The 72089-nt window shown below is 40.1% G+C and overlaps 1 long non-coding RNA gene across 1 annotated transcript; it reads left to right on the forward strand.

Moving 5' to 3' along the window:
• Positions 1-20590: 20590 nt before the first annotated feature.
• LOC122458805 lies at positions 20591-43037 on the forward strand. The gene is made up of 3 exons (XR_006279081.1): positions 20591-20602; positions 32666-32676; positions 42896-43037. It is a non-coding gene; the product is annotated as an uncharacterized LOC122458805 (long non-coding RNA).
• Positions 43038-72089: the final 29052 nt, after the last annotated feature.

Genomic DNA, 72089 nt, shown 5'->3' on the forward strand with positions numbered 1-72089 from the left:
ATGCTGTTAGGATGTGATACTAAGTCTGGTAGTATGCATCCGATGAAGTGAGCTGTAGATCACGAAAGCTTATGCTCTAATAAATTTGTTAGTCTCTAAGGTGCCACAAGTACTCCTTTTCTTTTTAAGTCTGGTAGTAATAACTAAGAGCTGCCAAGAATGGATATATGTCAGATGTTCATTATTAACAACAAGCAAAGCAAGAAATGTATAGAGCTGAACTGCAAATTTCCAGCAGAACATTTTTTCAGTTAAAAATTCTGGGGTTGTAAAAGACTCAGGTTTTTTGTGAGAGAGTTTCCATTTTCAACCAGCCCTAATCAAGTTTAGTAATATTTTTCTTTCCTTGTAAATTTCACAATAATAAGCTAAACAGAGAATGACTGTCACTTTCTTCAAAGTTTGTTTGGTGAAACATTTGCTATGTGTAAAAAAATAAATCTGTTTTACAATGCTTGGACTGAAAACCTTACAAATGTGACCTCACAAATAGAGAAAAACCCCAGGGTATTGTATTCACTGATTTCTCCATACCAGGTTTTGCCAAACTACTAGAAACAAGCTATTATTAGTTCTTCACCTGTAAACTTGAACTCAAAAATCCAGTTCATGTTAATTCCAAGTTTGTGGGCCAGAATATCAGAAGGTGTTAATGAGAATTTCCATTGACTTCAATAGAGCTAAGCTGATTTATACCAGCAGCTGCTGCTATTATTTATTGTTTGCTTAGGAGCTTCAGTCATGGACCAGGATTTCATCATGCCAGGCTCTAGAAATCAATGCTGGAGCCATAGCTATGCCCTCTCTTTCCAAATAGTGAAGCAGAACCCACACACAGAGAGGGGGTTGCTGTGCCAGGCAGAGTGATGGCACAACTTGTTCCATGGGGACATAAGGGAAAGTAGAATATGAATTGTGACTTCCAGAGTTACAATTGGATCTAGGTTGCTCTGTTCCTGGGACAGTACAACTTCATGCTGCCCCTTACTCAGGCTGGGCAATCCAGCATTTTTGTTTATTCAGGATAAGTGACAAGTAGATACGGTCTATAAAAATATTAATAAATATTAAATAAATATCCTTAATAATGCTGGTTAAAAAAACGACGACAACAACAACAACAAAAAACCTACTCTGGTATATAGATCTGTAAGATTTAAAACCTCCAAGCTTCCACAGTAAGCCATGAGCTGATGTGAGTCAAAGTAGAAAGCTACAGGGACTTGATTTCTCTATTTATCTTCTGCCAACTTGTAGGAGAGTGACATTGTAAATAATTCTATTTTTCTGCAAAAGCCTTGGGCTTCCTAAGTTTTTCAGCCTCAGCAAAGGTGGGGAAATACCCAAATGCTTGTAGCTCATTCAACTCTTAGAATTTCCAAAGCTTCACTAGAAATGCCCTGAGCACACAGTTGTAAAGAATATTGATGGGTCTTTATTTTAAGTCTGTTTAATTATAAAACTCCTAAGAGGCCATGTCATTTAGTCTGATAATAAAGGAAAGACACTCCCTTTACACCCTTATGACCTTGGCCTTAGAATTAGAGATGTCCTGTTTTCTAAAGAATTTGAGGTTACTGTTAAAACATCATGTCATGAAAAAATTTCACAAGTTTTAGAGTTCACATACCTCAGAAGGATTATCACACTGCCACTTCCTCTCTCACCCACATACATTCATAGGAATAAAAGCACAATTCATCAAAGGAAAAAAAATATTAGGGCTCTTTTCTTAACAGAATAGGAGACTAATCATGATTAAAACATTTTCAGCTAACGTTAACAAAAACCTTAAGTTTAGGTCTTCCTTGGACTTCTTCACAGAGAATTCTTCATCACTATCCTTCCTCAAGCATGCAATGTAAAGAACGCACAGAAATAAAAAGGGAGTCCAAATTTCTATTTGTTCTTACTTGCTCATTTATAAGAATGGGTTCATGCTGATTATTCTGGAGCTTGGGGAATGTCCCTTGATAAATTTCAGGTTTCAGAGTAGCAGCCGTGTTAGTCTGTATTCGCAAAAAGAAAAGGAGTACTTGTGGCACCTTAGAGACTAACAAATTTATTTGAGCATAAGCTTTCATGAGCTACAGCTACCGCTCACTTCATCTGATGCTGTAGCTCACAAAAGCTTATGCTCAAATAAATTTGTTAGTCTCTAAGGTGCCACAAGTACTCCTTTTCCCTTTGATAAATTGTCTTTTAAGATGTGCTCTGAGTGATGTTGCCTGACACACCAAATATATGTTGTCTTTTGGATTGTGAGTCATTTGAGAGCCTTAGAGTCCTGCCATTAGGCAACCAAAGAAACCAGAGTTCATATGAAGTTCATGCCCTTCTAAGCTTTAAAAAGCCTTAAAGATCTCTCCTAATAACTCAATGAAGATAGGGAACAGCAAAAACCATTATGATATGTGCATGCCTTGCCAAGCTGCCTTATCGTCACTAGGACTTTACCTCCTGTTAGTTATTATATGATAGCTAACACCAAGAAAGAAAACAGCTTTCCCCCCCCCAAAGTGAAGATGCACCCACAGTGCCTGAGGACACTAGAAAACTGCTAACCAGTTCAGAATTTAAAGTGAGTATTTATCCATATTCCATGCAATCTGAATATAATAAGGCTTGGGGAAAAAGAGCTGAAATTAGAGCTGGGTGAAGACAGGTAATTCTGTTTCATAGAGGATTTTGATATTTTGAAATTTGGTTTAGTTCCAATTTAGAACAAAAAAACAAAACATTCCACCATTATCTGTGAAAGGCAAATGGCCTGAGTTGCAGAAGCTGGAAGCTCTGAGGTTCTTGATGCCAAAGAAGTCCAGTGGGCAGGCAGGCTGGCTGGCTGGAACCTGCCTGACAGGAATCTGCCTGGCAGGCAGGATTCCATCGAAATTTCATCAAACTGACACCACAACATGTTTTGATTCTGATGAATCATCAACTTCTGGCAAAAAAATATTGTCAGAATTTTTCTGAACCGCGCTACCTGAAATAAATTCAAGTTCTAGAAGTTTCAAATATTCACCAGGAAGGGGAGGCTTCTTTGTTTGTTTTTAATGATGTCAAAGTTTTCTTGATGTCCCTTATCTAGGACTTTGTAGATTGATATGCTTGTGAGTGTATATGTGTAGCATTTTCCACGTTCCTGGGTGATTACAGACAGCTGATATTATTATTAATCCTTCCTTTCCTGAGGTTTATATAAGCTTGACTGACCAAAATATCTGCAGCTTTTTGAGGAAACACACAAGCTACTCGGTGCTAACTTTGTAAATTTGTAAAGATCTCCATCAAGGCTCACCACCAGAGTATCATCAGCTGGGCTTCAAATAAGGGTTGAAATATATAAAAGCAGTAGCAGCACAGTCACTATAAAATAGGTACAGTGTATGACCACCAATACTGTTCTTTAAGAGAACTAGGCCCGAGGGACTATAAGGCTGAAATGAATGCTGATGAGTACAGCTGGCCGGAAGTTTTCTGATAGAATGTTTTTCCATTGGAAAGTGTTGATTCATCGAAAGTGAAACTTGTGGAAATATGTTGATTTTGATAAAATTTGAAATCTGAAGTTTGGGTGGCCTATGTAAACCAAAGCTCAGGCCCTTTACCCATCACTAAGCATAAGCCAAAATTCCATTGTCTCCTTCTGCACAGAGTTCAGTCACTACTACACAGCAGCAATGTTAACTTAGTGTTATCAGTAGCAAATATATATGACTTTAGAACTGTCAATCTGCAGCTGGCATTTTGAAAAACTAGAGCACCACATGCACAAACTAAACTGATTTCCACATAATCCATGTCTATTCTATTTTTATGTCAAATGTGACAAACTTGAACTCTATATTTTAATCAGTACTTCCTGCATCTCTAGACAGGCACAATTCCTCTGTTCTCTCACCGGAAGGTTTCACTCCAAAGTTTTTTCTAGTTCCCAAACATAGCCATCAGGCAGCACTGGAGAGTGATGTTGCCAAGCGACACAATAGATGAAATTGCTTGACAATAGACAAAAACAAAATTACATTAGCAGTAGTACAATCTATTTTGTTCAGATTGCTACCACACATTTATTAATGTACCTTATAAAGACTCACCACTGCTAGCTTATAAATAATGAGCTGGATACTCTGGTGCAGTGCAATACTTTACTAACAGCACAGTCTGACACTAAGGATGGTTAAATCAGCCCAAGGAGGGGTCTTTTAAGGAACTGCCTGCCATTTTACCTGCATGTGTGCTCAGTGTTCCAGTGGGATGCTGTATAGAGGTGGGGTCACATTGCATTCCTGGCTCTTACAGAATGGGTACAGAAAAAAATGGAAGGAGTAAACAGTACCATCAAAGGGATGATGCAGCTTACACAGTCCCCCTGCACACTCAAGAGCTTGCTAGGCTGTACAATGGCCTCAACACAGAATGTGTAAATCACACATTCTAGCCTGCTGTGATTAGGGTTGGCCAAATTATTCATTGTAAATAACTTATCCAATAAATCTAGATCTTCTGTTTCTGCAACCAAGTCAGAATTTCTACCAACATGCCCGTATTCAGAGTTCTTTGACAAACAGTTTGTGTGAATAAGATTATCTTACAGTTTGTTCACTAACTAGGTTTTATGAGTACTTGCTACTCTTTGTGTGCACCTTATGGAGGCTCACCTACATCCCAAGATATTATTTTTGTTTCCCCCACTGGATAACCTAAACTTTACAAATAGGAGGAGTCCCTTGTTTTACCTGCAAATTCTCTGCAAATATTTGTAATTGTCTGATGACTCTCATGTGAGAATAATACACAGCATTTTCAAAACAGCAACGTAACATGCCTACGCAATATGCACATGCATATTCACACCAACCTTTGCAACATGTTTGCTTTCCACATACATTCTGGTGAATAAAAAACTAACATCTGAATTTTCCTGAACAAGTTTATACAAGGGATTATAAACATAGGCAAAGCCAAAGGGCGAGTTTTATTTCCAAGAATACTTTTTGCTGTTTTCTTCCACATCTGAGGTGAAACGAAGTGGCTGATCTGAGCCATAAAACTATCACGTTCCATATAATAATTTCCATAGCACATTGCAGTGGTCATGTTAAGAACTATGTCTAATTAATTTTTTATCATCACATGGGTCTGTGTTCTTTTTTGGTAGGTCAGCATCCTAATAGACATTAACATAGAAGAGCTCTTGGAGATGAATTAGATAGAAGAAGCTGGGAAGTATAATATAATTAGGATTCAGGACAACCATAAAATCCTTCAAAAATGTCTTTCAACTATCAAATATATCATGAAGCTCATTCATATCATCATTCATATCATGAAGCTAAATGGACAATGTTTTATACAGTAGATTGATCATACACAGAAGAACACATTCATTTTAAGAAGCAAAAAACCCATGATCTTCAAACAGTATCACAGTTCACGTAATTACTTAAATTCCCTAGACAGCAAATCTCATGATATAATTAATTCCAGCAAAACTGATTTCATGGCAATTGTCTTGATAGTCCATTTCATAATTTTTATTCCCAAATTAAAATATAATAGCATTCTCCACCGACCAACAGCCATTAAAAAAATTATACCACCTCTTGAAGTGCTGAGTGCTTCAAAAGCCATCAATCAGCAGAAAAGGGCTTTTACACTCGCAACAATTATAATTAATCACAGTACCAGCAGAACTCCAAATTCATCATGAGAAAAATAGATCCACAAAAAAAAAGAGGTTCACATAATTGCAAGCAGGTCCGAATTTTTCCAAGTAAGATGTCCAAAGTGAATCAGTTTAAGTTCTAGGCTATAGAATAGTATTTTATACATCATCTTTCATACTCAGCATATCCTGAAAGATTTCAATACAAGCATTTTTGAAGTCTTATGCTGTTGTAGTGCAGGATGTGCCATAAGACAAACTTCTTGACCTTCCTCATATCATCTGCCAAGTTCTGATCAGATCTGGGTGATGAACGACCTTGTTGATTGGGGTTGCTTGCTCAGTTACAGAGCCCAGTGTTTCCTGCTGTGAAGTATTTTCACATTTTGTGGATAAGATCACTCAAATTTGGACCAACCTGTTTATCTCCATGGTAGCAGAGCCATGTTTAGTAGAGACGAGTGCTGAATCTTCTCTACTTTAGTGTCAGTTGTGGTCTTACACTGAGGTTGATGGAGGATGTACATCTACCAGTGTATAAGTTAGATGAATGCTGCTGTTGGTTAGTGAAAAGAAAGGAAACATTGGAGCCACTGTTGGAGATAAATGTTTATATCTACCCAGGCAACATACCAGTTTCTCAAAGAAGTGATTGTTATACCCTTGTTCAAGAAACCTTCTTCTGAGAAGCCAAAAATCTCTCCAATTATTATACTGTCCCAATTATTCCGTTTGGCAGAAGGTTACTAAGTAGGCTGTAGTGTCGCAACTCCAACAATATCTGGAATCTGGAGCTCTCTTGGTAAGTTTCGGTGTAGGCTATGGCATAATACGGACATAGCAAGGACTGTATAGTGATCTCCTCTTGGGCAAAGGACAAAGTTCAGGCATCCATGCTGTTTATTTTAGCTCTGTCAGCTACCTCATTACCATTGACCAAGCAGTATATGTGACAGGTTTACAAACACTAGCAATATAGTTGTACTTAAGTGATTTATTTTCTTTCAATGTAAGAGTTCTCCAGTGGTGGCTTGGAGAAAATGCTTTTCCACCATGAAGCTTCTCTTATAGTGGTTTCCATTCTGCTGTTGCTCCTCTTCAGTTTGTATATGGGTGGAGTAGGTATACAGAGAGGATTTTTTATTCATAATTTGTATGTGCCCCTGGAGTGATTTGGATGGGCACATTTTCAACATTTCAAAACAAAGTACAAGTAGATAGGGTTAAATACTGTTGTAACTGTAGAAAAATTATTATAAAGAAGACAGAATGAAGAAAAGGTCAGAATAAAAAGATATACCCAAATTATGCAATTCATTTGGGGGCAATGAGGGGATGTCTAATGCAGCTGTAATAGCATGTGGGTGGTAGGTTTTTTGTTTTGTTTTAAATGCAATATATTTTCAAAAAGTAGTGAGCCATTGAGACTTTCTGATGAAGAAAGATAGGACATGTACACATAAGCAAACAAATGGGAATAGTTACCTTGACACAATTTCATCTGCCCTCAGTTACACCCATTTAACTCTATTATATGGAGAATTAGGGTTGTCACTGATTTGATCCTAAGTCAGCACAAAACTATTTTTTTTATTTTTAGTAGATCATTAAAAAAATATAGTCTTATAAAAAAATGTGTTTTTTCAGTTTGATGCTAGCAGTAAAGTTTTACTCTGCTGTGAACTTGCAACGTTATGATTAGTGTGTCATCATTTTAATCTAGAATGAGAATTTTGGCAAGTCCACGAACTGTTTGTTATTATGCATAGGGAGTATGAAACCCTGGCCACCTATTACATTCTTATTTATAGGTGGACGAACTCTGCTATCAGTTACTCTAAATTTACCTGTTCATAGCTCATAAGAGATGGGGGGACATTTTGTTCACACTTACATTCCTCCTCTGTGCTATTGCAGTAATATAACTGAGCAAAACTTGATCAAAGGAGTGCATGAACAATTTAATTTGCACCAGAACAATTTAGCTTGGAGAGAGTCATATATATGGTCTGAGTTCTGGTAATCTGGATGGTAGGGCAAGAAATAGTCAGTCTTTCCCTTAATCATAAAATGGCATAAAAATACCATGCCATATCTTTTCAATGAGAACCCATTAAGTTAAGTGAAGCAAGTACCACTTAGTACAAAATGGGGAAGTGATAAACATCTCTTTGAAATATTGCCATCAACTAATCATCCACTGAATCATATATCTTAATCCACTAAGTAAGAATAAAGAAAAGGAGTACTTGTGGCATCTTAGAGACTAACAAATTTATTTGAACATAAGCTTTCATGAGCTACAGCTCACTTCATCGGATGCATTCAGTGGAAAATACTGTGGGGAGATTTATATACACACACAGAGAGAACACGAAACAATGGGTTTTATCATACACACTGTCAGGAGAGTGATCACTTAAGATGAGCTATTACCAGCGGGGGTTGGGGGATAAGGGAGGAAGAAAACCTTTAGTGGGGATAATCAAGGCGGGCCATTTCCAGCAGTTGACAAGAACGTCTGAGGAACAGTGGAGGGGGGGGGAAATAACATGGGGAAATCGTTTTAGTAAGTAAGAATACATTCCTTAGGTGGGACAGACTCCATCATTTCTTTTCCTTCTCCTGTTTTCCTTTAGGCTGATACCTCAATAAACAACAATATGTGTGTAGAGCCCCAGTTCTCTCCAGACTGTGGCCGGGGGATTTTTTAAGCCACACAAGTGTCAGGACATGCATGCAAATGTATTATGTAGTTTGAATACTAATTAGCTACAGAAAGTTAAAAACTATGTGACCTATCTGGGTTGTTCAGTGTCCTGGAAATCTGTAATTATACATAGTGTATGGCACCACTGAGGCAATAGCTGTTGTGGTAAATGAGGGAATTGTGTATTATTTATTTTTATATATATCATATAGCCCTTAGGTTACCTGTGAAATGTTCTCCAGCTGGAATGCAGAGAGTTAAATCAAAGGGGTTGTTAAAGGATCCAAACAGGAAAGGCAAACAATGACACAGATAAAAGTCCTTGAAGAAATAAGGGTGAAGCTATTTATTGGGAAATAGCCTGGATAGAACCAGGTAAAGGGTAAGAACAGTTTAATCTTCTGAAGGCTAAGCCTAGGATCAAAGGATCAGACTAAACTGTTACAGGACCGCCTGCTTAGAAAAGGAACGGACACTGGGTGAGCTAAAAAGGATGGCTGCTCAGGGAATGACAGCCACCAATTAGTAAAAGTACAGAAGCAAGAAAATGTCTAGAGTAATGATCATACTGGTATCAAAGATTTAAAACAAAGCACAGCTATTCTAAAATTCAGAGTTATCTCAAACCAAACAGATAATTTGGGTGGGGGGAGGTAAGTCATTCAACTTTTTACTGTCATCATCAGTGGATTCTTTCATTATATAGGGCAATGTTTTCCCAGAAAATGAGGAACACAATTAGTGATCACCTCTGGAAAAAATTGGTTTAATCCCTGTTTTTTCATTTGTTGTCCCCAGAAATTACCTGTGGCCTGCGTTCAAAAGCCCTTCCCCTTGATGGAGGGGAAGGCCTTTAGCTTTGGGTGGGCTTTGGCCCTGTGTCACCAGGCAACCACAATAGCTACACACTTTCCAAATTCTGCAATAAGTGAGGAAATGGTCCTACAGACAACAGCCTCGTTCACTACCTAACCCTGAGTAATGCCCAGAATACAGTCCATCCTATGCACTGAATGATATAGGGTTCTGTGAAAAAAAAATAGCATGTGATCATGTATTTAAAGACTGGCAACCTTAATTCTGGCATTTTCTGTCTTTTGAGTGCTTGCTTGACTTTGCAACCTAACAACGTTCTTTGAGCTCAGTTTGTGTGTGTGTGATTTCCGTTTTTCTTAACTGAAAAAACAAATTCCATCCCATGGTATCATATTGACATCTACATGGGTCATCAGCAGGTTGGAACCTTCAAATCCACCACATAGACTTCTGTCACTGGAACTACTGTGGTAATTAACAACAATAGTGGGGTATCATCTTTTATGTACACCAACACAAAAGGGAGGATGTTAAACACATTTTTCCAATGGTTTCACAGATATTTGCCGACAGCAGATGAATGGTAAGACTCAGGAACCTTGGGTTCCATTCCAAACTCTAGAGGGGAATGTTATCTAGAGGACACAGATTCTTTTGTCCATTTCCCTCTAGCTTGACCCCTTATGCTCTGCCACCACCAGCCTGCCTTTGACCCAGTCCAGTTTCTTCCCCACCCCGGCTCAGTGTTCCAGTCCATTCTTCCCACCTAGCCCATCCCACTCACCACTCCTTGTGCTTCTCATCCCAGTCCCAGTCTCTTTGCCCAGCAAGTCCTAATTATTTGACCTGAAATCAAAACATTTTGATTTAGGGCATTCACAATATGGTAGCAGTGGAGTTGCCACGCCCCAGTAGTGCAATGGTTAGGGCATTTTCTTGAGTGTGGGAGATTCTAATCCCCACTCTAGAGCAGGGACTTGAACCCAAGTCTCCCACATCTCAGCTGAGTGTCCTAACCACTGTGCTATTGGATATAAGGAGGCACTACTGCCTCCTCCTCCAGTGGTTTTGAGAATGGTGCCTAAGTCTCCTTGTACTCAATCCCCCTCCCTGCCCAACTTTTGGGCCCAAAAATATTTGGTGAATTTGACACATTCACAAATAGTTTCACATTAACCAAAATTGCGTATTTCAGCAAATAAACTACTTAATAAAAATGTTTGCCCAGCTCTACTTATAACTTGGCCAAATTTAGCCTGTTTTTCATTGCAACAATAAAAGGCACATCCCTGACATACAGGCCACCCCATGGTCCAATTTCCAGTCCCTGCTCCAAAACATGGCAGTGGGAAATGATTTCAAAGAAAAGGTCTCAAGAATTGTTTTGACATAGACAAAATGTATTTTTTCCTCTAATCTCATTCTCTGAAATGGGTGAAACATTTTGGCTGAGGAAAAAAAGAAGAAAAAAGAAAAACCCCCTCATCCCTTCAGCCTGAGGCAGACACCCAGCACGGAAAAATTCAGTCTGTTAATGTTTGGCAAAGTTATAAACGACTGGAAACAGGGTTTTATAATGCCTAGTGACAAACAACCTTAACAATAAGCAATGTTACTAATCCCACCTATAATAAACTAGATTTCTCAAAATATTAAAAACAAAGGTTGCATACGATAGATACCACAAGATTAGGCAGGATTTAAAATCCAAATATCATTGTAACCTGCATATCTGCTCTTCTTAGGTCAATGAAGCTCAGCTGCTAATAAGATCAAAACATAAACTTGCATTGAAGAGTTCTTTCTGTTATGACTTTTTCTTACAATGTTTTGTGTAAATAACGTTTGTAGCAGTAAATATACTTGTGAGCTCTTCCATTTGAAATACTTCATGCAGAAAACATTCAGATTATTTGTGTCCTCCTTTACCCCTGATCCTGTCCCATCTCTAAAACGAACAAAGCACTTCAGACACTTGCAAGTAGATATGTGCAGAGAGTCATAGTAAATGCTTGGGAATGGTGCAGAATACAGACTTTAGTCTTTTCACCTGGTTTCTTCAATCTAGCAGACACAGTCTTTAAAAAGATCCAATGGTTAGAAGTTGAAGCTAAACAAATTCTGACTGGAAATAAGGACACATTTTTAACAGTCAGGGTAATTAACCACTGGAACCATTTGCCAATAGTTGTGGGGGGATTTTCCACCAGTGACAATTTTTAAATCTACTTGTTTTTCTAAGAGATGGCCGAGTTCAAACAGGTATTAATTTTGGGATGTCCTATTAGATGATCACAGTGATCCCTTTTGGCTTTATAATCTATGAATTATATTGTAAGTGTAATGTATGCACCGAAAATGCTTGTGCTGATTCAGAGAGGCAATCATTACGTATGAAAAAACAGTAATGCATGTTAAAGAATTCCTGGAAATGATTTACTATATAACAATCCATAGAAGAGTATTTAGTGCTTCTCTATATTCTCTACTTTCTAACTGGTTTCGCACTAGAGCTATAATAGATACGCTACACAGAGTTTTCTCTATTTTATTCTGCTTAGTGTTCTTTATCTGCTTGGACCTGATTCTGAAATTTGTCTGTAGGCAGCCACACCAATGAAAGTCGCAGGCACAGCAGTCACTGAAGTACATTGCAGAGTTCCCACACAACCAGTTTTCCTTGATTGTGTGTAAGCACAGTATCTGAAGCATGCTGATCCCATTATGAGTCTGTTATAGCTGCCTATAAAACAATCAGTGGGTCCAATTCTGCATGGTCTCAACTACAGCTGAAATCAATGAGCATTCAGTACCTTCTAAGAAGACCTCACCATCTTACAGTACTGAGCCTACTATTTCCTAGGTGCCGTAGTTATGGCCCAGATTCACAACTGTATCAGAGTGAAAAGAGAGAGCAGAATGTAAACGGTGTATGGCATGTAATGTATTATGCAGCTACTCATCCATGTTCAGCACATAAGCCTTCTAAATCCTAGATGTAATGCTGGGATTAAAAAAATAAATAAAGGCAACCATTGGAAACTCTGAAGGTGACTGGAAAATCAGAGGGAGTTCAGAGGGAGGTGGATAAGTGGGCAAAGAGTACATTATTATTAAATAAGATGAAATGTTTAAAGGTCTGTGAAATTATGGAATCATGGGACATATTGTAATCCCACAATTATAAAATTTAACACAATTATCAACATCACACTTAGTTTCAAAGCTGTGGGGGACTGAGCAGCTCCTGCTGACCAGAGAAGCTTCTTAGTGTAGCTATCTGCCTCTCGGGCTCTCCCCACTCTTCCCAATGCTATTCTATCTCAGTGTGGGAAATGGGAATCTGGGCCTCCCCATCTTCACAGTGCTGCCCCCCTCCTCCTGGCAAGAGGGCATACATTGGACTCATCTCCTCCACCACAGGCTGCTGCACCCATCCAGGGGTATCCATGTGTTTTGCTCATTAAGCAAAGACCTTTTCTTCACACCCAAAGAGGGAGGCAACTATGTTTGGTAAAATCATACCAAAAGTCCATTGTTGGAAATGCTTTTTCACTTAGTCCCCAAAGAATAAGTTGAGTGTATTGACAAGAAGGCACAAGGCCTTTACTCATGTGCACTTTAATGAATGGGGGAGGTGGTGAGCCAAGTTCCCTCCACATGTCTTTGGAGCCAATCGTGTCTGTTCCAAGGACAGAATGTTTGTTCTTAACTGTTGTTAAGAGCCATAGGAATAAACTCATCTCTGGTCGTGGTGGAGAGGGGTAACTCCCCCAAGGGAAAGGGAAATCCCAGCCCTTTCCTTCAATTCTTTGTGGCCAAATTTCGTGGTCCTTGCAAGTCCCATCTAGTACATCACTGCATGTTTCACACATACCTATATAAAAGCCTGCCTATAGACAGATGTCTGGCTTTGGTTTAGTTTGTCTTACTTTGTCTCTACCTCTGTTTATTATATGTGACAAACCAGATATGTCTGACAGCGCTTTGCATAGAGGATGTTTTCATTAGCATGCAGCTACATATATAGATGTTAAACTTGCACTCTCACACTTACTTGTTCTGCATACAGAAAAAAAATAGAAGGGTACAGAATGGCATATCATATGCAGTACAATATAAGGGCTCAGTTCTGCAACCCTTACTCCCTGGCGTAGTTGCACTGAAATCGTGGTATACGTACATATAGTGGATATTAACATACTTCGAGTGTCTGATCTCTGTAAAACAAACATGATCTAAATATGCATGCTGCTTGATGATCAAACAAGCACTAAATTACACTAATGTGAGTGATCCATATGGTAGGACAGTGGGTCCCAAAGCTTTTATTAAGGTGACCCACCATCTTCTTTTTGTCATTTCTGGGGACCCACCATTTCCCCTGCTCTCCCACCTCCCCTTCTCAGCCTCTAGCCACTGCACCCCCTCCCAAACTTTTGCTTTCCCCTCCCCTCCTCAGCCCAGCCGGACTCCCAAGCTCAGCTTCCCTCAATCCCCTTACTCTCGCTCTCCAAGCCCCTCTACCTCTGTGGCCAGGCCATGATTGCTTCCAGCCCGCTGATGGTGCATTCACTGGCTCTGCCCTGGTCCTGTTCTTGTTCCCCTTGGGCAGTAGGTAATGCCGTTGAGAGAGGGATCCAGGCAGCAGAGCAGAAGCAGCAGCTGGAGCCAGTAAGCAGCCTCTCTTTACTCTGTATGCTCCCTGGAAGCCCTTCCCCCATGTTGAGGCCCAGATCCTGCTGCCCACACTGCTACCTACTGCCCAGGGGAAGTGAGAGTATCTAAGTTAGAATGGGGTCTTTGTTTTCTTATGTATTTTATTTCTACAAAATTGATTCCAGGGCTAGATATCACTAGTAGAATCATTACACATGTAAAGTTAAACCAAGAGAGAAAATTTTTATCCCAAAGGCTCTATGGTCATCAATGATGGACTTTCCTTTTCATTCTGTTTGATGGCTGTCAGTAATACACTGCCTTCAAACACTTGATATCCAACAGTTACTGTTCAATATATTTTGCTAAATGTCGCAAGACTCATTTCCCTTTGGAAATATAAGTTAGTGGGTCTCAAGAACATTCTCTCTTTTTCTATCAGTAAATAATCTGTCCTCACCTGACCCCAGGAGGATACAGCCCCAATCCTGTAATTGGATATGCAAGACTGTACACTTGTGCCCACATGAAACAATGTTGTATGGGCAAAATCAGGACTAAATGCTCCATTTTGTAATGATATGATATTTTAGCAATATTTTCTATGCCCAATACTTGATTTACAGCACACTAAAAATAATTTGTAACTTGAGTTGAATTGGTACTTGGATTTAAATGTTATCTTTCAAAGATGAGTCCATCTGAATTAAAACTCCTTTCCCAGTTAGCAAACACCTTGTGTACCACTGTTTTGGCTAAACTTTCTATATTCTACATAAGATACGTTTCTTACTTTTTAATCTCTTTGACCTGCAAGCTTATTATGCAAGATCAGCCAATATGAATTCTATTTTACAACCACTTTTTTCTTCTAAGCCTTTTACTGGCGCAAGCAAGTGAAGATTGTTCACATTTGAAGCAAGCGATCATTACTCTACTTCAAACCAGCCCAAGCTGAGACTCAAAAGTTTTGGATGAAAAACAAGTACATCTCAATTCCTTTCTTCTCCCTCTTGGCAAAGATCTATGGTAACCTGCAACACCTTCCAAGTGCCCACTTATAATGTAGCCAAAACCAAAATGAAGCAAACGCTGTCAATACAGTTTCACATCTAAACAATAAAGTTGGCAAATACATAAAAATACCATCTTAGTTAGTTATCAGTTCAGACTTTATGTTCCCAGTTTTTGCCTCTTTGCAACTAGTTGGATCTAAAGATAGGTAGAATTTTCAAATATGCTTAGAGACATGTGGCCTTGTGTGATGGGTTATATAGGTTACCCAGTGTCCCCAGGAGACTGTCCTAATGTATTATCACACCCATGACTCCAACCCTCAGAGTTTTTAAACAATCTCATTTCCAGGACATTTTCCCACTGATGGCAACAGTAGGAGGCCCAGCTGAACTTGAAAATGGGATGGGATCAGAGAGCTAAAGTCCCAGTTAGGAGTTTTAATTTGGGCTAGAGCATACAGGTGTAGGTAAGCCTAGTTAAGCTCAGAGTCCTAGTGGGTATGTCCATACTACATCTGGGAGGTGGTTCAGACAGACTGAAGTTGCTATCCTAAGCTGCTTCCCATGCCACAATGTCTACATTGCTATTTTTAGTGTGCTCACTTGCATTGAGCTAGCTCGAATCTGTCTACCAGTTCTGGAAATCCCACCTCCCAGATGCAGAGCAGACACACCCAGAGAGGCTAGGCTACTCCCATGCGAGGGAGAGACAGGAGTTTGCTGACCAGAAGCCAGGAGAGGGAGTTCTGGAAATATAAAACATGCCTATTGCATTGCTTTCTATTTGTTGAGTTTACAGGTTGTTAAAATGCAGAAAGGGGCTGCGGCCAGAAAATCTGCTGATTTGAATTCTTTTCTTTGGGAACAGAGTCATGTAAGTAACCAGGTAACACCAAAGAGGAGATTTATTTTGCTTTACCTGGGCTACCTGTGAACTCTCTTTCTCTGACTACAGGCCTGCTAAAGATCTCTAAATTTGCATGCACAAAACACATGCTTAACCATTTACATGCAATTACCCTATTTGCATATACAAGCAAGATATTTGTCATACACAATATTGTCCATCATGCTCTGCTTGCTGGGAGTTTGTTACGAAGTGCAGCATACTCACAGGGAAGATGAGGGTATGGCCATAAATACAGTAGCGAGGCGCTCATCTACCAGATTTGTCAGCAGAAATGAATTCACAAAGGTTTGTGAGTACAAAAAAGGACTTCAATTACATTTTGCATTTCAGCCACCCTTCATTCTCTCCTTTAGACTTCATTCCTAAACTATCATTATGTTTGGGAAGCATTTCAGAGAGGTTAATTGAGCCTCCAAAGTTGTTTTGTTTTAAACAAGTTCCCTTATGGAAAAAGCCTAGACAATTAAATAGAAAATGATACACTTTTGTGGGGGAGAGGAGGAAGGAGGGTTATTTATTTTGGTTTTTTGCACATTCCATATACTTTAGTGGAAAATTATATCATAAAATGCTATAAGATTCGTAATCTTATATAGAATTCACTTGGGAATTAATGTTAAGTACTTACAATAATTTCTACAGAGCCCTATTAAAACTTATATAAAAAACTTGTTTCATGTGTATTAAATTGTCTAGAGCCTTTACACAAACGAAGCTATTGGAGACAAAAGTCATACATTGTTGCCAGGGGCGCCATTTCAGATTTTTTTTAGAAGGGGACAACTTTAACCATGATTCCAGGGTCTACTTAGACACCTGAAAAATCTAGGGTTTTTTTGTTTGTTTGGTTTGGTTTGTTTTTTTGCGCAGATAATTTAGAAATTAGCCGACAGGAGCACTATACCCAATTCCTATATAAAAAAATAAATTAAATAAATATTAAACCCACTCAGCTTTAATAGGAACATGTTCAAACATCTTGTGTCAAGTCACTTAAGCAACATTGATCAGGTTTAAAATTTTAATGTATATTCTTACTTTGTTACTAATTCTAGAATACAACAACAATTGAAACAATTGTAGAAAAATCTATATTTCTTTCTATCATTTAGGATATTTACTTTTTGCAGTTCACCAAGTTTAGAATCGATCATTTAAATTTTAGAAACATCCTCTAGGGCAAGGCTCCTCGAGTTTATACTGCCCCTGCCTGGGGCTCTAGGGATATTGGCCCCTTGCCTTACTGCCACTTCCTGCAGCTACCGCATGTCTACCTCTTCTTGACAAGACAAACTATGCATGATGAAAATGTGGTATAAAATATAATATGCTAAGAAAATCTTGCTGACCTTCTGAGGGCAAGACAGTAACATATTTGATCTATCTAGGCATCTAACACACATTTTTAAGATGTCCTTTCAGCAACCAATCTGGTGAGCCTACAGGAAGTATTAGAATATTCTTCTGAGGATTTAGGTGGGATTCATCAGCCATTTTAAGTCACCAGCATTTGAAGAGCAAGAATTACTCTTCTTAACTGCGGCATGGAAAAGAACTAAGCACTATATATTACACATGCAGTGATATATCTGTATTGGGTAATCATTCCCAATAACCTACCTTTTGTCATAGCCCCCTTTTCAGACTGTTTTGCAAATATTCACTGCCTGAGTTGCTCCCTGTGACAATCTAAATCCTATATTCACCCCTTTTACAAGACTATGGTAAATTTTGTACAAAGTATTGCTTGTGAGGTATCATTTGAAAACTCATAATTTTCTGATCATTACTGTCCTGGTAAAGTATATATGGCATCATTGCATATAAAGTTATAGGATTATTTTGTATAGTGTTACTAGACATATTCCAAGTCTGGGGGGAACAACCACAAACCAGTTCCCCAGAGACAAAGGGCTAGCCAACACTTCAGCCAGGTGTCAGCAAAATCAAATTGAGCATTACCTGACTAAGTGGCCATTCTTTGGCAGGAAAGAGGATGTGGGTGAAAAATCTACATCTTGACAAAGAAACAGCTGGGGATTCCCGTCCACACAGACTGTGTCTCTTGAACCTCAGCTGGAGACAATTCTCACAGAGGAGAAAGGACTATACAGGGAGACAGGAAGCAACCTAAATTATTCCTCCCTCTCTCTTTACCCATGACATCCACAATACCTGAAGAACAAAGGAAATATCTTTGCACTGGAGGCGGGATCCTAACTGAAATTCAGCCCGTAAGACTGCTATAATATGTGGTGAGAGACATGTTGGCTTTGAATTCACTTAGCTTGTTAAGTTTAGGTATTAGTTGTGTTTTACTTTTATTTTCTTGTAACCAATTCTGACTTTCATGCCTCATTACTTGTAGTCACTTAAAATCTACCCTTTGAAATTAATAAACTTATTTTATTGTTTTATCTAAACCAGTGTGTCTGGATTGAAGTTTTTTGAAAACTCCTTGGGTTTTGTGCATATCATTTCTATTAATAAAATGACATACTTCCCAGCTCTCTCCTGGAATACAAGCTCATATAAAGTCTAAGACATACATTTCTGGGGAAAAGTCTGGGACTGGGAATTTGCTGGTATTACTCTGCAGTGTAATTCATGAATGGCTGGCTATAGCACTCATACAATATAATTGGGAGTGACCTACATGCTGGAGGCTGTGTGTGAGGAGACCAGGAGTGGCAACTCTCACAGCAAAGCAGTGTAAAAGGCACTCCAGGTTGGAGAAGTGAGGGGACACAGTTGTTCATGAGTCCCGATTGTGCCCTGGGTAATGTCCCTGTCCCACATGATTCAAAGTTCAGTGCAACTATATACTGATTTGGCATTAGAGACTACTTTCAGATGTAAGGAGTGGAATGATTTGGTTCTATTGCTGGGCTTAACTTGGAGTTTAGATGGTGGCATGTTTGCAGCAGTGGAGGGGAAAAAATGAAGTTTCTAGAACCTAAGGTAAGTGAGAAATCTTCTCAAAACATTCCCAAATTCCATTTTCTGTGTATGCCTTGTTTCTCTGGGAAAACCAGTAGGTTTTTCTTATGGCTAAAGGCTTGGGACTAGGGACTAGTAGCAGGTACCAAGATGATCATTGCAACTACACCAGACACGAGAGCAGCAGATAGTGATGCATTTTATTTGATTTCCTATTGTTAGTTAAATTTTGTTATCTGAAACCTGCCTCGGTCATTAATGAAATAGTACAAGGATTAGGAGTTTTCATACTTCCTGCAGAAAGAGACATGGTGACACTGAAGGGACTCTATGATTAGGGCAATATTACCCAAAACAATTTCAGCATATGCTCCACAAATAATTGTATTAGTAGGACTGGTCTAATTTATACCTATGATACCAGGCAATGAAAATGCACGCTTGCTATAGTATAGAGGTTCACTTTAAGAGGTTAAAGTTTCTTTTGGCTCAACAAATGCACAAAAAGGCTTGCAGAAATCACATGCAACACTGCTCTGTTTTGGAGACTGTGCAAGTCACCACTGCCATTTAACATTTTTTTAACAATGATAGAAAGACTCTTGGCATTTTCACTTCATTTTATTTTTTGCCATTGATCACATTGAATATATCTCAGTAACTTATAATCAATTAACTTTACAGAACTTGTATGTTGATCAACTATTGGTTGGCCAATACTGACTCCAGAAAGCCAGAGGCTGATCTCCATCTTGAGCGATCCTTGGACATTCATCTCTATCATATGGTTATAATGTTCATGTATCAAACAATGTTTCGCCAATGGACAGTTTCTAGACACCAGTCAGACATGTTCTAAAATTTTCTTTTGCTTCATCTCTATTTTCTGGTTTAGTGATCACAAGGCTTCAGTTTATGCAGAATTTTGGCTGCTCCAAGTAATGAATGTGCCTGAAAAAAAAATCTGTGGAAGCAGTCTTGTTTTAACTTTTCTGTAATGGCTTCTTATATAATATCAAGTTAACCAGGAAAAAAAATATCATGTTCACCTTTTCAGGCCTTGCAGCTTTGTCTCAAGCTATTGGAGCTTCCAACTGCATCTTTTTCCACACAAGCATTTGAGATATTCAGACATGAATTTCCTTCTTATAACAGCCTGGCTCAAGCACATGGAGTATTAACTGAACAACAGGGTTTTTAAGGATGAGGAATCACAAGGGGCTGTTTGCTAATTAAAAGGAAATGTCATCCAAGACAAAGTCCAGGTTGTTAGAAGGAAGTATTTCTGTATGTGTGTCATTTGGAATAAAATAATAAATAGAAAAGGCTTTGTTAAAACGTCATTGGGGGTTTATGTAACAACTTCACAGAAACAAGAATATTCTGAGTAGAGGCTTTCTCCTTTCCCCTAACTTCCCTTTTGTAGCTAGCTAGTTATCCACTTGAGAGTTTAAGTAAAGCAAATTAGGATGCATTTTATGAGCCTGATTCTTCTTTTCACATCAACATCACTTGAAAGACTTCAAGGGAATTGCCTTTGATTTATATTGTTCTGAAATCAGAATCAGGGACTTGGAACTGGTGTAGGGAGATAATAAAACTTAGGTCTTTGACTTCTATTGTTAAATGTTTTGTGCTCATCCATCACGTATAATATGAACTGACATGCAGTCAGTCAGGGCAGAAACCTCTTATGGTTCGTTATGCCACTGAAGTAACTTGCTGAGTCATTCCCTTTTGCAGTCCAGTTAGGCAGAGACCCTAAGGGCTGGTCTACATTGAAAACTTTCATTGGCGTAGCTACATCTCTCAGGGAGGTGAAAAATCCACACCAGAGATCCATAACTGTGCTGATCTAACTCCTAGTGCTGTCTGCACTGGTCAATGGAAGAATTCTTCCGTCAACCTAGCTACCACATCTCAAAATTGGATTAACTATAGCAATGAGAGAACCCTTCCCATCACTCGGGTTACCAATTTTGGTTGGATCTATTCCTGGTGGTGTCATCACATGACAATCTTCAATTAAAGATTAATCTTTATTCCGGAGACTCCAGGACAATCCTGGTGGGTTGGCAACCCTACCCTTCACTGTAGCAAGTGTCTACACTTAAAACACTACAGCAGTGCTGGTGTAGCACTGTAATGTTTTAGGAGTAGACATTCCCTGAGTCTTCTCCAGAGAAAGCAGCTCCCTCCATCGTTTTTTGAGCTAGGCCCACTCATATCACTTCCTTTTGCTTTTCCCTTTTCTTCTCCAGGCCAAATTCTGGACACTATTGGAGAGGTTTCTCTCAGTCCATATCAGAAATGGGTCAACAACACAGACCTCTATAATACTAACTACAGTCATACATATTCCTTTTTAGCAGCTCATGTTACATGAGAGAAGCTAAAACTACACAAACTCCTTAATCTTCATGCAAGGACTAACTCTCATGACACTTATCAGGACAGTCAAGTCTATACCAGTTGAAAAATAAAAACATAATTGATGTATTTTTAGAAGAGACATTTATCAAGTCTGTGTTAAAGAAAAATGCACCCAGCCTTTATGCTGGCATCAGTTTGCTAATGAAACCTTTTACAAGAAATATAAGATGTGCCATATGGTAAGAAAACATCCATTTGTAAGTAAGTGCAAAACAAATAATCTTTCTTTATTACCTCTGACAAGTGTCAGGGTTTAGGAGCATTGACAAAAAAGTAATTGTGTGAAATTATATTACTCTGTACAGTTGTTGATTTCCTTCTAACAATGGATTCTGAAAAGGCAGTCTTGCAACTAAGGGCTATGATTTTCTTGCATTGCCTAGCAACATGTGCAAATATAGAATTGCAGATGCAAAACTAGTGACCTTTCTTTCATGCCTGCCTCTGAATGCTTAGTTATTTCTGTAACTACACAGTAAAAAAAAAAAAAAAAATACTCCAAGCATTGAATTCTTCATAATGGGTCCAAGGTTTTCAGGTAACAAAATGGTAAAGGCAGCCTGCTGGCTCCTAGAAAAGTTGAAATTGTTTCTATTATTACTATAATAACTGCAGCTATTTGTTGCTGATTTATAACCTCATTCGTACTGTGCTGTGGAACCAACAAGACAAATAAAATTGTTACTTTCCATTCAGTAAGGGTGGCTCATTGAGATGTGTTGTCCTCATAGATTCTAGTTTTAGTACACAGTTTAGTACCATACACACATCCACTGAAGCCAAGCCTGTGCCCTAAGTTCCCTCACTCCCCAACCATGCAAGGCAATGAAGAGAGGAGATGGCCGAACAACCCCTCAGTTCCTTCATCAATACAGAATCATCTAGAGGTAGGACTCAGGGTAAACGTGGTTTTGGCCACTACTGTAAAGAAACACATCTAAGGTCATAATCTTTCTTTTCTTTGAGCAATTGTCCACACACACTCCACTCTTAGTGACTAACAAGCAGTTGTCTAATTGCTTGTAGGTGGGTAATAGGAGTCCTATGTAAGCAATGACTACAAGACAGCCCTATCAAAATGGGCATTCAATCTGGAAGCCTCTACTAAGTGAGAGTCTCTTGTAAATGTGGTGATCAAATGCTGTGTAGGAGCTCTACAAATTTCAGAAAGGAATATTTTTCAAACAGGTAGAAGACGGTACCTGAGCTCTGATATTGCTAAGTGAATCTACCCTCACTAACAGGTATGGTAAGCGTCCCTGTTGTGGAGGGATGTAGAATGGCCAAAAGTTTGCACTCTCCTCTTCATCTGATATCTGGTTATAGTCTTTCTCTAGGACAGTGGTTTCCAAACTTTAACAACCTGTGAACTTCTTTCAATAAAATGTCAAGTCTTGCGAACCCCCTCTGAAAAATGAATATTTCCAGGGATTTTCTCCTTTACCTGAGAATAAATTATAAAAGCAGTGATCTTGGAAATATAAAATTTGTTTTTATGACATGCTTATTACACACTATTTATCATTACAGTGTTTTTATTACATTATAAAAATGGCACACTCTTCCAAGATCTCACTTTCGTAGCTTATATCACTTTGAATAAACCTGTTATAAGACAAGGCCCCTATGTTTCATCAAGGAGTATCAGATGTGAAACAGCATGAAGATACTTAAGAAGCCAACTCAAAGAGTTCCTCCTACACAAGCATTCAGGTCTTGAACAGTCCAAGCAAACAACGCAGATTACAACAAAGCTTAAATTTGTTTTAAAACAATACTAGCTGCCTAATGAATTTTAAAAACAGCAAAAAATATCCACCTCCCTTTCCATTTCTTATAAGGAGTCTTGAAGTTTAAATCTCCTCAGTGTGATAAATATGCTTGCTTTGATCTGCTTAGCTCTTGGAAGTCCAGGGGCTGCTGACCCCATGCTGCCCGGGGTCCCTCAGGACAGCTCTGTCCGCCATTAGGGAATTTTTTCCCCCGAGAACCCCCTGCAACATCTTGTGAACCCCAGTTTGGGAACCACTGCTCTAGGAGTTTTGCATTGACTTGTCTTGAAGGAAAAGTTTCAGTCTCACCTCCCTCACTCTCTACACATGTTTGGGAATACATCCTTGTACAGAGGGGGGAGTTGTGGGGGGGAGAATTTATACATAATTAAAAAGAACTAAACTACACTATAACTATACAAATTATATGAAGTACATTGTTAATACACAAGACTAAGTAAATTGCACAGTGTGCAGAATAAGTGGACAATGCAAGGTTTCTGTCTTGCTGCCATAGGCAGTAAAAACAAAGAGACCTTTGGGCCCACTCTGCCCTGTATGCTATTGGGTGGGGTACTGCAAAGGTACTTAGGGCAAAGACATGGCCCCAACTGAGGCTGGCCAAAAGAATCCATCTCTTGTGCGTGCAGACCAGGAATGAAATCAGTGTCGATCACCACTCAAAGAGCTTGGGCACTCAGCTATGCTAAAATGGTTTTTTGTTTGTATTGCCCTGTAATGTGCTAGGAGCACGTTCCCTAAAGAGCCTCTTAAATGACATCAGACTGCAAATCCCAAGTGCCTGTCCACCCTGTGCTCATTTCACATCTCATGCTTTGTACGAAATCGGTGTCAATGTTTCCTTGTTTTTTTAAAGAATCACCTCTCATTTTGTAATATACAATATGATTACTTACGCTCGTACAGAAAATTCCTAGTTGCTCAACAAAACACATAATGCTTTCTAAAGACTGTACCAATTTGCATTAGCAAGTAAAGAAAGCAGCGCAGGAGGGTATTGATGGACCCTTTCAAAAACTGTAGTTTCAAAAAGATGTGGCTGCATATTTTCTAAGGTAGAGTATTGGTTTATCAGCAGGTCAACCTTTACCATCACTGTTAGTATTGTGTCTGCTCTGAGAATAAGCCCCTATTTTAAAGAAGTGTTGGAAAGATTTGTTAATATTTGTACTAAGTTTTGAAAAAATTAAGAACTAGCTAAGTGCCAATTATTTCTTATTCTTAGTCTTCAGTTTCCATAGCTATTAATCTAGCAATTTTACAAAAAATAAATTAAAATTTAGAAGTGATTGCACTGCAATAGGGAGAAAGAATACAGAATTCATCTTGAGAACGAAGACCAGCTGTGTGTGTAAGAGGAGAAATGCCAGCATATATAAAGCTTATTTCCATATATTTGATTTCAAAATTTTCAAAAATAGGTTGTTTCTGCTTCATTTCAGACATTAGAAAGTGAACAGCCTTTTTCTTAGGCACCAGTCTGTGCAGAACAGAGCATACAAAAATGGCTATTTTAAAACCCTGTACAAATTTGACTTGAGTTTTGGATCAGTTCTTATTGTACTAAAGCTGATTTACCCATCCCCCAATGACATAGTAAATTGCAATCATTAAGAGATGAAGTATGGATGTGCCTGTTAGAAGGTACACTTCAGAAAGAAACATTGACAGGATGGGTGTGCTTTTGAGAGAAAATCCCCCTCCCCCATCCACAACTCAATCAAGCACGCTTATGCAGTTATCTTCATGGTTCTTTAACTTTTACCCAGACAAAAGAAGAATTCTATGTATTAGGAGGTAAAGTCTGTACAACAGTTTCTATGGGATCAATGCAAAAGGCTCCAATAGCCATGTTATGGAAGCCCTTATTATTCAGTTTTCATAACCTCTAAATATCTTGTTTGAATATAGCCCTGTCCGAGGTAAGAGGTTAGCTCCAGACCTGTCACTGGAGTGCTTAACTCCAGACCTGTCACTATCTTAGAACAGAACAACAAGTTATATTAAACATTATAGAAATACACCTTCCAGAAACATGGGTAGAATACAATCAAATGGCAGCACACCCTATATAACAGGTTGGTAAAAGCTTGGAGTATTAATATGCCAATCCTAGCCATAGGAATTCCATGTTTTATTTCCCAGATGCATCCAGCAACACCTCTGTTCAAGTAGAAACTGTAAGTACTGTACATGTCTTCAGCTGTTTGAGCATAGTGATAGAGTGGTAGTCCCTAAAATATATAGTGTCATTGTCTTTTTTTTAAGATAACTCACATATAAGGGGGGGCATCTGTTCCTTAAGAATGGGTTATAAAATAAAATATGATAAACAAAAGGACATTAAAATCAAATGTCCTCCTATAGATGATGCATAATAAGGTTGACAGGAATGACTTCATTTGATTTTGTTTACTCTTTTTCTTTAAAGTTAACCAGCCCAGAAACAGATACTATTCATTTATAAGCAAGGTCAGGTAAAGAGAGATTAAGCTGACCCATACCACATTTTCCTAACCACATAGTCTTCAACCTTCCCAGAGTTCTCTCTCTAGGAAGATCATTTCTATGACAACCACCACACAGGATTGTTGCATTTCAATTTGCACCACCAGTGAAGCAAAGACAAAAGGAAATACATGGTTTTCAAGACCTTGCAAAAAGGGGTGAACATTTAAAGGAATATATATTTTCATCAAGGAAAATGCTTTTCCTTTGTTCTTTGAAATCATCACATTAGTCAGTTCTTGAAATATCCCCCCTCCCCATACAATTTCTCTTTCTTCTTGTTTTGCTGCCTCTCCTCTTTCTCTTTGGTATTTTCTTATATCTTAGTATCAGTTTAAAAAACTTTCTAAAATAAATTCAATAGCAAAAAAAAGTATGAACATGATCAACACTGACGAAAGATTACAGATGGGTCAATTTGTCAGAAAAAACAGAATAAACTTCATCATGAGGCAAAAGGTCAGAAAGGTACACAGAATAATCATTTAGGAACTATGGCGGCCACATTGGTAAATTTAACTATAGAGGCTGATACATTTCCAATTTTTAAGTTGCACCTGAAATGTATCATTTTTGCTAAACAAGGCATTATCAAACTCCTGATGTTTCAATATTGCTGTCACTTTTGGCTAAAAGTTGCTTTTCTGTTTCTTAAATCATGCTCACCGAAGACCTTCCTTCCTGTTGGCCTGTAAAAAACTACATATATTCCCCTTGGCCCCTATAGTCATGACAAACATGCAATTTAAGGCATAACTTGGTCCACTCTACCTGTTTTCTCTGAGCAGCCAGTCCTAGGACCAACATAACTTGGTGGATGATAAAGTAATCTCAAGGGAATTGAAAGTGCTCAGCACCCCACAAAATAAATTTTTTTATATTTAAGATATGAATAGTGAAGAATATAAAAAAGTCAGGGAGGTATGAAGACAAATCATGATTTCCAAATTTTTGCAATTTACAACATTTTGACCAGCTTTAATGAGAAGACATTAAATCTTTTAGGATATTGTGTACAAATGTGTGGGAGCATATTTTTCCTCCTTTGTGCTTGGGTCTTATTCAATTAATATTACAAGTTTATTAACTAAGTATCAGCCCAATTCTGCAAGTGCCGAGCTGCAAAGACTTAAAAATGCTTATCAGGATCTAAACCCTGGTTTTGAAAAGTTACTTATTTTAAGCATCTATATACCCCATAACCATGCAGTTGACTGTCAAGCAGCAACTAATCTCACTCACAGAATCACCTTGTCAATGAGTCACAGACTTAGGTCAACTAAGAAAACTATTTTATGTAATATCAGTCAGTGTCATCGTATACAAGAGTGCAAACATTTTTTTAAAAATTGTGCTTGGACTTATTTATAAACTGAAAAATGTATAAAACACCTCATATTGTTAAACGTTTGATAAAATAGAACTTTCCAATTGTCCTTTAACTGATGTAAAATTCAATAAATAGTTGCAGTAAAGTTCAGTACAATTAATACAAATGAAGTGCAATAGAGAGGGACAAAAAGAAACACAATTCTCTCACCATCTTGAAATTTTAGTGAATTCCAGACCAATGCATGTATTTAATTGTTTTATCCTATGTTGTTTCATACACAAGAACTTCAATTATACCAATTTATTATAGCACCTGCACAAGGTTTTAAATGGAAATTCCAAGTAAATCTGAAAAGACTACAATTGCTGCACAAAGCTTTGTGAACATAGCCATGTACCTTCCCCTTGCCAGTTATCTTTCCTGGAACATTGCCGAGATGGAGAGAGAAAAGAAGGGATGTGTCAAATACCCACATCAGCCAGTAATTCTTTACCATTTTTAAATGGAGGGAACATTTTCACAAAATATAAATTCATTTGGGAAATATTGACATTAAGAACAAATTTTAATGGCAGCTATAACTCTTCTTCAACAGTGGTATTTATCACTGAGAAGAGAGGCCTTTTCAATATATGTCAGACAGCCTCATATCCATTCTTGCCTCATTAAACATGGATATGAGAGAAAACCATGAAGCACATTTCTCTGAAGAATCAATTTCTTTTGATAAATTAACTAAATGGTAATAATAATATTGGCAAACACCAACCTGCCCCTCAAAAGTCAAATGCCTGTACTTCAGGGTTAAATAGATAAAAAGTTTGGGTCATTAATGAACAAATTTTTGTATTTGTTTATTTTATGTCAAGAATGAAATTTCATAGCATGTGCTATGAGCTGCCTGCTCATACTCCAAGATGCAGTACATTTAAACTATACCTGTTCATGTTCCCCCATGACAAGCTCCAGGAATTTGAGATGAGAGAAATATTGTGCTTGAATCTCCAGTGTATTTAGTATCAGTCTGGGTTTGTTTGATCTGCACATGCCAGCCCTGGTTCTCTTGAATTTTGTATACATTTGAGAACTTCACAGTATAAAGGTTTTGGTTAAACAATTGTGTTCTTTCTTGGCATCCATATGCATTTAAAAAGCTATGGACCAGGATTTTTAGAAGTGACTAATGATCCCATATGCCTCCATTTTTGGGGTGCCCAACTTGAGACACACTTAAAAGGGCTTGATATTCAGAAAGTGCTGGGCACTACTCTCTGAAAATCAGGTTCCTTTAAGTGTCCATCCTTTGTATATCTATTTTTGATGGCTAATGGATTGTAACTTTCAGACAGAAAGTTGGCCATACAAGTGTAAACTGGGAACACAGCCAGCCCAGTGGTTGTCTGAACTCAAGGTTAATAAAAAGAAAAAAAAATGATCAATATGGAATTTTGGAAAATTCCAATCCATGCTACTAGTGATTTTGAGTGCCCAATTTGAAATGCCTTAAAGGCCACTGATTTTCAAAGAGTGCTGAGCACCTGCTCTCTAAAACCTTTTAAGGTTCTTCTTAAAAAAAAAATACACTCATCCACATATATTCAAGATTAACTGAAGTCTGGGATGAACACCGTGGTCAACAACTTTGCTCTTCTGGCACAATGGAATGTTCTACCACAAAGGTGAAGTTTGTGCTGAAGACAGAACTTTATTGGGGGCTGACCCTAGGCCTGTGTGGAACAAACTCCCAGAGGAATGAAGGACCATCACAAACCTCACCACCTTTCTCTTGAAGTGCAATTATAAAAAAATCCAAAATACCCCAATCCACTACACACACTTCTTCCCTTGGTGAGAGGATGAGAAAAAATAAATACCTGTCAGATGTTAGTTATATTGCTTAATGCACTACAGGAATGTATGCAGATACTATGGTGATGAGTATACAAGATCCTACAGAGAATACAATTAAAGTATCGGATACCATACCAACAATTTGTGGATGTCATTTTTGAAAAGCATGACCCTCAGCCAAAGAAAAGCTCAAAAAGACAACTGAAGCAGACAGGGCTTTGGAGCGGAGCCTGGAGCTGGAACGCGGAGCAGCTCCGGAGCAGTGGAGCTGCAGGTTTTTGCCTGGAGTTGGAGCAGAGCCGGAGCACAGCTCCAAAGCCCTGGAAGCAGAGAAAGGCTTCAATATCACCAGATCTCTGTCTTCCCAACCATGGATCCCACTCCCACATCCCCAAACCTCTAATCTGAAGTACTGTCCTCTAGTTCAGACCATGGTAAGAGGCCAATATTAGACAAACAGGAGACAATGCACTGTGAGCTCCTTAGGTACCTACACCACTTGTGGGCAGATTTCCGTATTGTGACACTAGCAGACCAGGTAACATCACATGCCAAGGCCCACTGGCCTCACTGAACACTGAAATGCATAGCTGGAAACTAGTCTGGCTCACCTGTGTGTTAGTATTATTGAAATATGTATTAGAATTCTAAGAATGTGTTTAAACTTTAAGAGATACTTATAGGATGCTGAATTTATTAATCCTACTTATAATATCTGTATCCCATATTATAAGGTAATGTTTAAACGTTTGCTCTTTAACTATAAAAATGTTTGCCAAGACTCTAAATCCCACCTAGTCAGGGGAGAAACCAAGTGTGAAATGCTAGTTTATCACAAGAAGTTATCTCCTTCCCAATAAAAGAATGTCTACAGACATCAGACAAGCCACTTTGGAAAAAAGACTCGGTTGATTGCTTTCCCCACACTCCTGAAGAGGGTACGGGGGAAGCCCGCACAAACCCCTGTCTCATCACAACTTGAATACCGGGGGAAGGGAAAAAAAAGATGCCTGTCAAGGAGAAACTGAGATTCCCCGTGATGCTTGAACTCTGAAGGGGTGACGATTTCTAAGCATAAGCAAGGGATCTCCAGCTGTTTGGTTGAGTTCACCCTAAAGGCATATATAGTTTGTTGTAAGGGGACTCTGCCGGAGCTTGTCCTTCTGCAGGGTGGTGGGGCACCACACTGCCTCGCTATACCCTCTCTGCTGGGTTGGGGAATACCCAGTCTATGGCCCAGACCTTCAGGCAGGGCCCCGCAAGCAGTACAATATAAGCCCAGGCCCTGAGTCAGGGCAGGTAGCAAACAAATAGTCTCAGGTTCAGGCCTCAGACAGGGACTGAGCAAATAGTTCAATATAAGCCCAGACCCTGGCTTTGGGCAACCAGGGAGAGGGGAAGACTGCCACCCACAAGGTGGGTGGCAGGGGGGACACAGGCCCACCCACTCCACTGAGTCCCAGCCCGAGGCCCTAGCAGCAGCAGAAAACCCGCTGCTGTGTCACTGGGGATCCTGGCCACAACATACTGACATTAGCTCTGGCAGTGCTGCAGCCAGACTAGGGTCAGCTGCCCCCAGGCTACTTCCCCAGACTCCCCCTTGTAGGGTTCTTGGGTCAGGGTGGTGTCCTCAGAGGGTTCCAGAACCATGGGTTCCTCCGGGTAGCTGGCAACGGCTAGGCTTGGCAGCACCTCTGGGTAGGTGGCAACGGGTAAGCTTGGCGGCTCCTCCGTGCACTGGTCAGTATTAGGCATTGGCCGGTCCGGCCAGTCCTCAGGTCAGCCGCAGATTGCCGGGGTCTCCCAAGCCAGAGCCAGGCCACAGGCCTCTGGCCTCTCCAGCAGCGGTGGCCCAAGTGAGCTCTGAGGTTGGGCTTTTATACTTTCTATCCTGCGCCTTGACCTCTGGGGGGTGGGCACAGGATCCACTGGCGCCGCCCACTTTGATGTCTGGAGACGTTCTTCCCTCTGCGGGGTGGTGGGGCACCACACCGCCTCACTACATTTGCTTATTATAGACGTTTCTATTAACTTTTAGAAACTAATACTGCAACTTATTTATGTATGCTAGTGCTTTTAACCTTGTAAATAACTCGCATTTCTTTTTCTTAATTAATTCTTAGTTAGTTTAGTATAGGATTGGCTACAAGTGTTGTCTTTGGTGTGAGATGTAAGGTGAAAATTGACCAGGAGTAAACTGACCTTTGGGACTAGGAGTAATCTTAATATTTTGTGATCTTTGGTGTAAAGTGACCATCTATCACAGTGAAGCTTGCCTGGGTGGCAAGATAAAGCAAAATGCCCAAGGGGGCTGTTTGTGACTCCATGTTAAGGCTCTATAGTATCTGAAGAGCTTAGACTTGTTACTTGGTTGGTGAAATCTAAGCATAGAACTCACAACTAGTTTGGGGTTTTGGCCTGAGGTCAGTATTCTTGCTCATGAGCCACTCCAGACAGTGTCACACTTATATTTAACAAAAGCCTAAGAGCTAAAAGAAAATGAGCATTTATCCCTCCTCCTGCTCCCAACCCCAGTAGTCTGTCCCTACAACCCACTATGTTTTCTTCAGCTCTTCCCTACCAGAAACCTGAGGCGATTCCCACCTCTCACTGACATATTCTCCCTGTCTCTACCCAAATTAGCGACTGATAGATGGGCACTTGAGAACTTCATAACATGCTACAAATGAAGAGCCCCTCTGCATACCTTCTCTACAACTGCTGATCCTGTGCAGTGTTGTGGATTCTCTGTTGGGCATCTTCAGTATCCCCCTGCTAATGGATTAATTTTATGTAGTAAAAAAAGCAGATCAGATTCTTTGCAAGACTGTCTTTGGGACAGGGGCCATCTTTTTATTATGGATTTGTAAAGTGATTAAGACAATGGAGGTCTGGTCCCTGACTGGGAACTTTAGGTACTACATCAATACAAATAATAGTATTACCAATATTGATTTTATCTGACATTGAAAGAAAGAAAAGATAGTCATTTAAACTAGACTAGGTTTAGGACAAGTTTGTATAGTTTTTTTTTAAAGCGCTGTAATAAAAACTGAAATTAGAACCTTTACTATATGGCTAAAATATATACTCTGTGTGTGTGTGTGTGTGTGTGTGTGTGTGTGTGTGTGTGAGAGAGAGAGACATCAATCAAAGGTAAAGGTGTTTATGGACATTGATGTATGGAGTAACTAAAATTTTAGGTTAAATAACTCAATCAAAAATCTACTACTTTTTTAATTAAGAGGCAGATGTTGCCTAAACTAATTTAAAGCTTTTACAGTGTTAAATACTGTACTTGATTTATATTAGTCTTTATTGATAAAGCATCCTGTACATCATCTACTTTATGAAGTTACCTTTGTTTCCTGCTGCAACATCTAAAAATTATCATTTTATGCTGTAAATGAGATTTGAGAGAACACTTACTATATTCAATTTGTAAAGCTGAGTGAATGAATCACGATGGAAGAATTTATTCACCTCTATTCACAGTCAGATTGTGATTCTCAAAATAATTCATTCAAAATTAACTTAAGTTGCAGATAACTTTCATTCATTTTTAGCTTGTTTGATCTATGTTGCTTTCCTGTAATTGGTCACATAAGGTAGTGGTTCTCAACCGGGGTCCAAGGCCTCCTGGGGGGCAGCAAGCAGATTTCAGTGGGTCCCCAAGCAGAGCCAGTTAGACTCACTTAGGCCCAGGGCAGAAAGCCAAAACCTCACTGTATGGGGCTCAAGCTTGGGGCACTGAGCCCTGCCACCAGGGGCTGAAGCCAAAGCCTGAGCAATGTAGCTTCGGTGGAGTCCCTATGGGGTGGAGTCCCAGGCAAATGCCCTGATTTCTACCCCCTATTGCCGCCCCTGGCTTTTATGTGCAGAAAACCAGTTGTTGTGGCACAGGTTCGGCTGTGGAGTTTTTATAGCATGTTGGGGGCCCTCAGAAAGAAAAAGGTTGAGAACCCCTGACATAAGGCATACAATATTGTTTCTTTACTGCCATGGGATGTCTGTAACTCTTGTAGTTAAGTCTCTGGTCTAAATCGTTACAGAAAGGGATTTTAATGTTCGGGGAATAATAGAGCATGCAATCTTTAAATTCGCTTTTATTTGTGCTAATAATAAATCAAACCACAAGTTTGCGGAAAGCAAACAAAAAGGGGACACCAAACAAAGACAAAATGACTCTGACATTGCATAAGATTTATTCAGAAAAGGTATTCAAAATACCATCTATGTATTGGGCATTCTAGCATAATTAATTACTTTTAATATTAAATGTCAAGATCTTAGTGGTGCCTGTTAGATTCAAGGGATCAGGTCTCATAGAATCAAACTGACGTAAGGCTTGAAAAAAAAGAAAACAAATAAAAGCCTTTTTTTATGTCTATTCAATGCAGCCACACAGGCTTTACTCAGGCAAAATTCCCACTGACTTTCAGTGATCAGGCTTATTTCCTCATTTTCTCAGGTTGGCAACCAGACCTAATACCAAATTGTTCTTTAGGTTTTGTTGTGATGCATAGTACTAGAGAGTTTGAGGGCAACTGGTTAAGCCATTTTATTCATTCATTTTCAAGTTAAGGATGTTTAAAAATGGCACTTCCTTTAAATTTTAATGTCATGTTTTGGTCGTTTTGCTAGAATATAGCTTGATTGTAAAGCTTTACATTCAACTAAACAGTTAAAATCCAAGGCCCAGGCTAAATAAAAAGAAAAAAAAGTAAAAGACTTATTACAGGTATAAACCTTATTTCTTAAAGCAGAGCATACTCTACATGGTACAAGCATTTTATAAAGCCTTCCTGCCCCTGTGGGTGGATTATATTCTGTGAAGAGAAACGGCATATGCAGAGCAAAGCAAGAAAGGAAGGTCTGGAAACCTGGGGAGGTGCAAAGCTGTGTAAGGCAAGAGAGACATAGAAAGCCAGTGACCCTGAGATTCTTAGTGCTGTGACATCTGGAGAGAGCCATGAGGCTTGCAAATGTCATGAGCCTTGCAAAGTAATCTGAGCAAAGGGGACACCGATATTAAACTAGTTCCAAAACCTCACATTGTAGAGAGAAATAGTGGGACTCTATGGAGCCTCTGAACTCTTAATACAAAAAGAGTCTGAGATTTGATGGCACATTAAGCTCCATATTGCAGAAGTGGGGGAGCCAAACAGCTATATTTGCCTTGTATTTTATTTTTAAATAAGGAAACAAAAACAAAAGTTATTTCATGGGTTTATGGAAAATAGATACTGTCAAAGTACTTGATATCGTTTTTTGATGATATTACTGTCTTGGCTGACAAAGGTCATAATGCTAACATAATATAGTTAGACTTCTGTACGGCCCTTGACTTGCTACCACAGAACATTTTGATTTAAAAGAGTAGAAAGATACTACATTAACATGGCCCACATTAAATGGATTTTAAGAATAGCTAATTGATAGATCTCAAAGTGTAAAATGCTGTTTCCAGTGGGATCCCACAGAGATTGTTTCTTGGCCCTCCAGTATTTATTATCTTTACCCAGGACCTAACAACAACAAAAATACCATAAAATAATCACAGTTTGCAGATCACAGAAAAATGGGTGAGTGGTAAATAATGAAGCAGGTCACTGATTCAGAGTGATCCAGGTCGCTTGGTGTCAAGGTTCCTTCCCCACTCTGAACTCTAGGGTACAGATGTGGGAACCTGCATGAAAAACCCCCTAAGCTTATTTTTACCAGCTTAGGTTAAAACTTCCCCAAGGTACAAACTATTTTACCTTTTGTCCCTGGACTTTATTGCTGCCACCACCAAGCGTCTAACAAATATGACAGGAAAAGAACCCACTTGGAAACGTCTTTCCCCCCCAAAATCTCCCCAAACCCTACACCCCCTTTCCTGGGGAAGACTTGATAAAAATCCTCACCAATTTGCATAGGTGAACTCAGACCCAAACCCTTGGATCTTAAGAACAATGAAAAAGCAATCAGGTTCTTAAAAGAAGAATTTTAATTAAAGAAAAAGTAAAAGAATCTCCTCTGTAAAATCAGGATGGTAAATACCTTACAGGGTAATCAGATTCAAAACATAGAGAATCCGTCTAGGTAAAACCTTAAGTTACAAAAAGACACAAAAACGGGAGTATACATTCCATTCAGCACAGCTTATTTTATCAGCCATTTATACAAAACAGAATCTAACGCATATCTAACTAGATTACTTACTGACTTTTTACAGGAGTTCTGACCTGCATTCCTGCTCTGGTCCCGGCAAAAGCAACACATAGACAGAGAGAACTCTTTGTCCCCCTCCCCCTTCCCCGCAGCTTTGAAAGTATCTTGTGTCCTCATTGGTCATTGTGGTCAGGTGCCAGCAAGGTTGTCTTAGCTTCTTAACTCTTTACAGGTGAAAGGGTTTTTCCTCTGGCCAGGAGGGATTTAAAGATGTTTAACATTCCCTTTATATTTTTATGACACTTTGTAAATGGGGTGCAAGCCATATTTAGTTTTAATATGGCTAAATGTAAGTATATATATCTAGGAACAAATAATGTAGGCCACCCTTCCAGAATGGGGGACTATATCCTGGGAAGTGTAACTCTGAAAAAGATCTAGAGGTCATGGTGGATAATCAACTGAGTGTTGCTGTGGCCAAAAGAGCTAATGTGATCCTGGGATGCATAAAACAAGGGAATTTTGAGTTGGATTGGTACAACCGCTGCTGGAATACTGGGTCCAGTTCTGGTGTCCACAATTTAAGAAAAATGTTGATAAATTGGAGAGGATTCAGAGCCACGAGAATGATTAAAAGTATCAGAAAACATGCCTTATAGCAGGGGTCTCAAACACGCAGCCTGCGGGCCACATTATTTTCTGTGGCCCGCCAGCTCCCCGCAGCCCCCCAGCATTTACCTAGAGCAGCTCTGGCCCGGCACACACCGGGGGCAGGGCAGGCTCCCCGCCGCCGATCCTGCCCCCGCACCGCTCCAGGAAGCGGCTGGGACTTGGGGAGGGGCACAGGGGTCTGTGTGTTGCCCTGGCCACGCCTCCAGGTACCTCCCCTGAAGCTCCCATTGGCCATGGTTTCCCAAGTTCTATGGCCTGCTTTAAAAAGGAGGTCAGAGTAGATGATCACAGTGGTCCCCTCTGGCCTTGAAATATATGAATCTCTGTAAAGGAGTGGTGGGGGGGAGACAGTATATATGTTCACAGAGTGTGTCAAACCCTGGGTCCCCAGGAAAAGGGACGAACATTGAGGATGCAGTGAAAGTGAGCGTTGCACCCACAGCAGCACTTCTCGCAGCTGCCACGATGTGCAATACAGCACTGGAAGAAGGGGCTATGGGAAGCCTGACCTCTCCGGCAGAGAGCTATCAGTGGAAACTGCAAGAAGCAGGCAGTTGGCCCTGAGGGAAAGGGAAGGCTGAGGAGCGTCAGGCATCTTGACAAGATATCATGGTGAGCAAACTGAAAGCAAATACAGCTAAAGTGTTTGTGGAAGGAAGACATTCTGGCAACAGGCGAAAGCATTGGTAATTAGAAAAGGAATGGGGAAAAATGTTCTCTCAACTTGTCATGGGGTGGGCAAGGTTCTAAAGCGGGGGACAAGAGGGGAGATGGGGTATGTAATAAGATGGCTTTCCCCATGGGCTGGAGAGCCTGAGGCTAAGCCAACCCTGAATGAGCCCCACCTGAAAGGAATCAGGTGATTCCTTTAAAAAGATTTAAAAAGAGCAGGAAATTACAGTGAAGGGAGACACTTCAGGAAGCTGTGGCAGAGACTGCAGAGAGGGTGAGGAAAGCTCTCCAGCAGGGAAACCTGGGAGAAGGAAGATAAACCTTGTGTTATGTGAGCTAACAACACCAAAACATTCATGTGTTTTATTTACAGTTTGATACTAATAAATCCCAAGAAGTGGTTATTTTTTGACCAAGAAAAAGCCTGAAGTAAAGTTTATTTGAACAGTCCAAGAGGGGACACTGAGGCAGGATGCCAGCAGCATGACCATAGGGCAGAAGGGAATGCATAGCAGGCAACCGGCACAGTTACAGCAACCAAATCTGAAGTCACAACAAAGTGCAACAGAGCTAACGTTTTGAAATTGTCAATGTTTTCACACTTCCATTGTAAAACTAAGGCTTTGATCCTACAATTGATACTCTGCAGGAAGACAAGGGCCCCAAAATGGAGTCATACTGAAGTTAATGGTGCTTCCTCTGAGCTCCGCAGTTCACCTATGTGCTATCAGTTGCAGGATCAGGGCCTGAACTTCTATTTAGCATGATTCAGCACAAAAAGATAGAGCTGTGGTGTTATGTTAGACAGCATCTTAGTAGCATTCACAAATAAACTCAGCCAAAAATGTCCTCATCAGTATTTCCTTTTAAAAAAAAAAAAAGCTTTCCATAAAAGACAAGGAAAAACAAATCATGTGCCAATAGGACAGGTTGCATATGGTTTAGTACAGCATTTCTCAAATGCAGCCACCGTGGCCGCATGTGGCCACGAGGGACTTTTCTTGTGGCCATAGCCTCCTGGGCAGTGATAGGGGGAGGGCAAAGCAGTGGCCCCCTCCAACAGGGCTGCCAGCAGTAATTGGGCCCTGCCCACCTCTGGAGACACAAAAACTTGAGGAACAGACAGCCAGTGAGTTCCTCACCTTGCCAGGGCTGATGGGTCAGGCTTCAGCCCTTGGGTGGCAGGCTCCAGCCACGGGGCTTCAGGCTCCATTCCCCAGCTGTACGGTGGTGGGCTCTGGCCCCAAGGTCACCCCCCATCCCATGCTGCTGGCCCCTGCTGCTTCCATATCCACCTCCCCATCCAGGGCTTGCCGGGGCTGAGTAAGTTTGCAGTGAAAAGTGATATTTGTATGTTTGTTAATACTGCTCTTCACAGCAGACTTACTAAATAGCACATCTTGGAAAAAAAAGCAACCAAAAGAAAGCAAAAGACAAGAACGTACAAAGCACCTTATTTGTGTTTCCATTCGGTTTAAGTCCAATAAAGAATAGAGACAACCGTACATTATTTTTATTATTGAGTCTGGAAAAAAATCTTACGTAAATAAATTACAATGATTTGGACATGGATATGTGCATATTTATTTGTTTTTCCTAAAGTTAATTAAGTATTTCAGGAAAAATTGTCAGAGTGGCTGCCAGCAAGAAATGGTGGCCGCACTCTGAGGCCACCAAAAAAATTGTTGTGAGAACCCCTGGTTTAGTAGCTTTCTGAAGCTTTCCCTTGTAAGGGATATTAGAAATGAAAATTATGTACTCACAGTATACTGCAGACACAGATATGGCATCTTCAGACATTAAAAGTCAGTTTGATAGTGCATAAAAAGAGAGGTGAAGCCAGAAATAGCTCCAAACACCCAGAATTTTTCAAGACAAGCATACACCAATTCAGATAAATTACTTATTGGACATTGCAAGACTAAAATCACTTTGAGACACAAGGTGGGGAGGTAATATCTTCTACTAGACCAACTTCTGTTGGTGAGATACCACAGAAGTTGGTCCAGTCAAAGATATTACCTTACCCACCTTTCTCTCTGATATCCTGGGACTGAAAAGGCTATCAGAACATCACATTGGTCTATCATGAGGCTCTTTATACAGATGGAACAACACTTATCACAAACCCCTAATTTAAGCTGCTTTTAACTTGTTTTATTCATGTAATAAATACTTGAACTAAAATGCTTAATACTTGTGCTCAGTCAATAGAGAAAATTGTTTAAAGAAAATCACATCTGTTTGTTAGTGTTAATTTATCCATATTAAAGTTTTTCAAACTTTTTTGCACTTAGATAACTCGACAATGGCTTGTGTTTTTAAGTTTCCGTAATTGCCATGTACTTCATTAATAGATTAACACAAAGATTGTGTTAAGATGGTACTATTTAAGAGCAATGGGATGAAATTAAGAATGGGGCCGTGTAGATAGAATATACTTCCAGACAGCATGTTGTACTGTAGCAACAAAGGACATGCAATCTTAGTAATCAATACGCTTTATCATATATCATTTATTCCCCCATCCCATTTGGGGATCATTATCATGAGATAAGATTCATATATTGTGGTGTTTTCTGTTCTTACTACAATTACTGTAATCTTTTCAACATTCCATCATGTCTGTTTCTCACAGGTAGTCAAGGCCATGAAAGGGGAGAACAATAATGCACTGATAGCCCAATTAAATACAGAACACTGAAAAGGTCAACACAGCAAGTGCAGTATAAAACAGTCTTTCAATTTCAGGATAATTTTCAGCTAGTGATCCTCGGATGCTGTGCAGCTAGACATAGCCAGTGTTGTCATTAGAAGAAAGTGTAATATCATACTGGTATCTCATTCTTTTAAATTACTGTAATTTAATTTCCATTATTCTCTGGTAACTCAATATCAGTACAACAAAACTTTATGTAATTTTTATTAGAGCTCAAAACAATTTAGCTTATTTTGATCATTTGTCATGTTACATACTGTATTTTCCTTTCTTTAAACAATCATTGGTATTTGGCTTGTAATGAATTCAGTCTCTGCAATATCTCAAGAATAATATCAGATGTGTCAATTATTTTCAGTTTCCAGTGAGCAAGTTAGCAGCACATAACTTCAAAGTTATTTTACTTGCTTGTTTCCATGATAAAAGCCCACACGGAATTAAAAAAGAAAATACAAAACCAGAGCACTCTCATATTGTAGCCAAAAGCTAATAAATTTTGTAAAACTCTTGATGTGGAATTGCAAGTTTCAGCTGATGTGGTTTAAAGCTTGGCCAGTCATAAATATAAAAAAACAAATGATGAACATATATCAAAACTGGAAAATAAACTTGCAACCATCACAGAATTAGGGTGATGTTAGTTAGTGCTCCAAGTTTCACCATTTGTTTTAATATGTTAGATTATCTAGAGCTGGTGGAAAATTTTCATTCAAATAGGGACACTACTGTAGTCTGAACCACTCACAGAGTCTGATGGTATAATAGGATTATACTAGCAGCATTATACAGTCATTTCACTTTCATTCTAATCCTCAATTACTGGTAACTCCTACTTTTTCCCCCAAAGAGCACATTTGTTTGGTGCTTCTATAACTGGGAACATAGTCTGGATTTTTTTTAAATATGTAGTTCAGTATGTACCTTACCTTCACAAACTCCAAACAACCCTGACCACTCTACAGGTGTTGAGAAACCAACTCTCTCCACCCATCCCAAATCACACCATTTTAAACATACCATCTAAAGGGGCTCAGTAGGTCTGGAACCCTGTGCCATCAATTTCTAAGTTCAGATGGGGCAGGCTATATCTTTGTTAGATACAAGAGAGAAGCTTTCCCCTGCCTGATGCCCACCAAAGCCGGGTACAATGTCACACTTCTTCTCATGAGCACAGGGCCTAGGGTGACCAGATTTAAGGGGGAAAATATCAGGACACATGGGGGAACCAAAAAAAAACAAAAAAAAAAACGCACCAGAGTTGCTGAAGCAAAAAAAAAAAGTGGCCAAAGCCGCAATATCAGGAAAAATGGCATCCCAACTGTACATCAGTCGGGACGTGGGACAAAAACCTAAAAATCGGGACAGTCCTGATTTTATCAGGATGTCTGGTCATCCTAACAGGGCCTGTCAACTGCTAGTGCCTTGTTTCATACTATTGTGTAGGGAAAAGGCAGATCCATCCTTTAATTACCCTCTGTACTAGCCAGTGGAACTGAATGACCAAAAGGGGAAGTGTATCTGGAAGTGTACACTGCATCCAGCTAAGGAGTGGTACAGCAGGCCTGCTTCCCATATGCACCAGGTCAGGTCCCACTGTGGTCAGTGTAAAGGGTGCCATCATGATCATTTAGTCTGACCTTCTGCACATCTCAGGCCACAGAAACTCATCTACCACCTTCTGTAGTAGACCCATAGCCTCTAGCTGAGCAAGTCCTCAACTCTTGTATTAAAGACTTCAAGTCATAGAGAATTCACAATTTAATCTAGTTGAATCCAGCAAGTGAGTTGTGGCCCACACTGCAGAGAAAGATAAAATATCTCAAAGGTCTCTGCCAATCTGATCTGGGGGGAAATTCCTTCCCAACACAAAATGTGGTGGTCAGTTAGGCCCTGAGCATGTAGGCAAGATCCTCCAGCCAGACACCTGGGAAAGAATTCTCTGAAGTATCTCAGAGCCCGCACCCAACCCCCCATGTCCTATCTCCAGCCATTGGAGCTATTTGCCAATAGCAGTTGTGGCAATTTCATCATACCATCCCCTCCATAAAAACTTATCAAGCTCAGTCTTGAAGTCAGTTAGGTTTTTTGCGCCCCCACTACTCTTCTTGGAAGGCTGTTCCAGAATTTCAATGCTCTAATAGCTAGAAACCTTCATTTAATTTCAAGCCTAAACTTGTTGATGGATAGTTTATATCCCTTTTTTTTTTCTTGTGCTAACATTGGTGTTTAAGTTAAATAATTCCTCTCCCTCCCTGGTGTTTATCGCTCTAATGTATTTAGAAAGAGTAATCATATCCCCTCATCCTTCATTTTGTTATGCTAAATAAAGCAAGCTCTTTGAGTTTCCTCTCATAAGGCAGGTTTTCCATTCCTCTGATCATCCTATTAGCCCTTCTCTGCATCTGTTCCAGCTTGAATTCATCTTTCTTCAACATGGGAGACCAGAACTGCACACAGTATTCCAGATGGGGTCTCACCAGTGCCTTGTCTAATGGTGCTAACACTTCTCTATCTCTACTAGAAATACTTCATCTGATGCAACCTAGGATTGCATTAGCTTTTTTTCACTGCCACATCACATTAGCAACTTCTAGTCATCCTGTGATCGACCAATACATCCAGGTCTTTCTCCTCCATCACTTCCAACTGGTATTTCCCCAGCCTACAGTAAAAATTCTTGTCATTAGTCCCTAAGTGCCGGACCTTGCACTTTGCACTATTAAATTTCATCCATACTGGAGTCCTCCTCCGTATTAGCAATACCTTCCAACGTTGTGTCATCTGCAAATTTTATTAGTACATTCCCATTTTTTGTGCCAAGATCATTAAAGAAAACATTAAATTAGATTGCTCCCAAGACCAGTCCTTGAGGAACTACACTAGTATCCTTCCTGCAGCTTGATAGTTCACCTTTCAGCATAACCCACTGTGGTCTCTTTAATCAATTCCTTATCCACTTTTTGATTTTCATATTATTCCCCATATTCTCCAGTTTAATAAATGTTTTCCCATGTGGAACTGTATCAAATGCTGTACTGAAATCCAGGTAGATAAGATTGACTACATTTCCCTTGTCTCAAAGAAAGAGATCAGGTTGGTCTGGCGTGATCTACCTTTTGTAAAACCAAGGGGTATTTTATCATAAGGACATAGAGGTAAATGGTAATTAAATGCTTTCTCTTTCAAAATTAATTCTAAGACCTTGCATATAATTGAGGTCAAACCAATGGGCCTCTAACTTCCTGGACCACTTTTTTCCCTTTCTTAAATATAGTTACTATATTTGCCATTCTCCAGTCATAAGGTATGACCCCCAAGTTTATAGATTCATTAAAAATTCTTGCTATTGGGCTTGCAATTTCATGTGCCAATTCTTTTACTAATCTTGGATGAAGATTATCTGGGGGCCCCAGTTTGGTCCCATTAAGCTGTTTGGCTTCCACCTCATATGTGGTCATTTCTACTTCCTTTTCATTGTTCCGATTAGCCACTCTGCCACTGCCCTCAAGCTTCTTATTACTCTTACTAAAAACTGAAGCAAAGTATTTGTTTCGGTGTTGGGTCATACCTATATTATCTTTAATCTCCACCCCATCCTTCTCTTTTTTCCTTGTTTTCTTTTTATTTATATGTTTAAAAAATCTTTTACTAATGGTTTTAATTTCCTCTGCAGGGTCTAATGTTACTTGGCTTTTAGCAGTTCTCACTCCCCCACCTCTACTTTCTTACCTCCAAGAGGTAGCTTTCCTTGCAGATCCATCCCTTGTAGGTTTTCTGCTTTCTCTTAATAACCTGTTTGAGATGCTTGCTCACCCAGTATGGTCTGCAACCTTTCCCCACAAATTTTTCCCCTTCCTTTGATGCAGGCTTCAGAAAGTTTTACCTGTGCTTAACTTCAATTTCAAGTGTTTAAAGGACAGCAAGCAGTCATACAGAATAAGATGGCCCTCTTTTGCTCCAATATAAATATCACACACTTAACACATAAGAGTATTGTGTTCTTTGGAAATATAGGAAACATTCTAACCACAGTAAGAGGGGTAGCCGTGTCAGGCTGTATCCACAAAAACAATGAGGAGTCCAGTAGCACCTCAAAGACTAACAGATTTATTTGGGCATAAGCTGTCGTGAGTAAAAATCCCACTTCTTCAGATGCATGGAGTGAAAATTACAGTTACAGGCATAAATATACTGGCACATGAAGAGGGAGTTACCTTCTCCAAGTGGAAAACCAATGTTGACAGGGCCAATTCAGTCAGGATGGATGTGGTCCACTCCAAATAATTGATGAGGAGGCATCAATAGCAAGAGAGGGAAAACTGCTTTTGTAGTGAGCCTGCCACTCCCAGTACCTATTCAAGCCCAAATTAATGGTGTTAAGTTTGCATATGAATTGTAGCTCTGCAGTTTCTCTTTGAAGTCTGTTTTTGAAGTTTTTTTGTTGAAGGATGGCTACTTTTAAATCTGTTATTGAATGTCCAGGGAGATTGAAGTGTTCTCCTACTGGCTTTTGTATGTTACCATTCCTGATGTTGGACTTGTGTCCATTTATTCAATAAGCATCAAAGTAATACTTGTTAAAAATACCCTATGTGGATTTTTTTACTTAGAATCATGATCACAGTTGTGTGACAAACACTGGAAATGAGATTCAGCTTTCATTCAAAGAGACAGAAGGAGTACACCATATATGCATGCTTAAACTCCAGAAAGCATTCTGTCAGCACATGTAATCTATAATGTATTGTTACTCATAGTACATAATAGCATATTCTGCTTTGTTGCAATTACTGAGGTGGAGTTGGAACTGCTAAACTGATATTATTCTGTATTCTATAATGTTTCAGAATTAATAATTACTAACAGCAAGTTTCAGTGAAAGAAAAAACAGTTGCATGTTTTCAGGTTGAAAGCTTACATGCCATAACATTTAAGGGAGCTAATCTTGACAGAGCAGCCAAAGATTACCCACACGGTATTGCTCAGACTCTAAGATCTAAACACACCCAACTTGAGTAGCACATCTCAGACACCTCTCCAGTCTGCCCCACAGGCTGATATCAGACAAACTCAATCTAGTACGTTAAATCTGTCCACTGAGTGACACAACCTGAAGCTGACAACCTATGGAAAGACAGAAGTCCTACAATACACTATTTTCCAGTAAAAAAAACCTTCCTAAATTTTGATAAGATAGAGTTAAAGTTGTAAGTTAATAGCCATCAATAGAAGGAAAAATTACTATACTTCTAAAACCAAATACTTTGAAGTGAGGAAATCCAATGATACAGTTTTCACAAACAAATTAACCACTGCCCATCACCCTCATAATGGGGATAGAGAAAAATACTGTCACTATTAAAACAGCCTTAGAAATCATCTTTTAAGACACTGGTTACCAGTGAAAATGTGATACAATACATGACGACTGCCTTCTCTAAGCTCAGTCCAGCCCTATTTTGGTGATAGAGTACTCCTTGGTTTAAGATCAGTGGGCCAAATTCTGGTTTCAGTTATTAGCTTCAATTGAGAAACTCCAGATTTACACCAGAAAAGTAGATATCAGAATCTATCTGAATACATGTAGAACAGTTAGAACAAGGAAGAATATTAGTTTCATCTGGAGGATCAGACTTCAACTCCAGTGGAATGATGGGTATGGGGCAGAGCAATGTCTGGACTACATTGGGGGGATAAGAACTGAAATGCTGCAGGGTCTTGAACACAGAAGATAGGATGGAATGACGGAGGATTAATTTCTGGTCTGTATATTTAGGATAAGAGTTGAACAGAACAGGTAGGAAGATACTAAGATCAACTGAACTGGAGTCTCTGGTTGGTGTTACAAGTGACCTATGTAGGAACAGTGGATGGTGGTTCATAAATCAATATGTAGAGTATGAAAGGGAATACTCAGGACTGTAGTCAGATTGAAAATATAGACTAGATATGGTGAGCCAAAAGAGGGGAAACTGAACTAAGATACAGAAGTAAAGTAAAGCCACACTATCAGAGGCTCGTTCACCTGCGCATCTACCAATGTGATATATGCCATCATGTGCCAGCAATGCCCCTCTGCCATGTACATTGGCCAAACTGGACAGTCTCTACGTAAAAGAATGAATGGACACAAATCAGACGTCAAGAATTATAACATTCCAAAACCAGTTGGAGAACACTTCAATCTCTCTGGTCACTCGATCACAGACCTAAGAGTGGCTATACTTCAACAAAAAAGCTTCAAAAACAGACTCCAACGAGACACTGCTGAATTGGAATTAATTTGCAAACTGGATACAATTAATTTAGGCTTGAATAGAGACTGGGAATGGATGAGTCATTACACAAAGTAAAACTATTTCCCCATGGTATTTCTCCCTCCCACCCCACCCCCCACTGTTCCTCTGATATTCTTGTTAACTGCTGGAATTAGCGTACCTGCTTGTCACCATGAAAGGTTTTCCTCCTTTCCCCCCCTGCTGTTGGTGATGGCTTATCTTAAGTGATCACTCTCCTTACAGTGTGTATGATAAATCCATTGTTTCATGTTCTCTGTGTGTGTGTATATAAATCTCTCCTCTGTTTTTTCCACTAAATGCATCCGATGAAGTGAGCTGTAGCTCACGAAAGCTTATGCTCTAATAAATGTTAGTCTCTAAGGTGCCACAAGTACTCCTTTTCTTTTTGCGAATACAGACTAACACGGCTGCTACTCTGAAAGAAGTAAAGTTAAGATTGTTTTCAGAAGCTTAACTTCAAAGTTTGAGGCCTACCTTCTAGCCTTCAAAGAACATTCCAAGTATCACTGGTTTTGCTTCCACAGTGTATGTATGCAAGACAATTTCCAACAGTGGCTGCTGACTGGGGTACTTTAAATATTTTAGAATATTTTAATATATTTTATATTGACACTTGCATCCCATTTTCAGTGGTGCTGAGTACCTAACTTCAGTTGCAATGGCAGATCCTCAGCAGATCTAGAAGTCAGGCCCAAGGTCTCTCAAGACACCAAAAAAAAAAACCCACTATTTTCTTTAAAAAAAAAATCAACTTAACGCCTTGTGACACAGTTTTGTTCTTATGGTATTACTTACAGGCCACATTGACTTCACCAGCAGAGATAGTGAATTCCTTGTGCTTTAGCTGTGATGCAGGACTTTAAAATATGCATATGCAGAGCTTGTCAGTTCCCTGAAAGATAGCTATTTCACACCCAGACTTTCGAAAATCTGCAAAGAATCGCACTGCTTACAACTCCCAAACAACTTCTCCAAAGATCTATAAAATATCCAAAAAACTCTTCATGAAGCTCACAGAGGCTCAATGTTTTCTATCTAATAATTCCATAGTTTCCCAGCCAGCATTTATAGAAGCAGTTCTCCTATGTAACACCTCCTATAGAGGATATCTAATGTATAAAGAAACTTAGAAGTTTTTGAACCAACCAATTTTTGAACTATGAGAAAAGCAAAAGAATGTAAGAGAGCTTTCAAAATGAGGAAAACCACCATTAATTCTAAAGTCTATCTCAGAAAAGGCTAATCTGATTAATCAGAAATTAAAAAAAATAAATAAATAAACCAACATTCATCCTCTGCCACAGATCACAAATGAGGATTTCAATTCAGAAAGTCTGAGTGGTTAAAGTTGTGCTTAAACAGCAAATGCATACCATCTTACAGATTTGTGATTTGTGGAATGTGTAAAATCCACAGACAAACTTGCATTGCTTATCATTTCTGCAAGATCTCAAATGGACCTTGTAATATTCACAGAGTTCCCTGAATATTATCAGAGTTCCATGAAGTTCAAGCTTTCACACTAGTAATTCTAAACTTCTACACCCAACCATAATAAAAATGTCCTGTGCATTGATTTTCATTGATTACATCTCTTGTCATATGCACTTGTGAGGAGTACAGATTTATTATGGGAAACTGGTCAGCCTTTAGGTTGACTGGCCCATAGCTACACACCTGGCCCTCAAAAACTCTGGAACCCATATTGATCATTGAACCATAGTCTTCAGGTTCAGAACACTAATGTCTGGGGAGGAAACACCCAAACCAATTTGATTAACTAAACTAAATAATTAAGCAAAAGCATAAATTACAAGAAAGTGGATTAACTCAAATTAATCAAAGCATCATCTTGACAACAGTAAACCAACCAACAAGTCCTTCGTGAACTCTATGTAATAATCTGGGAAGGCAGCAGTCTTGTTTAGCTATCAGCATCAAAAATAATAGCGGCATTATCAGTCTCAATACCAATCACTATATATAGATTCCAGCCAAATAGCTGATATAGAGAGAGTCAAAACATTCCCAGATTGAAGCTAATGTTGGCTTTGATGCCAATTAAGGTAACCTGGCCATATGATTAAGGAATATTCAACATAGGGTTAAACTGGAGTTAAAAACAAACACAAGAAATAATGAGGTAGAGGCATCCCTCTATTAATAAAGATTGGAAAACAAAAACAAACCAAAAAGCCGATACATATGCTTGTCAACTTTTGTGGTTTCATCCATTTCCAAGCCAGCACATGGCTGCGAAGATTAGTCAATGATCCAACTGGCTCTGACTTTTAAAGCCTACAGACTTGCTAGCTGATTCGAGATTACTTGCTTGTAGAAGTTGAATCTGAGATGTTGCTGGACTTCTACCCCCAAGGGGACAACTAGGAGGGAGGAGGAAGCACAAGGCTCCATCAAGCATGGTGGCATTGCGTAGCCAGAGGTCACAGCCAATTGCCACTGCAGTAACAGCCACAAAAGTGGCCATTGCAGACAAATGAAACAGAAGCAAACCTTATTCCTTGTATTCAGTTTTTGAAAATGGCGAGCTGTCTGGTTCCTCCCCCTTGCCATTCCTCACAGGAGCTGCTTTGGAAATCAGAATAGGACACTCTTCTGAGGTCACTAATAGCACTAAACAGGGTCTAAGTAGGTCACTTTTAGGCAAATGAAGAACCTCCACATTCTAGTACCTTCAGGCTGGGAAAGTTCACAGATCCAAAAAATAAACCCAGTCAGTCAATCAGCAGGTCTGTAGGTATTTTGAGACATTCAAGATCATGGAACTCAACCATCCAAAAAGTCCTGACTCAAAAATAATTAAAAAAACAAAACAAAACAAAACAAAACACAAAGCTAGCAAAAAGCTGGAATTGAAATCAAATATTCACTCAGGCATGCCCAAAGAGGAACAGCTCCTGTTTTACAGACAAATGCTTACAACTTCTCTTTTATATTTCGGTACTCAGAAGACCAACTCTGAAAAGGATTTTTTTTTAAACACACAGAAGATCTGGGAGAAAGGTTAGATTTTAGTGATCAGAGTAAAAAATCCTTTCCCTCCTAAAAATCAGTTTGAGGATTCAATCTTTATATGCAGGCCTGTCTGCCTCACACATTGCAAATGAGCCCATCATGCAGTATCTATGGACTAGTTACATAACAAAGATTCACCATGAACTCTTCCGACATGAAGTCGGACCTGAACTTTTCACCCTTTTATTTTTTTAAGTGATGGGTGTATTCCAACATAGGAAGAAAACTGGTGCAAAGAGCCGAGTCTTGCAGTGTGCCCTAACATGAAAAACTTAGCACTCAGACTGATCTGAGGTTTCACAAGAACAGTCCTCCCATCAAGAATTCTACTGTCCTGAGAGCCCTAAGCAGCAGTGCCCCCAGATCATTGGAGCTGCCTTCACAGGGCATGAAGGAAGAGAGTATGCGACTTAGGGGCTTTAAAGAACAGAACCAGCCCCTTGCAACCAATCCAGAGTTGAATGAGGAGTCAGTACTGGGTGTCAAGTATCAGAGGGGTAGTCGTGTTAGTCTGTATCCACAAAAACAACTAGGAGTCCAGTGACACCTTAAAGACTAACAGATTTATTTGGGCATAAGCTTTCATGGGTAAAAGACTCAATCTGAAGAAGTGGGTTTTTTACCCATGAAAGCTTATGCCCAAATAAATCTTAGTCTTTAAGGTGCCACCAGACTCCTCGTTGCTTTAGTGCTGGGTGTGAAGCACTGGTGCTATATATTTGGCCTGTTCTGCTTGGGAGGCACCCAAGTGAAGGACAAGTCTCAATTTCCACATGGCCTCTCAGTTCCAAGTAGAACATACTATAGTAGTCTAGCCTGAAGCTAATGTGAGCATGGTCACCATGGATAGGGTATTTATATGAGTAGTAGGAGGTGCAGCCAACTTGCCAGTAAAAGATAGTGAGAAAGTTTCCTAGATATTGTTGCTATTTGTGTTTTATAAGAGCAACCAGTATATTCAAGTGACCCTGAGACTGTCAATCAACTCAGCTCTTTACCTTCCTCAAAATACTTTCCACTTCACTATCTCCATCTTTCCTGAATTTAATAAAATCCAGCTATCGTTTGTCTAGCATCCAGTTTCCTTTAGGCAGTAGGACAGGCACTCTGGGTGCTGGATGAGAAAAAACACAAAGCTGAAAATTGTCAGAATACTGATGGGCCTACTCTGTCCTTGGTCTTCCACTTGTTTCTCATGTATTTGTAAAAAAATTTCTTATTACCCTTTATGCCCCTAGCTAGTTTAATCTAATTTTGTGCCTTGGCCTTTTTATTTTTTATTTTTTTTAATATATTCATCCTTCCTAATTTGACCTAGCTTCTACTTTTAGTAGGATTCTGCATTTCAGGTCATTGAAGATCTCCTAGTTAAACCAAGGTGGTCCCTTACCATACTTTCTCTCTTGCCTACGCATTGAGATATTATTAAGGGCACAAGAGCAAACTGTCTCTTTAAAAAACTGCCCACTCTCCTTAACTCTTTTTTCCCTTAGATTTGCTTCCCCCAGGATCTTACCTATCAGTTCTCTGAGTTTGCTAAAGTCTGCCTTCTTGAAGACCTTGATCTTTATTTTCCTGTTTTCCCTCCTACCATTCCTTAGAATTGTGAACTCCATCATTTCATGATAACTTTCACCCAGGCTGCATTCCATCTTCAAATTCTCAAATAGTTCCTCCCCGTTTGTTAGAATCAAGTCTAGAATAGCCTCTCCCCTAGTTGCTTCCTCCACCTTCTATAATAAAAAGTTGACTCCAATGCACTCTGAGAACTTCTTGGATAATATGTGCTCTGACATGTTATTTTACAAACAGATGCCTGGGTAGACCAAGTCCTCCCTTACCACCAAGTCCTGTTCTTTAGATGATTTTGTTAGTTGTTTAAAATAAGCCTTATCCATGTCTTCTCCCTGGTTAGGTGGTCTACTGCCAACCCCCTACCGTGACATCACCCTTAGTTTGTTTGTTTGTTTTACTCTTTTTATCCTTACCAAGAGAGACTTTCAAAAGGTTTGCCTCCCACTTCTCTCTCAACAGCAGTGCAAATATATACATCTTTGATATACAAGACAACACCTCCTCCCTTTTTTCCCTGCCTGTCCTTTTGAACAAGCTGTACACTTCTATACCAATATTCCAGTCCTATGAATTATCCCACCAAGTTTCTGTGATGCCAGCATTTTAGCAGCATGTTGTCACTCTCCTCATGCTATGAACATATTCACAGTAGCCACATGAAAGTTCCAAGACTGCTGATGGAGCAGCTGGTGACTACCCACAGAGACCTTGCTATTACAGGTTTCAGAGTAGCAGCCGTGTTAGTCTGTATTAGCAAAAAGAAAAGGAGTACTTGTGGCACCTTAGAGACTAACAAATTTATTTGAGCATAAGCTTTCGTGAGCTACAGCTCACTTCATCGGATGCATTTAGTGGAAAATACAAAGGGGAGATTTATATACACACACAGAGAACATGAAACAATGGGTTTTATCATACACACTGTAAGGAAAGTGATCACTTAAGATGAGCCATCACCAGCAGCAGGGTGGGAGGGAGGAAAACCTTTCCTGGTGACAAGCAAGGTAGGCTATTTCCAGCAGTTAACAAGAACATCTGAGGAACAGTGGGGGGTGGGGTGGGGGGGAGAAATACCATGGGGAAATAGTTTTACTTTGTGTAATGACTCATCCATTCCCAGTCTCTATTCAAGCCTAAGTTAATTGTATCCAGTTTGCAAAGTAATTCCAATTCTGCAGTCTCTCGTTGGAGTCTGCTTTTGAAGCTTTTTTGTTGAAGGATAGCCACCCTCAGGTCTATAATCGAGTGACCAGAGAGATTGAAGTGTTCTCCAATTGGTTTTTGAATGTTATCATTCTTGACATCTCATTTGTGTCCATTTATTCTTTTACGTAGAGACTGTCCAGTTTGACCAATGTACATGGCAGAGGTGCATTGCTGGCACATGATGGCATATATCGCATTGGTAGATGCTCAGGTGAACGAGCCTCTGTTAGTGTGGCTGATGTGATTAGGCCCTATGATAGTGTCCCCTGAATAGATATGTGAGCAGAGTTGGCAACGGGCTTTGTTGCAAGGAAAGGTTCCTGGGTTAGTGGTTCTGTTGTGTGGTGTGTGGTTGCTGGTGAGTATTTGCTTCAGATTGGGGGGATGTCTGTAAGCAAGGACTGGCCTGTCTCCCAAGATCTGTGAGAGAGATGGGTCGTCCTTCAGGATGGGTTGTAGATCCTTGATGATGCGTTGGAGAGGTTTTAGTTGGGGGCTGAAGGTGATGGCTAGTGGCATTCTGTTCTTTTCTTTGTTGGGCCTGTCCTGTAGTAGGTGACTTCTGGGTACTCTTCTGGCTCTGTCAATCTGTTTCTTCACTTCAGCAGGTGGGTATTGTAGTTGTAGGAATGCATGATAGAGATCTTGTAGGTGTTTGTCTCTGGCTGAGGGGTTGGAGCAAATGCGGTTATATCGTAGAGCTTGGCTGTAGACAATGGATCGTGTGGTATGATCTGGATGAAAGCTAGAGGCATGTAGGTAGGAATAGCAGTCAGTAGGTTTCCGATATAAGGTGGTGTTTATGTGACCATTGCTTATTAGCACCGTAGTGTCCAGAAAGTGGATCTCCTGTGTGGACTGGTCCAGGCTGAGGTTGATGGTGGGATGGAAATTGTTGAAATCATGGTGGAATTCCTCAAGGGCTTCTTTTCCATGGGTCCAGATGATGAAGATGTCATCAATGTAGCGCAAGTAGAGTAGGGTCATTAGAGGACGAGAGCTGAGGAAGCGTTGTTCTAGGTCAGCCATAAAAATGTTGGCATACTGTGGGGCCATGCGGGTACCCATAGCAGTGCCGCTGATTTGAAGGTATACATTGTCCCCAAATGTGAAATAGTTATAGGTGAGACAAAGTCACAAAGTTCAGCCACCAGGTTAGCCGTGACATTATCGGGGATAGTGTTCCTGAAGGCTTGTAGTCCATCTTTGTGTGGAATGTTGGTGTAGAGGGCTTCTACATCCATAGTGGCTAGGATGGTATTTTTAGGAAGATCACCAAAGGATTGTAGTTTCCTCACGAAGTCAGTGGTGTCTCGAAGATAGCAGGGAGTGCTGGTAACATAGGGCCTGATGAGGGAGTCTACATAGCCAGACAATCCTACTGTCACTGTGCCAATGCCTGAGATGATGGGGCGTCCAGGATTTCCAGGTTTATGGATCTTGGGTAGCAGATAGAATACCCCAGATCGGGGTTCTAGGGGTGTGTCTGTGTGGATTTGTTCTTGTGCTTTTTCATGGAGTTTCTTGAGCAAATGCTCTAGTTTCTTTTGGTAACTCTCAGTGGGATCAGAGGGTAATGGCTTGTAGAAAGTGGTGTTGGAGAGCTGCCTAGTAGCCTCTTGTTCATACTCCGAACTATTCATGATGACGACAGCACCTCCTTTGTCAGCCTTTTTGATTATGATGTCAGAGTTGTTTCTGAGGCTGTGGATGGCATTGTGTTCCGCACGGCTGAGGTTATGGGGCAAGTGATGCTGCTTTTCCACAATTTCAGCTCGTGCACGTCGGCGGAAGCACTCTATGTAGAAGTCCAGTCTGTTGTTTTGACCTTCAGGAGGAGTCCATCCAGAATCCTTCTTTTTGTAGTGTTGGTAGGAAGGTCTCTGTGGGTTAATATGTTGGTCAGAGGTGTGTTGGAAATATTCCAACACACCTCTGACCAACCTACATGCCCCTAGCTTTCATCCAGATCATACCACACGATCCATTGTCTACAGCCAAGCTCTACGATATAACCGCGTTTGCTCCAACCCCTCAGACAGAGACAAACACCTACAAGATCTCTATCATGCATTCCTACAACTACAATACCCACCTGCTGAAGTGAAGAAACAGATTGACAGAGCCAGAAGAATACCCAGAAGTCACCTACTATAGGACAGGCCCAACAAAGAAAAGAACAGAACGCCACTAGCCATCACCTTCAGCCCCCAACTAAAACCTCTCCAACGCATCATCAAGGATCTACAACCCATCCTGAAGGACGACCCATCTCTCTCACAGATCTTGGGAGACAGGCCAGTCCTTGCTTACAGACATCCCCCCAATCTGAAGCAAATACTCACCAGCAACCACACACCACACAACAGAACCACTAACCCAGGAACCTATCCTTGCAACAAAGCCCGTTGCCAACTCTGCCCACATATCTATTCAGGGGACACCATCATAGGGCCTAATCACATCAGCCACACTATCAGAGGCCCGTTCACCTGCGCATCTACCAATGTGATATATGCCATCATGTGCCAGCAATGCCCCTCTGCCATGTACATTGGTCAAACTGGACAGTCTCTACGTAAAAGAATAAATGGACACAAATCAGATGTCAAGAATGATAACATTCAAAAACCAATTGGAGAACATTTCAATCTCTCTGGTCACTCGATTACAGACCTGAGGGTGGCTATTCTTCAACAAAAAAACTTCAAAAACAGACTCCAATGAGAGACTGCGGAATTGGAATTACTTTGCAAACTGGATACAATTAACTTAGGCTTGAATAGAGACTGGGAATGGATGAGTCATTACACAAAGTAAAACTATTTCCCCATGTCATTTCTCCCCCCCACCCCACCACCCACTGATCCTCAGATGTTCTTGTTAACTTCTGGAAATAGTCTACCTTGCTTGTCACCATGAAAGGTTTTCCTCCCTCCCCCTGCTGCTGGTGATGGCTCATCTTAAGTGATCACTTTCCTTACAGTGTGTATGATAAAACCCATTGTTTCACGTTCTCTGTGTGTGTATATAAATCTCCCCTCTGTATTTTCCACCAAATGCATCCGATGAAGTGAGCTGTAGCTCACGAAAGCTTATGCTCAAATAAATTTGTTAGTCTCTAAGGTGCCACAAGTTAACCTTTTCTTCTTGCTATTACAGAAAATTATTCTGTTTTCAGTTCCTCAGTTGCCCCTTTATAAACATGGGTCTCCATGCCACAGGAATATTTTATACATCAGGGCTTGCTCTCACACACAAGCACACCCATAGTTAAACAGCTGACAGGTTATCTACTAGAAATACCAAACTCCAATTAAATGATATAGTCAGGATAAACAGGGGATTCCTAGCCGAAGAAGTTAGGCACATCCAGTTAAAAGTATACATTTCTCAAGTTTGGGGGCGGGAGGGCAGTTGTCAAACTGCAGTTCTAGGATAGAAGGAATTTACAGATTGTCCTTCACGCAGGGGCTGGATCTGTGATATTAAGTGTTACTTGAGGGTGCTCCCTGTCCACAAGATAACAATTAGAGACAGTTGACAATTACAATATATTCATATTCCCCAATATTTCACGTCTCTGGAACTCAGGTAAAAAAATGTACCAGTTACTAGCTCAGTATATGGAGCCCCATTCTGGAAAGCATTGCACAAATGTAGTCTTTGTTAAGCAGTGGGGGAGGGATAGCTCAGTGGTTTCAGCATTGGCCTGCTAAACCCAAGGCTGTGAGTTCAATCCTTGAGGGGGCCATTTAGGGGATCTGGGGCAAAAATTGGGGATTAGTTCCCCTTTGAGCAGGGGGTTGGACTAGATAACCTCCTGAGGTGCCTTCCAATCCTGATATTCTTATGATCACTGCTTCAGCCTACTGTACCATATAGGACCCCTTTGTGGGTCCTGTAAAGGGCACACCGACTTCAGATGGACTAGGGATTTGCAGGAACAAACCCATGGTTATTATGCATTTAAATAATTTAGCTTCTGTCAAGATTCCTTCTGAACTCTAGGGTACAGATATGGGGACCTGCATGAAAAACCCCCTAAGCTTATTTTTACTAGCTTAGGTTAAAACTTCCCCAAGGTACAAACTATTTTACCTTTTGCCCTTGGACTTTATTGCTGCCACCACTAAGCATCTAACAAATATATAACAGGGAAAGAGCCCACTTGGAAACGTCTTTCTCCCCAAAATCCTCCCAAATCCTACACCCCCTTTCCTGGGGAAGGCTTGATAAAAATCCTCACCAATTTGCATAGGTGAACACAGACCCAAACCCTTGGATCTTAAGAACAATGAAAAAGCAATCAGGTTCTTAAAAGAAAAATTTTAAATTGAAGAAAAAGTAAAAGAATCACCTCTGTAATCAGGATGGTAAATACCTTACAAGGTAATCAGATTCAAAACATAGAGAATCCCTCTAGGCAAAACCTTAAGTTACAAAAAGACACAAAACCAGGAATATACGTTCCATTCGGCACAGCTTATTTTATCAGCCATTTAAACAAAACAAAATCTAACACATATCTAACTAGATTGCTTATTAGCCCTTTACAGGAATTCTGACCTGCATTCCTGCTCTGGTCCCAGCAAAAGACAACACACAGACTGAGAGAACCTTTGTTTCTTCCCCCTCCAGCTTTGAAAGTATCTTGTCTCCTCATTGGTCATTTTAGTCAGGTGCCAGCGAGGTTATCCTAGTTTCTTAACCCTTTACAGATGAAAGGGTTTTTCCTCTGGCCAGGGGGGATTTAAAGGTGTTTACCCTTCCCTTTATATTTATGACAGCTTCTCTTTGTGCTCACAGCATAATCAGATCATGATTTCTGCAAATGTATTCATTATGGAGCAAATCCCTGCCTGACACCTCAATGTCTCAGTGGCTTCCTAAGAAAAAGCAGTAAGTGTGTGGTTCCACCTGCTTCGTGCAGGATTTGTTGTACCGGTGGCTGTGAGGGAGGGGCAAGACTTGAGGAATTTCTGCTACATGGATCCTCCTGTTCCTCATAGACAGATACATAAAGGGCTACAGCAACTACTCCAACCACTGTACTGCAGCAGCCTTTACAGAACCACTTCACTGCCCGAAGGGATGGAGAGGGTGGAAGAATTCTTCCCCTTCCTGCACATCCACCCATGGCCTGGCCTGTGTGCTTGACAGGATGTTGAGCTCTGGCTCTGACCTTAAACTGAGAAAAGCTGCATAAGATGAACTTTAATGGCTCAGAATCCAGAAGGCAAATAAGACCCCAAATGTATTATTTTTTAATATCCCTGTCATTTGGGGGGCCAGATTCTTGATTTTTGAATATGTGTTTGGCACGACAGCACTGCAAATTCAAGTTATGTTGCCTATTTTCAACTAGTCAGATAAGATATGTAGTATTGTTTCTATTCCCTATTTGTGCGCACGGAAGCATTTCTATTACATATACTCAGAGGTGGGAATTTCAAAAACTCTGTTTCCATAAACACGTGGCATGTGCCACTTTAAAATTCATTTTCCATGGGTATTTGTTGCTTATGGAAAGCAAACAGGAAACAGGCATCAGAATAGAGGAAGCAAATTCTTTAAAAATTTCATATGATTTTAACAACTTTCATTTTTTAATCGAGCTGTAGCTATTAATCAGCACAGTAATAATTCAAATTACTAAAAAAGAAAAGGAGTACTTGTGGCACCTTAGAGACTAACAAATTTATTTGAGCATAAGCTTTCGTGAGCTACAGCTCACTTCATTGGATGCATTTGGTGGAAAATACAGAGGGGAGATTTATATACGCACACAGAGAACATGAAACAATGGGTTTTATCATACACACTGTAAGGAGAGTGATCACTTAAGATGAGCCATCACAAGGAGCGGGGGGGGAAAGGAGGAAAACCTTTCATGGTGACAAGCAAGGTAGGCTATTTCCAGCAGTTAACAAGAACATCTGAGGAACAGTGGGGGGTGAGGTGGGGGGGAGAAATAACATGGGGAAATAGTTTTACTTTGTGTAATGACTCATCCATTCCCAGTCTCTATTCAAGCCTAAGTTAATTGTATCCAGTTTGCAAATTAATTCCAATTCAGCAGTCTCTCGTTGGAGTCTGTTTTTGAAGCTTTTTTGTTGAAGTATAGCCACTCTTAGGTCTGTAATCGAGTGACCGGAGAGATTGAAGTGTTCTCCGACTGGTTTTTGAATGTTGCAATTCTTGACGTCTGATTTGTGTCCATTTATTCTTTTACGTAGAGACTGTCCAGTTTGACCAATGTACATGGCAGAGGTGCATTGCTGGCACATGATGGCATATATCACATTGGTAGATGCGCAGGTGAACGAGCCTCTGATAGTATGGCTGATGTGATTAGGCCCTATGATGGTGTCCCCTGAATAGATATGTGAGCAGAGTTGGCAACGGGCTTTGTTGCAAGGATAGGTTCCTGGGTTAGTGGTTCTGTTGTGTGGTGTGTGGTTGCTGGTGAGTATTTGCTTCAGATTGGGGGGATGTCTGTAAGCAAGGACTGGCCTATCTCCCAAGATCTGTGAGAGAGATGGGTCATCCTTCAGGATCGGTTGTATATCCTTGATGATGTGTTGGAGAGGTTTTAGTTGGGGGCTGAAGGTGATGGCTAGTGGCGTTCTGTTCTTTTCTTTGTTGGGCCTCTCCTGTAGTAGGTGACTTCTGGGTACTCTTCTGGCTCTGTCAATCTGTTTCTTCACTTCAGCAGGTGGTATTGTAGTTGTAGGAATGCATGATAGAGATCTTGTAGGTGTTTGTCTCTGTCTGAGGGGTTGGAGCAAATGCGGTTATATCGTAGAACTTGGCTGTAGACAATGGATCGTGTGGTATGATCTGGATGAAAGCTAGAGGCATGTAGGTAGGAATAGCGGTTAGTAGGTTTCCGATATAGGGTGGTGTTTATGTGATCATCGCGTATTAGCACCGTAGTGTCCATGAAGTGGATCTCTTGGTTGGACTGGTCCAGGCTGAGGTTGATGGTGGGAGGCTCATTCACCTGTGCATCTACCAATGTGATATATGCCATCATGTGCCAGCAATGCCCCTCTGCCATGTACATTGGTCAAACTGGACAGTCTCTACGTAAAAGAATAAATGGACACAAATCAGATGTCAAGAATGATAACATTCAAAAACCAATTGGAGAACATTTCAATCTCTCTGGTCACTCGATTACAGACCTGAGGGTGGCTATTCTTCAACAAAAAAACTTCAAAAACAGACTCCAATGAGAGACTGCGGAACTGGAATTACTTTGCAAACTGGATACAATTAACTTAGGCTTGAATAGAGACTGGGAATGGATGAGTCATTACACAAAGTAAAACTATTTCCCCATGTCATTTCCCCCCCCCACCCCACCACCCACTGATCCTCAGATGTTCTTGTTAACTTCTGGAAATAGTCTACCTTGCTTGTCACCGTGAAAGGTTTTCCTTCCTCCCCCTGCTGCTGGTGATGGCTCATCTTAAGTGATCACTTTCCTTACAGTGTGTATGATAAAACCCATTGTTTCACGTTCTCTGTGTGTGTATATAAATCTCCCCTCTGTATTTTCCACCAAATGCATCCGATGAAGTGAGCTGTAGCTCACGAAAGCTTATGCTCAAATAAATTTGTTAGTCTCTAAGGTGCCACAAGTACTCCTTTTCTTTTTGCGAATACAGACTAACACGGCTGCTATTCTGAAACATGTCATTATTCAAATTACTGTTAACCAAAACCTTTCAGAAAACGAGTGCTATAAAATTAAGAGTGAAGTCAACAGGATTCTCTTAAATAGAAATTGGTCTTTAAAGAAGAATTAGTAGAAAATGAGATCCTGTGTATAGATTTTTATAGAATTCAATGGTATAGTTTGAAACAGATATATAATTCTCTATTGAACCCTGTGGAATGGGTTAAGTTAATCATGCCTTCTATAGGCCTTTTACATGTGGGCATTTTTAAATACTCAAATATTAAATGGAAAAAAATCCGCTTTAAAAAAGGCTCAGCAAAAAAGCTCATACTATAAGTCAGCAAGTGTGTGTGTGCGTATGTGTGTGCGTGTGTGTGTGTGTGTGTCTCTCTCTCTTCCCCTCCCCCCCCGAAGGGCCAGGACCTCTGCTGACACATACTGGTGTATGTGTGTTGAGGGAATAGATGGAAATGAATCAAAGGTGTTTGGGGTTTTTTTTGTAAATATTCTCTCCCTCCCCCATCCTTTCATACACATTTTGGTGTATGTCTACTTCAGCAGAAGGGAAGAAGAAGCTGAGCTGGTATCATTAGCACTGGCAACCAAGCTGAATGTTCTGAAAATGGAGGCCAAGCCATATTAACGTTAGAGTTATATAACGGTTCAGTCATTTAAACAAATCAGAGTGCAGGAGTTTGCATAATAAGATTATAAATTTTGGAATACTGTACAGTTAGAGAAGTCACTGTATAATGAGTATGCAAATTAGATACTCAGAATCAGAGTGCAAAAAAATAGCATACGGGGGAAATGAATGTAACGTCAGTAACTAAACAGTATTCTTGCATTCTGACTGCCAATTGACTGGGATAATTTCTCTCTCGGGTACATTTGACATGGACTTCAGTTCACATGAGCATATCTACTGGACTAGCTTTACAGGTTGGCTGTCCAAGCCTGACACCTATTGACTAGGAATTCCATGCATAGATAGATAGATAGACAGACAGACAGACAAGACATACACTTCGGTCATAATGGAATATGTTTTCAACAGCACATTTCCCCATATTACATCACCACCACTGCCAAATTTTGTTCACTATCCTTTATGAAAAATTCAGATTCCCACTATACTTTAATGCTATACCCACCCTCTTAGGTGAATTACATAAAAAAAAAAGACACATTCCCTAGGCCTTAATACATTATAGATTTTGATGGTCGAGTACAGAGTATTTATTGTCCTTCTATTATATAAGCAACGTACTTTAAGATTGCTTGCTCTAGAATGCACATCTGTGTATTTCAACACACAACTATACCGTAGATAGCTGTTGGCCATCTGATCAGCCCAGTGCCAACGTTTGATTTTCTCTTGCTTGCCTAAGTCTTGCCCACCCTGTATTATTGCCTGGATAAAGCAGGATTTTTCTGAAGTAAAGCACTCTTGGATTATACGCCCTAGTTACAGTCATTCTCTCTCACACACACACTCAATATTGCCGGAAGAATATGATGCCACAACATGACATATATAGAGATTTTTCTCCTTGTAAGATTCCAAGCTATAAATATATTCAGTAAGCCTTTTTGCTTGCAGTATTGCTGCCTCAACTTCTGTTGGCTTAGTAACATTTTAAGAACAACTCTAAAAATGCACTTTAATTTGAAAATTAAATATCTTCATTGGTATTTAATTGCAAGCATCACCTTTCTCACTGATGAGGCATAATCAGAAGGAAGTAATTTCAAAATGAGCTTAGAGGTCTTTCACTGCTCTAAAGTAGAACTGGTTGCCATAGCAACTAGCATACCCTCTATTTGTTCCAAATAAATGACATATCAATATGCAGCTGCAATATCAGTGGATTCTATTTCTGCTAACACAAAACACAGCTATGTACCTCGAAACCTATTGTTACCATCTTGACTAAACGCCAGTATTTAAAAAAACCTAATATGCATTTTAGAGCTTTAAAATAATGGAGTACAAAGTGGGTATTTCATTTTCTGCTAAGCATATGTTGCCTGTTACAATGCCCTTGACTTCCAATTTCATAATTTATCCTTGGGTGAAAGAGAATGTGCAGGGGGCATATTCCCTTTATGTCACGCTTTTTACATTGTAAATTAGATTGGTCTGTCTTATCCACCAAAGCAGCGAATCCAATTCTGTATTACATCATCATCAGAGAACTGCTGTTATGTGCGGTCTACAGGATTATTGATTTAGAAATCTATCGTCTACAAAATGCTAAACTGGCCTATTTAGATAAGCACGGGCTTTAAACATCAGCTGATCTCCCTAGTTATGTACCAGAGCTAACAGTACCTAACAAAATGACTTCCAGCCAGCTCTGGAAAGATGAGAGGAGAATGGTGCATGTTTCCAAAGATATTGCCAGACACTCTGTCATAAATATAAAGGGAAGGCTAACCACCTTTAAATCCCTCCTGGCCAGAGGAAAAACCCTTTCATCTGTAAAGGGTTAAGAAGCTAAAGATAACCTTGCTGGCACCTGATCAAAATGACCAATGAGGAGACAAGATACTTTCAAAGCTGGAGGGGGGGAAAACAAATGGTTCTCTCTGTCTGTGTGTTTCTTTTGCCGGGACCAGAGCAGGAATGCATGTCAGAACTCCTGTAAAGAGTCAGTAAGCAATCTAGAAAAGGAGTACTTGTGGCACCTTAGAGACTAACAAATTTATTAGAGCATAAGCTTTCGTGAGCTACAGCTCACTTCATCGGATGCATGAAAGCTTATGCTCTAATAAATTTGTTAGTCTCTAAGGTGCCACAAGTACTCCTTTTCTTTTTGCAAATACAGACTAACACAGCTGCTACTCTGAAACCTGTCAGTAAGCAATCTAGTTAGATATGAATTAGATTCTGTTTTGTTTAAATGACTGATAAAATAAGTTGTGCTGAATGGAATGTATATTCCTGGTTTTGTGTCTTTTGTAATTTAAGGTTTTGCCTAGAGGGATTCTCTATGTTTTGAATCTAATTACCCTGTAAGGTATTTACCATCCTGATTTTACAGAGGTGATTCTTTTATTTTTTCTTTAATTAAAATTCTTCTTTTAAGAACCTTCTTTTAAGGGGGTGTAGAGCTTGGGGGGGAAATAGTTAACCTCCTGCAGGGAAATTCAGAAGTCTTCACAGACCTGATTACTGACTTACTCTTTACAGGAGTTCTGACCTGCATTCCTGCTCTGGTCCCGGTGGTCCTGGTGATGGTCTATCCCCGTTCCCTCTGGCTGCAAGTTCTTTCCATTCCTATTCTCCCTTGTAATCCTCTTCAACCCATCATGTATCCTCCTGGGGCTCATATCAATGGTCTTTTTACAATTGACTTCAGTGGGAGCATGATTGGGCCCATAGCCTTTTCTCTTTCAACCTCTCTGCTTGCAAAATAATATTTCTGTTAAATAAGCATATTCAGTGTACCCACAGAGTAGTAAATTAAGAAGGGAAATAGTCATCCCACAATTAATGTCACTTTTGCGTTAAAAAATGGAAATGGGGCAGGGTTGCTTTAATTATTCCTAACATATACAAGTGGTTCATGAGAAATTCATAGGCTGTAATACGTTCAAAAATAACATGAAAATTTGTAAAAATCAAAGACCTTCCACAGGTCATTCAAATTAAGAGGGTTATACTTACCAGCTAGGTTACTCATTCCAGGCCAACTATACATATAAAATGATGGAGTCTAAATTAGCTGTTACCACTCAAGAAAGATCTTGGAGTCATGGATAGTTCTCTGAAAACATCCACTCAATGTGCAGCAGCAGTCAAAAAAGTTAACAGAATGTTGGAAATCATTAAGAAAGGGATAGTATCAGATGGGTAGCCATGTTAGTCTGTATCCACAAAAGCAACGAGGAGTCCGGTGGCACCTTAAAGACTAACAGATTTATTTGGGCACAAACTTTCATGGGTAAAAAACACACTTCTTCAGACGCATGGAGACTCTTCAGATCCATGCATCTGAAAAAGTGGGTTTTTTACCCACGAAAGCTTATGCCCAAATAAATCTGTCAGTCTTTAACGTGCCATCGGACTCCTTTTTGTTTTTAAGAAAGGGATAGATCAGAAGACAGAAAATATCACATTGCCTCTATATAAACCCATGGTATACCCACATCTTGAATGTAGTTGCCCCATCTCAAAATGCAGATGTAGTTGCCCCATTTCAAAAAAAATAAATTGGAATTGGAAAAGATTCAGAAAAGAGCAACAAAATGATTAGGGGTATGGAACAGCTTCCATTTGAGGAAAGATTAAAAAGACTGGGACTTTTCAACTTGGAAAAGAGCTGAATAAGGGGGGACATAATAGAGGTATATAAAATCATGACTAGTTTGGAGAAAGTTAAATAAGGAAGTGTTATTAACTCCTTCTCATAATACAAGAACTAGAGGTCACCAAACAAAATTAATAGGCAGCAGGTTTAAAACAAACCAAAGGAAGTATTTCTTCACACAACACACAGTCAACCTGTGGAACTCCTTTCCAGAGCATGTTGTGAAGGCCCAAGTTCACACCTTTCTAGCTCCAGCTTTTCCTATACTGATTATATCCCATGGGAGTTAGGCACCTAAATACTTTTTTAAAATTGGTCTATACCGTGCTCTATTAGATCATAAACAATCAATGCAACACACACATGAAGATGTACATATGTCCAGAAAAAATAAGTTATATGAAGTAAACCAATATATTTATTAATGGATAGTCTCATTATTTAGTTTAGTAGAACAATAATTACCACATATATTAGAGTGTTAGATATTGATAATTATTAATAGCCTTTGCCATGATTATATGTCATGTTACTCAAATGTCATTTACTCAATATTACACATAAATCTAATTACTTACAGCATGTATTGCTTATGAAAATGTTAGATGGTAAGACAAATCAGACCCAATTCTATAAAGTATTGACGGCATCTTGTAAGGTGCCGACTGTCTGACTTATTAATTTCAAGATAAGGACGTTAACTGTTAATTAACAAAAAAGTTAAAACAGATTGATTATATGTCATGTTAAAGAAACACAGAAATTCAATTAAATTATTCATCTATGGATATTAAAGTTATTAAATTACATTTTAAAGACTGCCAGAAATTGAACTAGCTGTCAGATGTACAGGTGGAGTGATGGAAGTATATAATATGGTACTTCCGTATAACCAATCCTTGCACTTCTAACAAATTACATCAGTACCTAATATAACTTTATAAATTGGAGACTGACCATCTGGTTGTGCAACAAGATGCATCACAGTTTGTTACAATACATGGCTCCAGAAACTGGGTGTCACATGTACAATTGCTAGGGCTTAATTCATGAATATCCACCATGAACCTTCCAAGATGTGCAAGTTTGTGGACAGGTTTTCATGCAATGTAAATAAGGTGGAAAAAAAGAAAGTGTTCCACATCAGGGTTACCTAAACCTGGCTCTATCAAAATGTCAAACCTTCCCCTGAACACCAGAAAGTTAAGGGCCTTCCACTGGCTCCCCTTTTCACACGATTTCCCTCCCATGCCCAGCAATTACTCCCTTCTCCTGAGCTACATTTACCAAATTCACTTCAGTTTTCTCCTCTTTCAAGCTTACCCATCCCCAGAGTTTCCATTCTCTCTGGCTGCAGCTACTCCAGTTTCCCCTGTCCTAATCATCTAATTTAGGAGAGCAAATATTCTCCCCTCTAGGCCGTTCTGCACAATTTTATTTCCTCTGCCATTTCAGTTTCAAAAAGTTCAATCCTTCCTGTGATACAGTACTGGATTTTGTGACAAAATTTCTCTCTTATATGTTGGGTCCACTCCAGGGTAAGGCACTATCAGCCTTTCAATTTGGCAATTTTTAAACATCCTGTGTCTCACTACATTTTTTTTTATACATTGTGATCCAAATTCCCCTCTCAGTAAGCACTGCCAACCTCTTGACTACAGTTCCGTCATTCTGGGTGCCACACTTTAGGAAAGATGTGGACAAATTGGAGAGAGTCCAGAGGAGAGCAATTTAAATGATAAAAGTATTAGAAAACCTGACCTAGGATGAATGGTTAAAAAAAAAAACTGGGCATATTTAGTCTTGAGAAAAGATGACTGGGGGGGGGGACACCTTATAGCAGATATGTTTAGGGCTGTTACAAAGAGGAGGGTGATCAGTTGTTTTCCATGTCCACAGAAGGTAGGACAAGTAGAAATGGGCTTACTCTGTAGCAAGAGAGATTCAGATTTGATATTAGGAAAACTTTCTAATTGTAAAGGTAAGCTCTGGAATAGGCTTCCAAGGGAGGTTATGGAATCCCCATCAATGGAGGCTTTAACAACAGGCTGGACAAATAGCTGTCAGGGACAATTTAGGTTTAGTTGGTGCTGCCTTGCAGCAGGGGATTGGACTTGAGGCTGTGTTGAGGTCCCTTCCAGCCCTTCATTTCTATGATTCTATGGCATTGCATGAGTGTGACTGAGAAGAGACTTTATCTCATGGTATTAATGTGTCTTAATTGCTGTGCTTATGCACAAGGGATATAAATCAGAGATGGTTAGAAAAACTTCAGTGAAGCCATATTCCCTCAGAATATGCAGTTCCATTAAAATCAAAACGCTACATGTAATCAGGTCATTTCACAGGAATTTTGTTTTGGAAGAAAAAAAAAATCACAAAAAGGGTCCCAATAAAGTTGAAATGTCCTTTTGCAACTTTTTCAGGGGTAAATGTTTTGAAGTGAGTTGTTTAGAATTGGTTAAAGTTTTAGATTATATATCATACCCATCAATATTTTGTGTGTCTCTCTCTCTTCCCCACTCCTCTCCACCAAAAGTTTAGTTGACAGTAACCCTGAATGTAGCATATCACCCAACCACATCAACTGTGTTTAATGACCCCCAAAATCAAAATTTAACTGTACTTTAAATAAAATGCCCTGAATTGTCAGAACACAATGAGGCCTGGCCCATTCAATCAACTCTTTTTCTCTCCAAGAGATGCCAGTAGATAGCTCCCTCCTCTCTCAGGCTTCAGGCCACAGGGCTCACATCACAATACTCACTCAGGATGCAGGAGACTAGGGTTCTATTCATCCTGTGCCTGATGGGAAAGAGGTATTTGAACTTGGGTCACACACATTTCAAGTGAGTGCTCTAACCACTGGGCTAAAAGTTATAACATGCCCTAGTTCAACATCAATCCATCCGTCATCTGAGGAGGTGGCATGTAAAGAAGGATTTTATAACAACCTTCTATTCTTCCGGCATTTCCTGCAAAAATCTTGCTTAACTTCAAGAGGGGGTTCACGACAGAGAATCCCAAGCAAAAAGTAGATGCTTAAATCCTGTTTGGAGGCCAGGACTTAGGCCACACACTCCCTCTCCTTGACATTTCCTACAGGTTATTTTAGGCAGCTCCCCACTCAGAATACTGGATTTCTTAGGCACCTAATTCTCCCCATGTATTGTATAGGGAGCTTGGGCACCTAACAGCATTTCAACACTTATGACCCTTTGTGACTCTAGCTCATGGTGCTTTCTTATCAAGGAAATCTGCTTCCCAAGCTGCACTCGGAAATGTTCCACAATAATTAATATGGATTACAATTTATGTAACTCTTAAATACAATGATATTTTAGATGCACGAGGTTCTCCCCTCCCCACCCCCCAGAAATTGCTGCATAACAGGTAAGAAAATTCTTCAGGTAATACACAGTTAAAGTTTTTAAAATATACTTTATGTAAATAATTCCATCCAGGTTTGGAAAGTAAACTGATCATTTATTCAGGAAATGATTCAACTGAATCCTCCCCCACCCCACCCCCACACACTAATTAGCACTATGAACACACACATTCAGCAGAATGTAATAATTTTAAGAAGTTACAGATTTTGTAGAAATCCAATATATAGAAAGAGATGCTTGTAACAGGTCACACATTACCAAGTGAAACAATTAAATTTCCACATTCTCTTTTGACTAGAATGACATTGTCAATGTCATTTATTGCGACCCACTGTATATAGGGGAAAAGAATCTACTTTGACCATCTGGTGATCTTTGCAGAAAGAGTCAGTAATTAAAAAAAAGAGACCGCCACAGCCATTCAAGTTTCCTTTCATATGTATTAAGAGCAGCAATGGTTCTATTCTGAATGTAAAAGTGGCACTGTACAACTACATTTATTGACTCAGTGATTTCCAGATTCTGTGACCAAAATACAACTAAGATGTAGAGCTGGTTGTTAAAGGAAACAAACTCAGCTGAGTATCTAAGAGTCAAGTTGATGACACACAAAAAGGAAAGAAGTCAGCAATACAAATTCTGATCACCTGATCATCAAAATTATTAATACATAGATAGAAAAGAATTCAGTTCATCCAGAGCCATGGTAGTTCAGCAAGGCAAATGCAGATCTGTGTTCTAAATCCTGTTGCAAGTCTATGGAATAAGAAGGCACAGCTTTGCCACTAAGTTTCTAATATAAGTCCATGATCAAACACGCCCTAGTACATGAATCAATACATTATCTTAGATGGTGTCATGTAAAGATTTATCAATAAATCAATAATCAACAATTATCAATAATAAATAAATGTGTTAACATTTTTGGCTACAATCTTGATCTATAGAATTGATGTCCTCAGGAGCTTTTCATTTTTCCAACCTGGCAGCCTCACACAAAATGGGGCTGGCTCAGAAAGATAAAGTTCAGTTCTACACTGAAGCACCACAAAGTAAGAGTGGCATCTGGTTAGACCCACTTCCTGTGTAAATTCAGAGATGTATGTTTTTATGAGGCAAAAAAAAAAAAAAAAGCCCACCACTTTTTTTTTTTAAAAACATAGTGGCCCAAAATTACTTTTCACACTCAGTGCCCTATAAACAAACAATACTGCTGTTGTGATATGATCTTTTTTTTTACACTATTTAAATGGTATGGCACTGTGTATGCACATAATTCATGTTCCCCACAGATTTCTTTGCTTCCCCGCAGAAAAATGACCTTCTGACAGGGAAACAAAGGGAAGCTGCAAGAGCAATTATGCACCACTCCCTAGCTGTGCAGGTACATCGTTTCAGGCACTCAGAGCAGCCAGCAGAGAGGTAAATCACTGCAGGGCTGGGGACACCCCAGCCAGTTGCTCCCGCCCTGAGCTGAGATCAGCTACTAGTCCCGGCTGGGCTGGAGGTAGGGGAGGATGGGATTTCCTCTTCCCCTTCAAGGAGTGGCTGGGGCTATATCGGACCCTCCCCCCAGCTGTAGAAAGCCCAGCATCCTCCCGTGCTTCCTGCCCCCATCGCTCCTCAGCTGTGGGGGTAGGTGTCACTGTACAAGGAGCTGCTCCCCCATCCTCCCACCCCCATGCATCTGGACCTCCCATACCCAGATAACCCTGCCAAGCCTCACCCTGTACACCCAGAACCCTTCTAGCCCTCCAAACTCAAACCCCACCCCACTGAATCTCAACCCCTGCACCCAGACCACCCCCTCATTGAGCTCCCTGCACTCAAACTCCCACGCTGAGGAACCCCACCCCCTGAGCCCTCAAATATATACCCCCATGCCACTGACCCACAGTTAGCTGAACTCAGACCCCCCCACCCCACCAAGTCCCACTCCCCAAGCACACAGACCCCCTGCTCTGATCCCCACACCCAGGCCCCTCCGCTGAGCCCCAACCACTTTCACCTGGAAGCCCCTGTAGAGTCCCATTGCCCCTGCAACTGGAACCCCCCCCCCCCCCCGCGAGCCTCTGTGCATCCAGATCCCCCCTCACCTAGACTCCCCACTGAGCTGCCTGCACCCAGATTGTCCCACACAGAATTCTCTCACCCCACACCTGGATCCCCCCACACTGAGCCCCTCCACACTTGGATTCTGCCTGCCCCACACCTGGTGCACCTGATGCAGAGGGGCAGGGCTCCAGGGTGTTTCTGGGGTAGGCCCAGGCCTTGTGCTACGTCAGGGTTGGGTAGAGCCTCACTACTGAGTCTGTGTCCCAGGGGTGCGGGGTGGGGAGGCTGCAGGGTTATCTCCCACCTTCGTACAACCAGTGGCCTTTGCTCCCCACTGCCATGCTGGAGCCTCTGCATTTATTTAATGACAAATACAGCTTGCAGAATTTTAAAATATTGTGTGCAGAATTTTTAATTTTTTGGCACAGAATGCCCTCAGGAGTAATTATGTAACTCTATTTCTACCACACATAAATAATAAAATAGTGTTACTAGGAGCCTGAAGTTGCATACTAATAAACAAGCAATAATTGAAGGTGAAAGCATCCTTCACTCTTCAATTCCATTAAAATGTTTAAACTAAATTCTGCAATGTTAAGGCATTAGAATTCAAAGGCAAGTGTACTGCAGGCACTGACATTACATCACACCATCAACAAGCATTAAAAGTGAAGGTTTAGTTTTTTCTTCTATTAAAGCACATTGAAAGAGACTGCAGACCACACATTGCAGAAGCCACAATTGATATCATATTCCAGCAAGATAGATACCTCCAGAACCATACTATAAATGGCAACTGTAATGGAGAAGAAATATACATTTCAACTACTGCTGTACATTTGAAAGATAGTAGATTCGGCCTCATGCTATTTCTAGAACATTTATTACTAGGTATTCTATATGCAGGTGTTTTCTCAAAACCTAAAAAGAGGGAAGCAGAACTGAAGATACAAACTTCAACTACACAGTGAAGAAATAGCTTGAATTTCATACAGAAAAAAAAAATGGTAGAAAGAGCAAAGTTTAAGAATCAAGATCTGTAGGATACTACACAGAATGCTGGATAGCCATTAGAGCCCGTTCTAGACAAGCAAGGTTAGAAGTATTCCCATAGCCAGTTAAAATGACGGATAACTCAACATGTTACAATACGCCTATTTACTGATTAATCCCCATGAAAGACAACCAAATGTGGAAAATATTTTGCCTAGTCCCCTTCCAACAAAAACAGAATAATCTGTCCTTTGAGTCAAAGATAACCTGAACTTGCATTGGGAAATGGACCAGTTTTCTACTTTTGGAAAGCAGTTCATAGAATTGACCATTTAAAGGCCCAAGTGGTCCTCAGCCTGTTCCTGGGATACTCTTGCCCCATATATCTTATGGGAAGGGTGGAATGATCATGACCCTGATTCCTGCTTGTAACCTCCACAATGAGAATATATATCAAACTCCACCTCAGGAGATAAGCATTCTGCAAAGGCAGTTCCACACTCAGCAATGAAAATATGAGCTGAAAACACAAAATTAAAAACAAAAACTTTGCCATGGCAACAAACTTTGATGTGAAAGCGGAGCTGCTGATATCAAGTGCCCATTTCTTCACATGGGATAGCAAAGAGTTGTTGATTGGAGGGTTTACGTTTAGAAGTTCACAATTGTCACATCCCCAAATACCTTTTTCAGTTCCACTGGCAACATCTTCATTCATTCCTTTAGCAAGCTTTACAGCAATGTGTCAAATAGCTTTAGGTGCAATAGTCTGGATTCTAGTCACAAGGCTGCAGTATTTTCCTTCAGATTCAGGCCAGTAGAGCAATGCCAGTCCAACCTAGCTCCAAAAACTGATTATTAGAAACCTTCAAAGATTTTTTCCCCCTGCAGCACATCCCATCAGTGGACAGCAATTCCTCACATATGGATCCTTTGTACTCATATTGGCCAAGCGTTAGAATTTGTTCAGAAAGAAATTTATCTGTAGTTTCCTCCAGTTGTGCTTAGAAGCACTGGCAGTCCTGAACAGCTGTTCTCAAGTATCTTTAGCCATGTCACAAATTTGTCAGTTGATCAAGTCACTGGAGAAGGGAATTGCTTTGACTTGACTGGTGGCAGCCTATCCCACTAACAAAGTTGTGCCCTACATCTCAAATGAAAGTTTCAGCAATTTTGATTGCTTTGGCAGCTTTTGCTATCTACAGGTATAAAAAGTATAATGCTCAGAGGGCTTTCATATCCACAGAATTGTCATTAATATCACTGTCTTCTGACTTTTTAAACCCACATAGTTCTCACTTGAAGACTTCATTGGGTTTCTTTCATTAAGTTGATGGCTGTTATCCAAATGCCTCAATGCTGCCTTCTTTTACTGGGAACATGCATGTCCCAGAGTCCTTTGCCACTAGTGTAACACTTTTGAAGGACCATGGTAACTGACAAGCCTTCTAGTGCGTATTTTTGTCCAAGTCTGACAGGAAGGAACAGCAGGCTGTAAGTGGCAGGTGCTTGGAAAAGGGAAGATATGGAGGGTGGTCTGGACTGACTTGCTGCTGGGCTCCATGGAAGAGTGCAGGGCACAAGGCCTGTAATCCAATTGACTTCCCCTTGAATGAACAGCAAGTGGCAACAGCAGGCAAGGTCCAGAAAGGAGGGGAGACAAAGCAACATTGGGCAACTAGCTACAGAAAAATGGCAAATTCAATGGGAAAAATGCTCTGTTCCATTGCACCATGAAAAAATGCCAGACTCCTTAACCAAAGAATCACAGAGTCCATGAGACCCTTATTGAAACAAATAGGGCAATTCACCCTTCTTACTGCTATTGTGTTAGTCTACCTGCAGATTCAGGCAGGCATCACCACATCAGTTAGCATCTTTAGAAGTTCTCTGCAAACACAATGGCTGAAAAAAAAAAGGAGAAAGGAAAGATGGTTGCAACCCCTCTGAAACCTGTTCACAACCTCACAGGGAGCCAAGAACCTCAGTTGTTTCTGTGTGTCTTCTGAATAAACTCCAAACATGGCAGTTGAAAAATAGCATAGATTTCATCAGAGAAACACATACCATGTTTAAAAGCCTTCATTAAAATCCTCTGAATTCTTAAAGGCTTTTATCAGCCTTGAAATTGAAAATTCCTGCAATCCTGTCTAACTTCTTTGAGCCTTTATTGCTGAGTTGTGACACAGCTTCTTTAGTCCATGTCATTTTTCCAAGTCATCTTGCTTAATGTGCCTATTAGCCCAATGTGGATTTCAAAGTCACATACTGAGTGGAGAGCACAGCTAATCTCTGGTAAACATACAGAAAGATGTCCTTCTATTGTCCCTTTCTCCAGGTTCAGGGAATGCCTTACATCTGTCTGGTATTCACTGCCTATATAGAGCAACCCTTCCATATGGTCCTATGATTCACACTATCAGATAAGGGAGCTAGGAAAAAAGGAGCCATGCAGTCTCATTTTTCCCCACTGAGAGTTCTGGCAATGGAGTTCTTTCCTGTTCTGCACATCTGACTGGAAACACTCTCTCAAAGACACTTCCTCTGCAGCACTTCTATGTTGCCCATCCTGAAGGGAGCAGAGAGATAAGCAATGACTTCTGCACCCCACCTTACCACCACCAGGGCTCCCATCTCCCATGGACTTGATGCAGAAAGTCCAGCCCTG

The sequence above is a fragment of the Dermochelys coriacea genome, chromosome 2 (genome assembly GCF_009764565.3).
Source record: "Dermochelys coriacea isolate rDerCor1 chromosome 2, rDerCor1.pri.v4, whole genome shotgun sequence".
Lineage (NCBI taxonomy): Eukaryota > Metazoa > Chordata > Testudines > Dermochelyidae > Dermochelys > Dermochelys coriacea.